This window comes from Zea mays, chromosome 2 (assembly GCF_902167145.1).
Source record: "Zea mays cultivar B73 chromosome 2, Zm-B73-REFERENCE-NAM-5.0, whole genome shotgun sequence".
In the NCBI taxonomy this organism is placed as follows: Eukaryota; Viridiplantae; Streptophyta; class Magnoliopsida; order Poales; family Poaceae; genus Zea; species Zea mays.
This window is the reverse complement of record NC_050097.1, coordinates 175,248,982-175,317,740: the sequence shown is the minus strand read 5'-3', so window position 1 is coordinate 175,317,740 and position 68,759 is coordinate 175,248,982. Positions and strand designations below refer to the sequence as shown.

The window sequence follows — 68,759 nt, the reverse complement described above, 5'->3', positions numbered from 1 at the left end:
AACACCTACATCAGTGAAAAGACAGTTGTAACCCATTTTGCATAATTGAGATACAGAAAGCAAATTGTAATCTAATGAATCTACAAGAAAAACATTGGAAATAGAATGGTCAGGAGATATAGCAATTTTACCCAAACCCTTGACCAAACCTTGATTTCCATCCCCGAATGTAATAGCTCGTTGGGGATCTTGATTTTTCTCATAGGAGGAGAACATCTTCTTCTCCCCGGTCATATGGTTTGTGCACCCGCTGTCGATGATCCAACTTGAGCCCCAGGATGCATAAACCTACAAAAAAAGTTTAGTTCTTGACTTTAGGTACCCAAATGGTTTTGGGTCCTTTGGCATTAGACACAAGAACTTTGGGTACCCAAACACAAGTTTTTGACCCCTTGTGCTTGCCCCCAACATATTTGGCAACTACCTTGCCGGATTTGTTAGTCAAAACATAAGATGCATCAAAAGTTTTAAATGAAAGACTATGTTCATTTGATGCACTAGGAGTTTTCTTCTTAGGCAACTTGGCACGGGTTGGTTGCCTAGAACTAGATGTCTCACCCTTATACATAAAAGCATGATTAGGGCCAGAGTGAGACTTCCTAGAGTGAATTCTCCTAATTTTGTCCTCGGGATAACCGGCAGGGTATAAAATGTAACCCTCGTTATCCTGAGGCATGGGAGCCTTGCCCTTTACAAAAATAGACAATCTTTTAGGAGGGGCATTAAGTTTGACATTGTCTCCCCTTTGGAACCAAATGCCATCCTTGATGCCAGGGCGTCTCCCACTATAGAGCATACTTCTAGCAAATTTAAATTTTTGTTTTCTAAGTTATGCTCGACAATTTTAGCATCTAATTTTGCTATATGATCATTTTGTTGTTTAATTAAAGCCATGTGATCATGTATAGCATCAATGTTAACATCTCTACATCTAGTACAAATAGTAGTGTGCTCAACGGTAGATGTAGAGGGTTTGCAAGATTTTAATTCTACAACCTTAGCATGCAAAATATCATTTTTAGTTCTAAGGTCGGAAATAGTAGTATTGCAAACATCGAAATCCTTAGCCTTAGCAAGCAATTTTTCATTCTCAATCCTAAGGCTAGTAAGAGACATGTTTAATTCTTCAATCTTAGCAAGTAAATCATCATTATTATTTCGAAGATTGGGAATTGAAACATTACAAACATTTGAATCAACCTTAGCTAACAAATTAGCATTTTCATTTCTAAGGTTGTCTATTGTCTCATGGCAAGTGCTTAGCTCACTAGATAAATTTTCACATTTCTCAACTTCTAGAGCATAAGCATTTTTAATTTTAACATGCTTTTTGTTTTCCTTGATTAGGAAGTCCTCTTGGGTGTCCAAGAGATCATCCTTTTCATGAATGGCACTAATCAATTCATTAAGTATCTCTTTTTGTTGCATGTTGAGGTTGGCAAAAAGAGAGCGCAAGTTATCTTCCTCATCACTAACATTTTCATCACTAGAGGATTCATATCTAGTGGAGGATTTAGATTTAACCTTCTTCTTTTTGTCGTCCTTTGCCATGAGGCACTTGTGCCCGACGTTGGGGAAGAGAAGTCCTTTGGTGACGGCGATGTTGGCGGCTTCCTCGTCGTCGGAGGAGTCGCTAGAGCTTTCGTCGGAGTCCCACTCCCGACAAACATGGGCATCACCGCCCTTCTTCTTGTAGTATCTCTTCTTCTCCTTTCTTCTCCCCTTCTTGTCGTCGCCCCTGTCACTAGATATAGGACATTTTGCAATAAAGTGACCGGGCTTACCACATTTGTAACACACTTTCTTGGAGCGAGGTTTGTAGTCTTTCCCCCTCCTTTGTTTGAGGATTTGGCGGAAGCTCTTGATGACGAGCGCCATTTCCTCATTGTCGAGCTTGGAGGCGTCGATTGGTTGTCTACTTGGTGTAGACTCCTCCTTCTTCTCCTCTGTTGCCTTGAATGCAACCGGTTGAGCTTCGGACGTGGAGGGATCATCAAGCTCGTTGATCTTCCTCGAGCCTTCGATCATGCACTCAAAACTTACAAAATTCCCGATTACTTCCTCGGGAGTCATTAGTGTATATCTAGGGTTGCCACGAATTAATTGAACTTGAGTAGGGTTAAGAAAAATAAGTGATCTTAAAATAACCTTAACCATTTCATGGTCATCCCATTTCTTGCTCCCGAGGTTGCGCACTTGATTCACCAAGGTCTTGAGCCGGTTGTACATGTTTTGTGGCTCCTCTCCTTTGCGAAGCCGGAACCGACCGAGCTCCCCCTCGATCGTCTCCCGCTTGGTGATCTTTGTGAGCTCATCTCCTTCGTGTGCGGTTTTGAGCACATCCCAAACCTCCTTGGCGCTCTTCAACCCTTGCACTTTGTTATACTCCTCTCTACTTAGAGAAGCGAGGAGTATTGTTGTTGCTTGAGAGTTGAAGTGCTCGATTTGGGCAACCTCGTTCTCATCATAATCTTCATCCCCTACGGATGGTACCTGTGCACCAAACTCAACAACATCCCATATACTTTTGTGGAGTGAGGTTAGATGAAATCGCATTAAATCACTCCACCTAGCGTAATCTTCACCATCAAATGTTGGTGGTTTGCCTAATGGGACGGAAAGTAAAGGTGTATGTTTAGAAATGCGAGGGTAGCGTAGGGGGGATCTTACTATACTTCTTACGCTCTTGGCGCTTAGAAGTGACGGACGCCGCGTCGGAGCCGGAGGTGGATGTTGATGACGAATCGGTCTCGTAGTAGACCACTTTCCTCATCTTCTTTTTCTTGTCCCTACTCCGATGCGGCTTGTGAGAAGAGGATTTTTCCTTCTTCTCTTTGTGTGAGGAAGATTTCTTATCCTTCCCTTTGGAGGAGTCTTTCTTCTCCTTCCTCTTGTTGCAGGACTCTTCCGATGAAGTCTTCCCGTGGCTTGTAGTGGGCTTTTCGCCGGTCTCCATCTCCTTCTTGGCGTGATCTCCCGACATCACTTCGAGCGGTTAGGCTCTAATGAAGTACCGTGGCTTTGATACTAATTGATAGTCGCCTAGAGGGGGGTGAATAGGGCGAAACTGAAATTTACAAATATAAACACAACTACAAGTCGGGTTAGCGTTAGAAATAAAAATGAGTCCGCGAGAGAGGGTGCAAAACAAATCTCAAGCAAATAGGGAGTGTGACACAAGATTTGTTTTACCGAGGTTCGGTTCTTGCAAACCTACTCCCCGTTGAGGTGGTCACAAAGACCGGGTCTCTTTCAACCCTTTCCCTCTCTCAAACGGTCCTTCCGACCGAGTGAGCTTCTCTTCTCAAATCAAAACCGGGAACAAAACTTCCCCGCAAGGGCCACCACACAATTGGTGCCTCTTGCCTTGATTACAATGGAGTTTTGATCACAAGAACAAGTGAGAAAGAAAAGAAGCAATCCAAGCGCAAGAGCTCAAGAGAACACAACAAATCACTCTCGCTAGTCACTAAAGCTTTTGTGGAATTTGGGAGAGGATTTGATCACTTGGGTGTGTCTTGTATTGAATGCCTAGCTCTTGTAAGTGGTTGGAAGCTGGAAAACTTGGATGCAATGAATGGTGGGGTGGTTGGGGTATTTATAGCCCCAACCACCAAACTAGCCATTTGGTGGGGCTGTCTGTCGTATGGTGCACCGGACAGTCCGGTGTACACCGGACATGTCCGGTGCGCCAGCCACGTCACCAAACCCGTTGGGATTCGACCGTTGGAGTCCTGTCTTCTGGGCCCGCCTGGATGTCCGGTGGCGCACCGGACATGTACTGTAGAGTGTCTGGTGCGCCAGCATGGGCGTGCCTGACTTCTGCGCGCGCTGGCGCGCATTTAATGCGCTGCAGGTAGCCGTTGGCGTCGAAGTAGCCATTGCTCTGCTGGTAGGGGTGGTAATGGATCGCGATCCAAATGGTTCTTCACAAAATAGTAGGGCCCTAATTAAATTTTAGTTCAAAAATGAATAGAAATAGAATCCGATCCTAATCTGATCCGATCCTTAAATCTTATAGTATAAAGTTGAGAGCCCATTGTCACCCCTATCTGCTGGTTCACCGGGCAGTCCGGTGAATTATAGCGGAGCAATTTCCCGAGGCTGGCGAGTTCCTGAGGCCGCTCTTCCTTGGAGCACCGGACAGTCCGGTGAATTATAGTGAAGTGCCTCTGAAAATTCCCGAAGGCGACGAGTTTGAGTTGGAGTCCTCTGGTGCACCGGACACTGTCCGGTGTACACCGGACAGTCCGGTGCCCCAGACCAGAGGTGCCTTCAGTTGTCTCTTTGCTCCTTTGTTGATCCCAATACTTAAACTTTTTACTAGGTGTGTGCCCGTGCGTTGCAACGGGAGTATGTTGGGATGAGCATCGACACATCTGATCGGATATTATATTTCCTTGGGGTCTGGAGAAAGTTTGCTCGGAAGCCAAACATGTTAAGACCTGAGCATGTGTTTCCCTTATGCCCCATCAGCACACTGTTCCGTGCTTGTATGAGTCTTGTTAATTTGCATGCCTCGTGCATAGTCTCTCACCATCTATTCACTATAATATACAAAATCCGTGTCTATCTGTATTTATTTTAAGCTTCTAACGACCTTCCATGATTCCATCAGGTTCTTGCCACTTTTGTTACAACCATGTTCTTGGACAGAGCGAGGAAGGGGTGTTAATTGTTTGTTACAACCATCGGCTGAACGAAGTATTGGAGAAAAAACTATTAATATTTACAAACATGCTTAATAAAATCAACAAAAAATTTAATAGTTTAGGTATGTGCCCGTGCTTTGCAACGGCACACAAAATATTCAGCAAAATATTAGTGCACAACAATTATATAGAAACGAAGAACACTTATATTATCACCAACTTTAATATCTAAAAAATTGTTTGCTAACAAATACAATGTTACACTTATACGATTAGTGGCAGCGGCATGAACACGTCCGAGAGTAGCCATGAAGTGAAACTATTTTGGTACTTCTCTCACAAAGACAGAAATATCTGAAGTTGTGTAATATGACATAACAGTTAACATGACCTCATGAAAAAAGATGAACCGAAATATGGTCTCCCGCAAGCCAAGCACGATCTCTCTCTCTCCTTCAACACGAGCAGAGTTCATCCCATCCACACCCGGTCGAGTCTGATAACATCGTCCAACTCCATCAGCGCTATGGTGCCATCCTGTGCTTGAAGATGACTGTCAGAGGTTCTCCCTGCTAAGTCAACAAATAGTTCTGATCATAAAGATAGTACTGGGTTAAGCTCCCCTAAAGGTGCTCTTCTCGGCCTGGCTAGTTATGATTCAGATGATGACGACGATGCTGACACTGACAGCAAGGATAAGATGCCAATATCAAATTTATCTTCTAAAGATAATGTTGGTGCTATAAATACTGAAGGTAAGGTGTAACCAAATGCTCACATTGCATTGCTTTCCAGAATTATTAACTTAGATGGATGATACAATTTTAGGTGATAAAAGCACTCTTGGTAAAAGGAATGGGAATCACAATGAACAGAATTCTTCACTTGGAAGTGCTCCATCAGGGGAAGATCTTAAATCTAATAATCAAAACTTTCAAAGGAGTGCGAATGCAGAACCTGAACAAATGCATATTCGTGATACAGAGAATGGGGAGTTCCGTTTCAAGGCCAAAACTTGTACTGAGCCAAATGGTGCATTTGACAAAATGGATGAGAAGGCAAATACGTATGCAGAGGTATATATCCAGAACAGAAAAAACCTCTTTTGGCAATAATGCCGAAAAGCACAATGATTTGGAAAGCAGTCACAGACATTCAGAAAAGAGCAGCACAGAGGACTTTGTTAATGAGGTGAAGTATGATCATACAAAAGAACTCGAATATTCTAGAGCAGAAAAATATAATAACGATGACAAATATAGCATGTATGGAAATATTAACAAAAGGGGTAGCTGCAAGGAGGGAAAAGGTTCTGGTAGGGCTGCAAAGCATGAATCCGATACAAGGGAGCCACATTACAGAGGTAACTCTAAGCTTGATGGTGCAAAGTGAATTCGTAGCATGTAATATCATCTGGTGTATAGTAGCTAACCATTTCTTGCGCTGTCTGAAATGAATTTACATACGATCCATTTTTTAACTGGAGCACCCATGATTAGGAGTATTATTTATTGGCAATCTAATGATGGGCATAAATTTCTGATAAGAACCAGTGGAAGTCCTACAGTAACCAAGATGTACATGGTTCAAACAGAAGTCATATAAGCCAAAACACGTACATATTGCAATGTGGACAGCAATGCTCACAGATTTCCTTCTTTTCCATTTGACCATCTCTTGACTTCAGGATCAAGAAATTCAGCCAGTCTTTGTATCCAAAAGTAAAAAGTTCATGGATAACAAATGTTATTTAGAAACAGAGGAATATGTTTTTCTTTCCTGATGACCAACTATCTTACATGTTTCTCAGCATGCTCCCTCTGCACCAGCATATCCCGCATGTTCTTTTCAGCAAGGGCTTTCGCCTGAAAATTGGTAATGATGAGGACTGCCATAGGCTAGGCAAACAAACAAGTAGAAGGCAACATAGCAATAGCATTGGAGTATACCGCTCGCTCAGCTGTGCGTTGGTGCCTTTCCAATTTTGCTTTATGTCGTAGAGCTCACTCAGCCTCGACTACTATAAATAGGGAACATGACCAGAGCAAGTCAAGTCCCATGTTTCAAATAAGATAACACTATAGAAATATTACAGAAAATTGCACAGAGAAATACTTGAACTATTTTGCAGTAGGATATACTTCTAGCAATACCTTCAACATAAGAATCCATGCTTTTTCCATGCTTATTATAAGCTATCTTCTGAGATGATGCCTCATGTTGATTGTCATGTGTCAAGAATGTGGATTAGAACAGTATTTATTTTGTGTATGCAACAAAAAAATGCATGCATAATGACATCAGCTACCTGATTAGGTGCCTTAAAACTATCCTTGAAAGAGGACCTGAACTTCCCAATTCGTTCCTTTGCATCTGCAGCAGCTTTTGCCTTTTCAATTGCCTTCTCCCGAGCTTCAGCAGTTGCTCTCTCAACGGCTGCACGTTCTGCTTTCATTCTAGCTTCTTGAGCTTTCAATTGCCCTCTCCCGAGCTGCTTGAGCGGTTGCCTTTCTCTTCTTTCTCGTGGGCTTCTGCAGATGCTCTTTGACGTGTTGAGGTGATCCTTTCTAATGCTATTCTTTCAGCCTTAGCTCGAACCTCGGCGAATGCCCTCTCATGTGCTTCTCTTGTAGCTCTCTAAATAGCAAGCCTATCTTTTGCTCGCTCCATTTCTCGTTCCTTCTATTCTTCCAACTCTCTTCTTTGTCTCTCTTTATCTTGTTCCTTCTCTTTTCCCATTTTGTATTCTTTTTCTTTCTCTTCAACAATTTTTACCTCCTTCTCGAGTTCTCCTTCAGCCTCTTTTATGTCATTCCTCGCTTTAGTTCTCTGAACATTAAGATCCTCTTCTCTGGATTTTAGAATAGTTTCTGATGCAGTACCTTCTGCAGCCTTAAGTCTAATGTCACTGTCCAAGTAAAATGGTTGTTGATCCATGAACCTTATATTTGATATATTGTCTTCTCTTTTTCTTTCTTCCATTTCAATTCCAATATTTCCCCTTCTTCTGAGACTTCACAATTTTCACTTGGAATTTTTCTACCTGCTTCTCCGCAATCCACTTCAAGATTTCCAAGAACAGGAGTGTTTTCATCAGCCTTCTCAGCAAAAATAGATTGAGGTTTTTGAGAAAGATGTTGAATGCTACTGCATACTTCTGAAAACGAAGCTTGCATATTATTTGACATTGTGCTCATGTTCATGGCATAAGTTATTGTGCTCATGTTCATGGCATAATCAGAGCTCAAGCCAAATAACACCTTTAACAACTCAAATGTAGGATATAGACAGGGCAAGGGTACCTATACTTGAATGGCCTTGGTCCTCGAGAAGATAGATTTAGCGTACTTAATATAGACATGGTGTCACACCCGGTTTTTAGAAGGCAAACCGAATGCGAACCATGTACGTGCCAGGATCAGTTATTCACGTACACAGCAGTTACATAATATGGACATCATCACACAGTGCTCAAAATAGTATTAATAAGGGAAATAGTCGATTACATCATACGTCTGAGACGTCCATATAGTTCTTACAATAAATCAAAGTGCGGAAAAGAAACGTAGATAACACGGCCTTCACAGGCAGCCGACTGGGGGTTGCCGCTAACCCACACCTAGAACTCGTCGTAATCTTGGAACTCCTGGAAGTCTCCTTCCACAGCTTCATCTTCGCCTGAGCAGTGGTTGCAATGCTGACAACCTGGGGGGGTTTGGTGTGTAGAGCAAGGGTGAGTACACATCAACATACTCAGCAAGCATCCTGTTTGGCTGTAGTGGACTAGCTTTATGTGGGGATAAGTCAAGCAGTTGCTTTTAGTTGGTCAGGTTATTACTTACTAGTAGAAAGCCAAGTTTTAGCATTAACCCAAGTTATTAACCCGATGTACCCTTTCCAAACGGAAAGAATACCACTTACCAGCACCATAGTCATAACCAGAATCATCAATCTCATAACCACCTGTACCACAATGTCTCTGATCAAGTACCACTAATCACTGGAGCTCCCTTGGCCGCTCATAACCGCGAGCACGGCTGATATATCAGTTTCATAACACTCTGCAGAGGTTGTGCACTTTACCCACAAGCCGTGATTCCCTCTCTGGCCCGGGCTTGCAAGACCCTTATTCACTCCCGAGGTGAATGGCCAGGGATTCACTACGAAGCCTTTACAAAGATTCCCCGGGGCTGTAGCCACCCGTTAGGTTTCCTAAATGCACCGCACTCCTCCCCAAGGGGCGAACCCAAACTTGGCAGAGCGAGCCGCATACACCGAGCCCCATTGACGGCACGACGGCTAAGTGAACTACACCCCGGATCCTCTAATTATTCAGCTAAGGGCACCCCATTCCACCCTCATGGTTGCACTGTTTTCCCGGGCGGTCATCCATAGAACAGGTCCTTACGGAGAGGCACTCGAGAAACCGCTCGAGCCCCCTTGAAAACCACAAGTATAATCATAAAGGAGAACGGGAAAACAGCGTATCATAGATAATCACATCATGTTCATTGATTAGAGTTGAGCAATAGCATCAGACTAAGTAGTAATAATCCGACCCAAGTAGGTAAACAAGGACATGGATAACAAAAGCTAGTCAATCCTTAGGTATAAATGTGTAATGCGGGAGGTGAATTAAAGAATGAATAGGACATAGATAGGTCAAAGGACACTTGCCTCCACCAAACGACTGCTGCTCAGGGGCTTCTCCTGCGAATTCCTCGGGCTCTTCGACCGGATCGTTCTCTATGCGAGCGCAAACATACATACATACATCCACATATTTAATACAAAAGAACAGTACACCATACAAGATAACCAATAAAGCGAATATGCATCAAGTATGACATTCGATAACGCATTTGTTGGGGCTAGAAAGAAACGGGAAAGGTCTCGCAGGGGGTTAAATCTTATGCACTAATGACACAATTGGTTTTTAACAAAATAATTCTGTTATACATATTTATATATACTGATGGAAACCTAATCACTTTTAGTTGATCAACATTGCACAGGGTAAACAATTAACTACGTGAATCAATAGCATAACGGAATTTTAAATTAAACTTCCTATTTCCCATAGCATAAACAGTGATTAGACTACTTAAAATACAGTAATTATGATCACAGAAAGTAAATAAAATAAAATAAAATAAAAATAAAAAAAGAAGGGGGGGCGGTTGAACCGGCCCTAGGGCGGTTGAACCGGCCCTAGGCGGGGCGCGCAGGGGCGGCCGAGCTGGCGAGGGCGAGGCGGCCGAACCGGCGGGGCAGGGGGCGGCCGAACCGGCGGGGCAGGGGGCGGCGCAGGGGGCGGCCGAGCCGGCCGTGGGGCGGCCGAACCGGCGGGGCAGGGAGGCGGCGCGGGGGGCGGCCGAGCCGGCCGGGCAGGGGGCGGCGCAGGGGGCGGCCGAGCCGGCCGTGGGGCGGCCGAACCGGCGGGGCAGGGGGCGGCGCGGGGGGCGGCCGAGCCGGCCGTGGGGCGGCCAAACCGGCGGGGCAGGGGGCGGCGCGGCCGAGCCGGCCATGGGGCGGCCGAACCGGCGGGGCAGGGGGCGGCGCGGGGGGCGGCCGAGCCGGCCGGCAGGGAGGCGGCCGAACCGGCCATGGGGAAAGGGGAGAGGGGATGGGGGAGGGAGGAGAGGGGGAGGGGGGAGCTCACCGGGGAGGGGCGCGACGGCGAGGGGCGGCCGGCGGCAGGGGCGGCCGAGGGCGGCGGTTGGGCAGGGGGCGGCGGCGGCTTAGGGCAGGGGTAGGGGCGGCGGCTTAGGGAGAGGGAGAGAAAATGAGAGAGAGGGAGAGGGATTGAGGGGTTTTGGGGAAAATAAAGGGAGGGGGGGGCGGCATGGGCTTTTTGGGCCCAAAGGGGGCGCCAGGGGCGGCTGGGCCGGCCGGGGTCGGCCCACGGCGCGGGAGAGAGAGAAAAAGAAAGGAGAGAAAAAGAGAGGGAGAAAAAAGAAAGAAAAGATCTTCTCCACATTTTCGAAATCCGATCTTTCTACATGAATGCAATTGCGCTTTCAAAGCAATCAAAAGAAATGCAAGGGCGGCATGGTGCATCAAACAACATAAAGTATTTAGGGTTTTTATACGTACGGGAATTCCAAACCGAATCCCGCTAGAACTTTGGAAAAGGTCAAGGTTTAGCGAGGGGAAAAAGAAAAGGAAAAGGTAACGCCCGAATTTTGGCGAGTAAAGAAAAGAAAAAATTCAACTGCAAAATTCGGGGCGTTACAAACCTATCCCCCTTAAAAGAATCTCGCCCTCGAGATTCAGGGCTGGCTAGCAAAGAGCTCCGGGTACTTGGCCATCAGATCATCTTCACGCTCCCAGGTTGCTTCTTCCTCAGAGTGGTGATTCCATCTGACTTTGCACATTCTGATGGTCTTCCTTCGGGTGACTCTATCTGCAACCTCAAGGATCTGAGCTGGCTTCTCAACATAGGTCAAGTCCTCCTGGACTTCCAGACCTTCCACTGGCAACTGCTCTTCTGGCACACGCAAGCACTTCTTTAATTGAGACACATGAAAGACATTATGCACAGCAGACAAATTCTCTGGCAAACTGAGCTGATAAGCCACTTCTCCTCGCTTTGAGAGAATTTGATACGGACCAATGTAGCGGGGTGCTAGCTTGCCTTTGACTCCGAATCTTCTGACTCCTCTGATCGGTGACACTTTCAGATAAACAAAGTCTCCGACTTCGAAACTCAGCTCTCTTCTTCTTGTGTCTGCATAGCTTCGCTGCCTTGATTGCGCTATCTTCAGATTCTCTCGAACCATCTTGATGTTCTCTTCGGCTTCAAGCAAAATGTCTGGCCCAAACACTTGCTTCTCTCCAGGCTGATCCCATTGCAACGGAGTTCTGCAACTCCTTCCATACAGCGCTTGAAACGGTGACATCTTCAAACTGGCCTGATAACTGTTGTTATAGGAAAACTCTGCATAAGGCAATCGCTTGTCCCATCCGGACTGATCTTGCAACGCACAGGCTCTCAACATATCTTCAAGAATTTGATTGGTTCTTTCGGTCTGGCCATCTGTCTGCGGGTGATAAGCTGAACTGAAATTCAGATGCGTGCCCAAGGCTTCATGCAACTGCTGCCAGAAATGAGAGGTGAACTGCGTTCCTCTGTCTGACACTATCTTCTTTGGCACACCATGAAGACAAACGATCCGAGACATATACAATTCTGCCAATACTGCACTGTTGTAGTTGGTCTTGACAGGTATGAAGTGGGCTGACTTGGTCAAGCGGTCCACTACTACCCAAATGGAATCGTAGCCGGCTCGAGTGCGAGGCAATCCGACTATGAAATCCATACCAATTTCATCCCATTTCCACTGAGGGATCCGCAACGGTTGCAACAATCCAGCTGGTCTCTGGTGCTCTGCCTTAATTCTTCGACAACTATCGCACATAGCCACATGCTCTGCGATTTCCCTTTTCATTCCGTACCACCAGAATTTCTTCTTCAGATCCTGATACATCTTCTCACTGCCAGGGTGAATCGAATAAGCTGTCTCATGAGCTTCCTTAAGAATCAACTCCCGAATAGACTGGACATTGGGAACACACAAGCGGTCTTTGAACCATACCACACCTTCTGCATCTTCTCGAAAGTCTTTGCCTCTGCCATCTAGAATCAATCGCCGAATCTCACTGATCTTCTCATCATTTTTCTGCGCTTCTTTGATTTCGCGCTCCAAGGTAGGTTCCAATTCAACTGTAATTCCTCGCGAATTGTTCAGAAATCCGAGACTCAACCTGTCAAACTCCTTGGCCAACTCATAAGGCATCGGACGAGCGACCATCAGATTAACTTGACTCTTTCTGCTCAAAGCATCTGCCACTACGTTTGCTTTGCCTGGATGGTAATGAATCTCCAACTCATAGTCTTTGATCAACTCTAACCATCTTCGTTGCCTCATGTTCAACTCTGACTGAGTGAATATGTACTTCAGACTCTTATGGTCTGTGTAAACATCGCATTTCTGTCCATACAGATAGTGCCTCCATGTCTTCAGTGCGTGAACCACTGCTGCCAACTCTAGATCATGGATTGGGTAGTTCTTCTCATGAACCTTCAGCTGTCGGGACGAGTAAGCCACAACTCTTCCCTCTTGCATCAACACACATCCCAAACCTGTGTAACAAGCATCACAATACACCGAGAAGGGCTTGTGCACATCAGGCAAGACTAGGACAGGCGCTGTAGTCAACTTCTCTTTCAGCGCTTCAAAGGCCTCTTGGCATTTCTGGGTCCACTTGAACTCAACCTTGTTGCCTAGCAACGCTGTCATTGGTTTCGCAATCTTCGAAAACCCTTCAATGAATCGCCGATAATATCCGGCCATTCCAATGAAGCTCTTGATTCCTCGAGCATCTGTTGGCGCTTTCCAGTTTAGAATGTCTGCCACTTTCTTCGGATCCACAGCCAATCCTTCTTTGTTGATTATGTGACCCAAGAACAGGACTTCACTGATCCAGAACTCACACTTGCTCAACTTTGCATACAACTGGTGCTCTCGCAATCTCTGCAATACCATCCTCAAATGATCTGCATGCTCTTCTTCACTTTGAGAATAAACCAGAATATCATCAATGAATACCACCACAAACTTATCAAGATAATCCATGAATACACTGTTCATCAAGTTCATAAAGAATGCTGGCGCATTGGTCAAACCAAAAGACATCACGGTGAACTCATATAAACCATACTTGGTAATGAATGTCGTCTTCGGAATGTCCGAAGGTCGGATCCTGAGCTGATGATAACCTGACCTCAAATCAATCTTGGAGAACACACTGGCTCCTCTCAACTGGTCGAACAGATCTTCTATTCTGGGCAAAGGATACTTGTTCTTGATCGTGACTTCATTCAAAGCTCGATAATCGATACACATCCTCTTGGTACCATCTTTCTTTTCTACGAACAAGACAGGGGCGGCCCAAGGCGAGGTGCTTGGCCGGATGTAACCTTTCTCTGACAGCTCATCAATCTGCTTCTTAAGCTCATCCAACTCTGGTCCAGATATTCTGTAAGCTCTCTTAAAGATAGGGGCGGTTCCAGGAAGAAGCTCTATAGCAAATTCAACTTTCCGCTCTGGTGGCATACCCGGTAAATCCTTTGGAAACACATCTGGGAATTCAGACACAACCTTGATACTCTCAATTGGGTCTGCTTCACTGCTATCGACAGCCATCTGATAACAACTTCCTTTCTTTGGCTCAGGCGGGACTAACTCGGTCACCACTTCCTCTCCTAGTGGGGACACCAACTTGATTGTCCTTTTATCACAACTGATAACTGCCTGATACTTATCTAGCCAATTCATCCCTAGGATGACATCTATTCCCTGAGTACCCATTACTATAAGGTTGGCGGGAAATGCTATCCCCCTTATTTCCACACTTACATTTAAACAAATGCTATCAGCTCGAATTCTACCACCGGCTGAGTCGATTTGAATGGGGGTTGACATGGTAGTAGTTGGAAGATTATGTGCTTCTACCCATGATGCAGTAATGAAAGAATGTGTTGCTCCAGTATCAAATAACACTTCTGCAATATGGGAGTCGACTGGGAACATACCTACTGTCATGTCGGGGGTCTCCTGAACTGCTTCAGCCTCCAAGTGATTCAATCTTCCATGATTATAGCGCGGCTGAGAGCGATTGCCTGCTCCAGGCTGAGGCACATTCTGCTTTGCTGGGGCATTGGGGCCTGACTGCTGCTGGGCTGCCTTCTTCGGACATTGCATCACCCAGTGGCCTTGCTCTCCACAGTGGAAACATGCCCTGTTTCCAACCTGAGCTGGTGCTGCCTGACTGTTCTGCTGATTTGCTGGGGCAGGAAGACGAGGTGCTTGCTGATTCTGCTTCTGAAACTGACCTCCTGACTGATTGCTCTGACGGTTCTGGTACTGATGCTGAGGATACTGCCTTTGGAACTGCTGATACTGCTGACGCTGCTGATGCTGCTGAGGTGGACGCTGGTTCTGCCTGAACTGCTGAGGTTGATTGCCTGAGAAACGGGGACGGCTGCTGCTTCCAGGCTGGGGTCCACTGATCTTGCGCTTACGATCTTCCATCTCCTTGCGCTTCCTTTCTGTCATGATTGCTCTGTCAATCAGGTGCTGGAATGTCGGGAAGGTGTGATTCATCAGCTGATACTGCAGAGGGTCAACCAAGCCTCTCAGGAAACGGTACTGTCGCTTGGCGTCAGTGTTGACATCCTCAGGAGCATAGCGAGACAACTGCAGAAACCTGTCTCGATACTCACTGACAGACGATGACCCTTGCTTAAGGGCCAGGAACTCCTCCTTCTTCACTGTCATCAGACCTGCAGGCACATGGTACTGACGAAAGCTACCTCGGAATTCTTCCCAGGTGATGGTGTCGGGGTTGGCATGGGTGGCGAGGTAAGACTCCCACCATGACTGGGCTGCTCCTCTCAACAGACGGGGACCATACAGAACTTTCTCCCGGTCATCGCACTGAGCGGTATGCAACTCCCGCTCCACAGTGCGCAGCCAATCTTCAGCATCCATGGGGTCAGAAGAGTGAGCGAACGTTGGTGGATGACCTCTCATGAATTCAGCACGCTTGTCTCTAGGCATCTGAGGCATCTGAGGCTGGGGTGGTGCTTGCTGCTGTTGCTGCTGCTGCTGCTGCTGAATGGCGGCCAGAGTCTGACCGATGGCTTGAACTGCCTGAGTCTGCATCAGAAACATCTGCTCAATCGACATCGGGGGCGGGGGCGGCAGGTGCTGCTGCTGGGGCACCTCATCCTGCGGAGCGGCTCGCTCCTGCTGAGCACGCCTTCCTCCTCTACGCCTGTTCTCTGACATCTGCAGAACGCAACCACACATCAGAACTGATCTGGCAAAGCTTGCAGCATAAGAAAAGAGTAGAGAATTCTCCAACAGCACTGAACAGATGAGCATCTTCACTGATCTCCAACACAGACCACACAGCTTCTCAGATAAAGAGGAAAGGAGAATAATGGGTTTCCCAACTATATAACTAACTTTATTGACATAGTATGCAAACCAAAATGCAGGGGATACCCACACTCTGGTGACAATCATTACAAAGATCCAAACCAAACATAGTTCATCATGACAAACATAAATGCACAGGATATAGCAAACTACCCTGTCTAACTAAAACTAACTAAGACCGAGACTAACGCTAAGACTGAAGCTTCTATGTATATATTTATTTCGTATTAATTACAAGATCCAACTCTAACGATCTATGGTTCTAGGTTTATCTTGGTCTTGCAGGCGGGATTGCCATAAGACTGGTGTCCACGCTGAGGTGAGCGGTACGGGTGCTGAGTCCCAACGGGAGCGGGGGAACCACCATCCAGAAAACGACGTTCCGCGCGCTCAGCCCGCAGCAGGGCGATCTCAGCACGAGCCCTACTCAGCTCGTCTAGTGCATGGTCCAGCTCCGTGTTTAGCACGGCGGCTAGGTTGACTGTGCTGCTCAACCTAGGATTGCCCTCACCGACAGGTGAGACAATCACGCCTCCTGTGCTGCCAGATGAACGGCGGGGGTAATACTTCAGGTCAAGACCGTCAGCTGCCCCACCGAAAACCGAGCAGTAGTGCGAAAGCGCACGCCGTGCAGCATCTTGCATGGCTGCCTCAGCTGAGTCCCGCTCAGAGATAGAATAGTGCTCTGAACAGGCCTCTGCACCCTGGAGACTGTCCTCCGGGCAGCGCACCAAGCAAGTCGCCTCCCAGCGGTCCGGGTAGACCCCGCGACTATGCTGGTAGACCACACAGCGATACTCGACGGACCAAGTATGCCGGTCAAATGCCCGACGTAGCAGGGTGTCGAGCGCATCGTGGAAGTGACACCCGCGAGCAGCGTCGCGAGTGATGGGTCGAGCAACCCATCCTTCCGGCTCAGGGTTAGCAGAGAAGTCGGTGTCGTGGCTCGAGCTGTCGTCGCCATCTCCGTCGTCTGGGTCTCCTCCAGCAGCTACTCCAGGAGCTGGGGCGCCCAGGGGTGGTGCAGGGGGCGGCTCCAGAGGAAGCACAGGGGAGCAGCCCCTCACAGACTCTATCTCCTGGTGGAGCGAGAAGGAAGAGCTCTGCTGCTCCTGTCGTCGACGCTCCTGCTCCTCACGCAGGCGGTGGTGTAGTCTCTCCAAGTGGCTGGACTGTCCGGCTACGGGACGGCGAAGCGGACGCTCAGCAAGGCGGGAGGGTAAGAAGGGGATGACTGACTTTCGTGCAGTGTGTCTAAGTCGAGCCATCTACAAAAGACATCGCAAGCAAAAGGGTGAGAACAGAATTAATATGACCAGCAAGTAATAAGTAAATGAAGGATCAGAATAAAACATGATTTTCAGCAAGGTATAATATATAGTAGAACATAGGTTTGGTCAGTAGGACCAACTTTTGAAGGGATATCAAAGTCAAGGAAGAGACAGAGGTCTATAATCCTTAGAACGACCATTCTACTCTAGGTTAGCGGTCCTACAGTCAGCACGGCTTTGATACCACTTATGTCACACCCGGTTTTTAGAAGGCAAACCGAATGCGAACCATGTACGTGCCAGGATCAGTTATTCACGTACACAGCAGTTACATAATATGGACATCATCACACAGTGCTCAAAATAGTATTAATAAGGGAAATAGTCGATTACATCATACGTCTGAGACGTCCATATAGTTCTTACAATAAATCAAAGTGCGGAAAAGAAACGTAGATAACACGGCCTTCACAGGCAGCCGACTGGGGGTTGCCGCTAACCCACACCTAGAACTCGTCGTAATCTTGGAACTCCTGGAAGTCTCCTTCCACAGCTTCATCTTCGCCTGAGCAGTGGTTGCAATGCTGACAACCTGGGGGGGGTTTGGTGTGTAGAGCAAGGGTGAGTACACATCAACATACTCAGCAAGCATCCTGTTTGGCTGTAGTGGACTAGCTTTATGTGGGGATAAGTCAAGCAGTTGCTTTTAGTTGGTCAGGTTATTACTTACTAGTAGAAAGCCAAGTTTTAGCATTAACCCAAGTTATTAACCCGATGTACCCTTTCCAAACGGAAAGAATACCACTTACCAGCACCATAGTCATAACCAGAATCATCAATCTCATAACCACCTGTACCACAATGTCTCTGATCAAGTACCACTAATCACTGGAGCTCCCTTGGCCGCTCATAACCGCGAGCACGGCTGATATATCAGTTTCATAACACTCTGCAGAGGTTGTGCACTTTACCCACAAGCCGTGATTCCCTCTCTGGCCCGGGCTTGCAAGACCCTTATTCACTCCCGAGGTGAATGGCCAGGGATTCACTACGAAGCCTTTACAAAGATTCCCCGGGGCTGTAGCCACCCGTTAGGTTTCCTAAATGCACCGCACTCCTCCCCAAGGGGCGAACCCAAACTTGGCAGAGCGAGCCGCATACACCGAGCCCCATTGACGGCACGACGGCTAAGTGAACTACACCCCGGATCCTCTAATTATTCAGCTAAGGGCACCCCATTCCACCCTCATGGTTGCACTGTTTTCCCGGGCGGTCATCCATAGAACAGGTCCTTACGGAGAGGCACTCGAGAAACCGCTCGAGCCCCCTTGAAAACCACAAGTATAATCATAAAGGAGAACGGGAAAACAGCGTATCATAGATAATCACATCATGTTCATTGATTAGAGTTGAGCAATAGCATCAGACTAAGTAGTAATAATCCGACCCAAGTAGGTAAACAAGGACATGGATAACAAAAGCTAGTCAATCCTTAGGTATAAATGTGTAATGCGGGAGGTGAATTAAAGAATGAATAGGACATAGATAGGTCAAAGGACACTTGCCTCCACCAAACGACTGCTGCTCAGGGGCTTCTCCTGCGAATTCCTCGGGCTCTTCGACCGGATCGTTCTCTATGCGAGCGCAAACATACATACATACATCCACATATTTAATACAAAAGAACAGTACACCATACAAGATAACCAATAAAGCGAATATGCATCAAGTATGACATTCGATAACGCATTTGTTGGGGCTAGAAAGAAACGGGAAAGGTCTCGCAGGGGGTTAAATCTTATGCACTAATGACACAATTGGTTTTTAACAAAATAATTCTGTTATACATATTTATATATACTGATGGAAACCTAATCACTTTTAGTTGATCAACATTGCACAGGGTAAACAATTAACTACGTGAATCAATAGCATAACGGAATTTTAAATTAAACTTCCTATTTCCCATAGCATAAACAGTGATTAGACTACTTAAAATACAGTAATTATGATCACAGAAAGTAAATAAAATAAAATAAAAAAAAAATAAAAAAAAGAAGGGGGGGGGGGCGGTTGAACCGGCCCTAGGGCGGTTGAACCGGCCCTAGGCGGGGCGCGCAGGGGCGGCCGAGCTGGCGAGGGCGAGGCGGCCGAACCGGCGGGGCAGGGGGCGGCCGAACCGGCGGGGCAGGGGGCGGCGCAGGGGGCGGCCGAGCCGGCCGTGGGGCGGCCGAACCGGCGGGGCAGGGAGGCGGCGCGGGGGGCGGCCGAGCCGGCCGGGCAGGGGGCGGCGCAGGGGGCGGCCGAGCCGGCCGTGGGGCGGCCGAACCGGCGGGGCAGGGGGCGGCGCGGGGGGCGGCCGAGCCGGCCGTGGGGCGGCCAAACCGGCGGGGCAGGGGGCGGCGCGGCCGAGCCGGCCATGGGGCGGCCGAACCGGCGGGGCAGGGGGCGGCGCGGGGGGCGGCCGAGCCGGCCGGCAGGGAGGCGGCCGAACCGGCCATGGGGAAAGGGGAGAGGGGATGGGGGAGGGAGGAGAGGGGGAGGGGGGAGCTCACCGGGGAGGGGCGCGACGGCGAGGGGCGGCCGGCGGCAGGGGCGGCCGAGGGCGGCGGTTGGGCAGGGGGCGGCGGCGGCTTAGGGCAGGGGTAGGGGCGGCGGCTTAGGGAGAGGGAGAGAAAATGAGAGAGAGGGAGAGGGATTGAGGGGTTTTGGGGAAAATAAAGGGAGGGGGGGGCGGCATGGGCTTTTTGGGCCCAAAGGGGGCGCCAGGGGCGGCTGGGCCGGCCGGGGTCGGCCCACGGCGCGGGAGAGAGAGAAAAAGAAAGGAGAGAAAAAGAGAGGGAGAAAAAAGAAAGAAAAGATCTTCTCCACATTTTCGAAATCCGATCTTTCTACATGAATGCAATTGCGCTTTCAAAGCAATCAAAAGAAATGCAAGGGCGGCATGGTGCATCAAACAACATAAAGTATTTAGGGTTTTTATACGTACGGGAATTCCAAACCGAATCCCGCTAGAACTTTGGAAAAGGTCAAGGTTTAGCGAGGGGAAAAAGAAAAGGAAAAGGTAACGCCCGAATTTTGGCGAGTAAAGAAAAGAAAAAATTCAACTGCAAAATTCGGGGCGTTACACATGGCAAGGGTACCTATACTTGAATGGCCTTGGTCCTTGATGAACACACATAAATAATGTTTTCTTGGTATGATAACATGCCGCCAACTATAACATTTTTTAAAATAAACACAATTTTCTGGACTGGATTACCTGTACACCCAGCATGGTCTTGAAAAGATAGCCAGAGCTCTGATCTTGACAATAGAGATGGTAAACGAAACATGATACACTACATGCACCAAAAATGGGATGGAATCAAATGGCCTATTGTCAGCTAACTCAGTCCCTGTCAGTTAGAACAAATCATTAGATGCGGTGCAGACTGGCGATGTAGATACAACTAAAACATATATTATTCTCCTTTTTTTCAAAAAAAAAACAAAAAAGGAACAAGAATACATTATTTAGTTGCTGCCAATGTAAAATCACAATTATGGAACAAGAATACATCATTCAGCACCAACAAATAGATCCAGCATACACCACCCAACAGTCATCCATCACAGTACAAAGGATGCGATGTGGCGGTGATGGTGGTATACCTGTTGGCGTGGAGCAGAGCGGCCGGGCTGAGGTACTCCTTCGGGTTCCACCAGTAGGACGGGCAGGAGGTGGAGCAGCAGGCGCAGAGGATGCACTCGTACATGCCGTCGAGCTTGGCCCGGTCGGCCTTGGTCTGCGGGATCTCCTTGCCCTACTGCGGGGGATGGTCCTTGCACTTGAGCCATGGCTCGACGCTCTTGTACTGGCTATAGAAGTTGTTCATGTCCACCACCAGGTCCTTGACGACGAGCATGTGGGGCAGCGGCGAGACCGTGGACGCGGAGGAGGCGCCGGAGATCTTGGTGAGGCAGGCGAGGCCGTTGTCGTCGTAGATGTTCATTCCTTAGATTCCTCGTCCATGACAGCAACGAATGCAAAATCCAACGAAATGTTTCAAAAAACGAAGGGATCAGGTGAGGGAATCATATTGCGGCGACACGACTGCTCACAGAGGGAGTCGAAGGCGAAGCGGTGGTTAGGGCGTCTGTCTGAACGCGTCCATGCGCTTGACCACAGTCTGGATCCCCACCGCCGGGGAACCATCAGCTCCTAAGGACTGCGTGACGCGGTGGACGTGGATCCGAGGACGCTACGACAGCGGACTTCATCTTGGCATGGACCTCGCCAGGGAGGTGGGTCGACGGCAGCGAGTATGCCGAGTAGCGCGGTGTCGACGGTGGTGTGGGGTCCGACACCATCGGCGGAGATCTTGAGCGGGAGGGGGATGGAGACGGCGGCAATCTTGGGGGGCAGGGGCCGCAGAACTCTAGCCACGGCGTGTGGCAATGTTGGGGCAAGCGCGCAACGAGGGGTTGTGGGGATGGGTCGCGTTGCCGGATCCCGGGGTGTGGACTGCGGGCGCGATTAGCGTCGCACTGCCGGATCCGGTGGGGAAGTGCGTGGACGGCGCTGGTGACGCTGCGGCCTGCGGGGATGGGGCGGGCGCGGCTCGCCCGCGAGATTGGCGGGGGTGGTGGAGGGCGGAGCCGCGTGGTGAAGCAAGGTGGACGCCCTCCTTACGGTCTTAAGGAGTAGTAAAGATAGGATAGTACCTGGATTATGGCAGGATCATTGTGCAGGGAAGCTGCTTGTGGTGGTGACGGCTGTGGTGGTGATGACTTAACTTGCAAATCCTGCAGAATTATGGGAACCACAAGTAAATTATAATGTTAAATAAAAATAGAGGCTGACAGTTTAAAAGAGGAAAATGTAAAAGTATACATATATACATATTCAAATATATGCACTAAAACATGACATAGATGTTATTCATGCATCAAAACATATAATGCAAAATAATCAATGAAGTTTCCAGAAGAAAAGTACAAAATAGAAACTTTAAAAAAGTGCATGACAACATGGTACATAATACATATGCATTTATGAATTGCTCGCATATTGAACTAAAATATTTAGAACTAACTACCGTATAGCTAATATTACTTGTCTGCTTATTATACTGAATTGGATACATATGAAATATAAACATACACAGAGTCATCAAAAACAAGTTGATGTAGGTAAGAGATGAAACATAATAACAGACACAACAAAGAGTGCATGATACATTAAATAGAATTAGCAAATATAACTGTAGGCAAGCAAACAATTCAAGCAACACATGTGCTTAGTGACTTTACAACAAATCAATAATATTATATTCTAAAAATCTGAATGATACAGATACTTGAAAAGAACACGAATACAATAATTTGTGAAATAGAAACATGGACACCACATGTGAGTTTGGCTTAGTTTGGTGAGAAGATAACCCCACTGTTGCTTTTGCATCCATCGGACCCTCAAACCAATGAGCCAAAATGCATAATTGAAAGTTGAAACACAAAATAAATTGGTGATTAAGCAGAGACCAAGCACCAACATAAAGCGGTGAGCCGTTGAACAACACTCAATTGTCGACAATGGAAGTAGCACTGCATCATGAGCCCCGTAGATGGTTCCACGTACCTTGATATCAGTTCCCCAGAAGAGGATATACTCATAAACTTTGTCGCTAGCAGGAATTTTGTGGACAGAGATGGTTCCACGTACCTTATTTTTAAAGTCTCTGCTTAACCAACCGAGCAGTCGATTTTTGTGGACAGAGATTTGTGCATGGTTGAAGCTGAAGCCAGGAGCTGGTAGCTTACAAATGCTTGTTTGATCGAAAAAATAAGTGTAGTTTCTGCATTTAACTGAAAACCTTGGATAAAACAGCAGAAGCTGCTAACCACTGAGTCATTACAGGTAGCCAACAAGCAAAACCCAGGTGATGGAAGCTGGTATATCAGATAACATTTGGCTCCATGTATCTAGCAATTAACCATAGGTAGGCAGCAAGCAAACTCAATCAATATAAGATGGTATATTAAGCAACGTCTAACATTTAACTATCAACTAAAGGATACACAATAGAGGTAGTGACCATTTGCAGTTTCAGTAGCAATATGCCTAGAGCAAGTCAACAAGCACAGAAAGATCCCTAGGCCAAGAAATGTGTGGACACACCTCCATGATCGGTATTTTTTTTCCTCAGCAAAACAACCAGCCCCATGGAGATGCCTATCTTGAGGGCGAGATCCTCGGTGAGCTGTCCTCCGCGAATAGCTTGGTCGTGGCCATCTGGCGCTCGATTTCCCTCTTCTTCAAACACTGCATCAACACAAAACCAGCGAGAGTCTCAGAAAATCAGAAGGGCAAGGGAACCCCTTATCCTGATCCAGATCTAAGACGACACAACACCAAACCCAGCAGGAGATGGAGTGGCGGGCAAGGCAGGCACCAGCGGGGAGCATATGACGGGGGTGGCGCTGAGGACGGGGAGAATGCGAGGAGGATACACGTACCTAGTAAATGCCTGCTCAAGATCCTGTTGCTACGGCCGTCGTGGGGGCAGGGTCACGGGGAGAGGGAATGGCGGGCGGGGCAGGCGACGGCGGGGAGCACGAGGGAGAGGAGTGGCGGCGCGCCTTCCACCGGAGCTAGCACCTCAATAGGGCTGCGACAGCTAGGTTTCCAGTGGGAGGGAGAGGGGGCGATATTTTTGGGCGGCGGGTGCATCACGGGGGCATGGACGGGGGTGGGGGAAGCGGCGGCATTATCGGGAAGGAGGCGGCGTGCACGCTGGAGACGGGCGGGGCGGGAATGACGGAGGCGGGGGCACGGTGTAGACGTGTGGACGAGCGGGCATCACGGACGTTGTCGCGCGGGGTAGGCGGCGGCTGGTGTCGCGCGGGGTAGGCGACGGGCATCACGGGAGGGGTCGCGCGGGGGAGGAGGCGGCGGGCATCACGGGCGGGGGCACGAGGGGCTGTGGACGCCCTCCTTACGTTCTTAATAGGAGTAGAGATTGGCTAAGAGTGAACCTTTTACACCTGTATAATTTATACACTAGGGCAAACTAGTTAGTCCAATTGTTTGTGTTGGGCAATTCAACCACCAAAATTATTTAGGAACTAGGTGTAATCCTAATTCCCTTTCAATACCCGCGGCCGAGGCGCAGACGACGCGGAGATCCAATCCGCCGGACCGTCGAGCCGGAGACGAGGATGACGACGGTGGAGGTGTACTTTGGGCGACCGCTGTCTTCGGACAGGGGCCAACATTCAGCAGAATCGCGGGAACATAAACGACCGTCGTTTTTATGGAGCTTTCCTGGAAACTACCCTTTATCCGCACCTCCGTATCCACGCCTCGCACTTCATAAGATTCGGAGCCAACAGTGCTGGAGTTGGTCTGAGCATCCCTATTTGTAGGACGCTCCCCCTCTAGTCATCTCCTCAAACAAAAACCCTAGCCGCCGCGCCGCCCCGCTCCCTAGTGGTCCTCCCTCCCCCACCACTGCAGCTCCGTCCCGGCGGCCCCAAGAGTTGCGGCGAGGATGAACGTGAAGGGCGGCAGCCGGATTCCGGTACCCCCTCCGGGGGCCAGCGCGCTGGTCAAGGTGGCCGTGTTCGGCGGCGCCGCCGTGTACGCTGCCGTGAACAGCCTCTACAACGTCGAGGGTGGGCACCGCGCCATCGTCTTCAACCGCATCCAGGGGATCAAGGACAAGGTCTGGTCCCCGCGGGCGCGCCTCCCGTTCTCCCTGCCCACATTTTCTATCCACTTCGTTGCGCGGTAGTTGTTCGTTTCCGGGCGTAAGCGTTTTGGTTGGGTAGTTTTTGCGGGTGGGATGGGTGAGAAATGCTGCTATGCACGCTGTGATGTGGTGAACTTAATCCTAGCTTTGTGTCCCTTATAAGATTCCTTTATATTTCTAGTTATATCCCAGTAAATCTGAGATAACCATTCGTGTTACTTTGGTAAAAAAATCTGGGACACAACATACGTGGCTGTAGCAACTTGCAAATTGTCTGCAGGACTAACATCTTTTTGTTGTAGATGAAATGTGGCTGGATATGACGTGTTTCGTGAATTGTAGTTCAGGATGCTATTGAGATTTTTGGGTGCATGCCCCTTTCGATCAGTGATAATGTGTATTACAATTGGCAAAACATGAGATGTGCTTGCCAAATCGTCAACGGTGCTTGCGATAGCATGCCAAATTGTCCTGGGGTAGTGATTTCACCATTCTTGTTCCTGTTTTGACATTTGTTCTCTCTGAAGTGATTGCTAGCTTTATTGTTGAATGACTATTATTTAATATATCTGTGTGTATGCTATCCCACTTTGACAGTTATGGTAGGTGGGCAGCTCTAAAATTTTCTGTGACGAATTACCTAAAAATTGTTTAAAAACTAGAACTAGCTGCTGGCCTGTGTTATGAGCTTAGGTGTTGTGGATGTACTACAAGAGAAGTACATGGTTCATCCATGGTTCACTTCACCATTCTTACATTACATCTCTCAGATAGAGACTGTCATGGGCAAGTGCCTTCACTTATCGAAGGTGTCAATGTGGATCTGTGTCTAAGGCTATGCATTTGTGTGTTCTGTTCTAGTTGAACCCTAGGTTTTCATGTGATTTCCTTATTCATGATGAATGCAGAAACATTTCTATTTGAAATTTCTGTGATATGTCAGTACACTTGTGATGGGTCGATGTTGGTGAGAGCTGGACTTCATAGATTGTAGGAGGAGGTAGGAAGATGGGGGAATGGGGAGGCGATGCTGGACCATGGTTGCCCATAGGCCATGTGCAAGGGAGGCTGGCTGCAGCGCTGGAAGAGGGTCGGTGCAAGGCTGCTAGGGAGCAGGAGATTCTAAGGAACAGTTCTCTATTTCTTGCTTGATTGATATTAGTACATGTCCCTTCCCCCATATTTGTACTCTCTATGACTTGTTCCTAAGCAAACTTCACTCTAGCCTCCCTCATGCTGTCAACAAGGGATAGGCTGGGCCTGGCTTCTCTCTGGACCCACTCTTTCGGGCCTGTTCGGAACCATGACAGTGTTTTTTGTTGCCCTTTATCTTTCAAATAAAATATTCATTTGATAAGATGATAATATACTAGAATTGTAATATGTAATCTATATATGATTCAAGTGTCGAAGTTATTAACTTCATTCATTTTTAAATGCTTTATTCTTGATAAATGTCTAGATCATGGATTGCATATGACAGGTTGTTTTGTGGCCATGCTATTTATCTGCAACATTTCTGGAAGCATCCAATTAGGTTTTGTAATTTCAAAATTGAAGAGGTGTCATTGGTGCTCTGAGTGACTAAACATTATTTTTTTGGGAAAAAAAGACTGCAGTATCTTGGCCGTGAATATTCTTTGAGGGGGAAAAGTCATATGTACGATTATGATGATTCTTGGTTATCTATGCAGTTTTTTATGCCTGAACACCCCAATACTTCCTGTGAAATACTAGCAAGTATTTACAACATCATATTTGATGTGATGATACATGATAGTGTAAATTCAACCCATCACAATGCCATGAAACATGTTAGGTTTTGTTTTAGTGCTAGTTTTGTGTCAAGCGGAGAGATGAATGGAGGTTTATGTATTAATTACTTCCCACTGATGATTCTCCATACAGAGTCAACTTGCTCGTGAGTTTTATCTTTTGAGAACTGATGCAAACTTTATAAAGCCTACATGCTTATTGCCACAATTAAGCACAATAAAATATTAGCTATCTTTCTATCTCCTCTTATTGCAAAATATTTATCTGTGCATGCTTATTCATTGTTAGCTTGAATGAAGAGCTAAGCTAACAAAGCATGTTTTTTCCATTTGACTCGTGTAATCACAAATAACTTGATTTATTAACAGTTTGCTTTGGTGCCATGCACCTGCATGTGTATTTCAGGCCTAGGTAAACTGCAAAAAAAATTTTAACTTTGTTTGTATATTGTGATTGCTTGAATGGACATATAATTGTGTATAGTTATAATATGAAAGTTTGGATGCATAAACCGTGACATTCAGCTTGAAATATCTTGTTTTGATATAGAAGCATGTCTATCTGAGACGTCTTCAGCTACTCTAATTGATTAGTCAGTTTAAATCTCAAAAATGATTTGAGATTTGCTCGTTTATCTTGAGCGTGCTTCAAACTGTACCAAAACATCTACCTGTTCAAGTAGGTTGTGAGTGTTGATTTTTTTGTGCACCTTTATTTGTTGTCCTTTGTCAGTTGTGGTATTTTTTGGTGCATTAAAACTTGCTGATATACTTACACAATTGTTTGAATTAGTGAAAAGCTCATATTATACAATTTGATTTTTAGGTCATTTGTTAGTTGGAGTTACTATTTAATATTTATCCTTCAGTTTGCATTCCCCCTTAGATAATGGCAGAGTTCAATTTACACCAATCAATTTCTATATGCAGGTATACCCCGAAGGGACTCACTTTATGATTCCATGGTTTGAACGACCAATCATTTATGATGTCCGTGCTCGACCGAATCTTGTTGAGAGTACTTCTGGGAGTCGGGATCTTCAGATGGTAAGTATATGCATCACTTCTGTTCGATTCAGCCAGCCCACCATTCTTCACGATTTGGAGCCTGTGTTTAGTTGTTAAACGTGCACATCACTTCTTGTTCAATTCTTCCAGCCTGCCACCATTCATGATTTGGAGCCTGTCTTTAGTTCCAGTGTAATGTTGCTGTCTGCTGCTTGACATGCATGCTTCTGTGTCATGGACTTGTGACACCACATTGTTCAGCTGAAATTTGGGCCGACAAATCTGTTTATTCCTCGATTTATTGTTCATTTGATTCCCTAATAGCTGCCACTGGCTATTATGATTATTTCAGCACCAGTCGTTTGTCTGCAATTTTCATTGAAATATTTGTTCACTCAAAGTTGTAACCAATGAACCTGATAAATTCAGAACATATTGGTTTTTACAAATATCGATTATTGCCATTTATGGCTGTTTAGGATAGATATGTACACATTTTTACCTTGTATGCTCATTTACCTGCATTTAGTTTAGTTACTTTATCACCTGGAGTATTATTATTGGTATATTCCAATTCTCCTTTTTATATGATGAATTGTTCTACAATATGTTTATTGTACTCTGTAGAATGCTAGAATTTGGGACTTCTAATGTAATCTAAGAGTTGACACTCTGGAGTTTACTAGTTTCTATCACTGTAATTAATGATACAGTACACATTTATTCAGTAATAGAAGCTATCATTAATCTGGCAACTCATTTCGTTCCATGTGGTGGTATGTCAAGTTTTTTGTGATGATTTGGATCAGATGAATTCATTTAATATTTTGAGATACTTATCTTTTCTTTCTCTTGGCAGGTGAAAATTGGTCTCCGTGTCCTTACAAGGCCTATGCCAGAGAGGCTACCACATATCTACAGAACTCTGGGAGAGAACTTCAATGAGAGAGTTTTGCCTTCAATCATCCATGAAACACTGAAAGCTGTTGTTGCTCAATATAATGCTAGTCAGCTGATCACACAGAGAGAGGTACGATTGAACATATCTTCCGTATATTACCTATATTTTATTTCGAAGATTGAAAGGAGTTACAAGTAAATACTAAGAGTGCTTCTGTTTACTCTTTTCTGCCACCAATTTCAGACTGTGAGTAGGGAGATTAGGAAGATACTGACTGAGAGGGCTAGATTCTTCAACATTGCTCTTGATGACGTCTCCATCACAAGCCTGAGCTTTGGGAAGGAGTTTACTCATGCCATTGAAGCGAAGCAGGTTGCTGCACAGGAAGCTGAGCGTGCTAAGTTCATTGTCGAGAAAGCTGAACAAGATAAGAGAAGTGCAATTATCAGGGCTCAGGTAAGGAACCAGTTCATGATTTTGGTTGCATCATCATAAGATGTATTGCTGAGTTAGCTCTAGTGCCCTTGTGATTTATTTTTTTTTCAATTCGTCTTGTCAAGCTGATGAGCCGCAGTGCAAGCAGAAAATCAATTTTATTCCTATGCTATGTTGATGCCCTTGTGTTGAGCTAAACCTTTCCCTGAAACATTATCTGCTTCTTTCCCTGAAACACTATCTGCTTCTGGTCTGTGCTGTGAACAGGGAGAGGCTAAGAGTGCGGAGCTGATTGGTCAAGCCATAGCGAACAACCCTGCCTTCCTTGCCCTGAGGCAGATTGAAGCTGCAAGGGAGATCTCCCACACCATTTCGGCCTCAGCCAACAAGGTGTTCCTGGACTCCAACGACCTGCTGCTCAACCTCCAGCAGCTGAATGTATCGAGCAAGCAGAAGAAATGATGTCACAACGTTATCCCCTTTCTTCTGAGTTTGCAGTCAGTAGTGGATGCCTTTGTACCAGACATTGTGAGGAACGCTCGGTTTTGGATGTAGTTTCGCCAATCTTCCTGTTATGTGGAACTTGCGAGTATTTGCTCAAAGGCAAGCAAGCTGACAGGTTTTGTTTAAACGTAACTACAGGATGAGAAAGTTTTCAATAAGGAACAAATTCTGTTATGCCACCAGGAATTACCCCTATTGAGAGAAAATTCTCAACATGCCACTATAATTTTACCATTTGTCATCTATCATCATAAATGTCCTAATGTTTTTCTACACTACTTAGACGTATTTTTTTACTCCCTCTGTTCTTTTATATGTGTCACGTTTTAGTACAAAAATAAACCAGCGGGACAAATATTCAAGATACTTTTTATGCTATCTTCAGTGGCGTAGAAGGGTAGGACCTAGTCCCCTTTTTATGTCACGGATAATGACATAGAAGGGTAAGAAGTTATAATTCCTTTTATGCCGCTGGTGATAATGACATAGAAGGATAATGACATAGAAGGATAGAAGTGTAAATTGTATCTGAGTAATATAGGAAGATTAGGACATTTGTGATGGCAAATAATGTACTAAATAAAATTTTATTGACGTACAAAGAATTGCCCTGTGGTTTTAATACCTTCTATATTTACCTAAGTTAGGCTATTCTTAGCGTACAGTACTCTATAGTCATTGAATTAAAAGAGATGAGAGAATAAAGTAAGAGATGAGAGAATAAAGTAGTATCATTCTGGATATCATTTCGGTTTCATATCCAACGTCTTGGTTTTCCGATGATATTGCATTGTGGGTGCTACGATATTTTTAGCACATGAATCAATTATTATACACATGATGTTTGAATACTGAAGTATGATACTATCTTGAAACTGGAGCATGATACTATCCAGAGGTTTATGGTAATCTTGGATTTTGGAATATAAGACCAACTCCAGCATACCCTCTGAAGGACACTGTACACAAAATACATGCTTGGATGCACTATTCAAGTGTCCGTATTTCGCCGTGCAAAATGGGTGGCGGTGGCGCCTACTTTCACTCCTTTCCAATCCGACTCAACCGATTATATGTTTATGTTAATTTTGGATGATTTTTATCAGATTATTTTTATAGAAGTGTAAACCCTAAAATATGTATTTAAGTTGTTTGGAAGTTCCTTTGTTATTCGAGAAATAAAATTTAGCATTTATTCTACTATGAGAATCTTTATCACAACATATCTTTTAAAAAATATACAAATAAAAATAATATTGGATTTTGATGCCTTAAATCTAAATTTGAGATTTTAAAATTTTAGAATATAATTTTGAACTTAGAAAAATAAGCAACAGAAGGATTTCCTATTTAATGCTGCGATGACTTTTAGGACGAGGGATTCCTATATTGCTCTTCTCAGAAACCGTAGCAGGTTTTATGAAGCTAGTGAAACTATGTAAATGCCTCGTAGTGCTACCTTGCCTCGTCTCCTCGGTAGAGGTGTATGAGATTCATGACCCCGTGGTAAAATGGGTAACACGACTTGTGGGTAAAGATGCTCAACCTCTGCAGAGGATAAAACTGGTATATCAGCCATGCTCATGGTCATGAGCGGCTCCGACCCTCACATGAGTAATTTATGGAACTAAACGTAATTTGTCATTTGCGTTGCATTGTGAGTTTTATATTAATTGTGATCTCTTATTGATTTGGGTTGATATTTATTTATATTTAGTAAATGTTAATAAAATTTTGACCAACTTTAAAAGCAATACTGAGTTTTAACCTTTTTCTTTGGTAAGCCTTACACTTTAAATGAGCTCACCTGCACATTATTCCTTACAAATTATTGAGCGATGAACGTATGTGAGTTCACCTTTGCTGTACCCACATCACCTAGGTCAATGACAGGTACCACAAGATAAGGAGCATGATGTATGTCGCAATGAGATTCGTGAGAGGTTTAGTCCGTCGTCTCCCAATCAACTAAGGTTGCTGGATCATTGTCTTCGTATGATGTAATTATTTAACTATTTTGTACAAAACTGCATTATATATTAAAGATGTGACATTCGTTTCTGTAGCATGAGTTATCATATATGTGAGACTTGATTCTATCACATATTTGCGTTTGGTTGCGGGACAACCAGGACAGGGACATCCCCGGCGTCCTCTCTTGTCCCTCCAATTCTGAGGGATAACTGGGACAACATTGGATAGTCCTGTCCCAACCCTTGACTTTGAACCAAACAACTTTATTTGAGGGATCGTCACATCCTATCCCGTCCCGTCATTGCAACCAAACGCACGAGTTTGACCCTTAAATCCGAGTGTGACAAGAAGTTAACTGAAGAGTGTTTAGGGTTTAAGCCTTTAAAACCAGTTCAGATGGTTTTAAAATAATCCATAACTAATGATGCAATATATAATTAGCCAATATAGAGGTGAAACAATATGAGAGAACAAAAAGAAAGAACATAATTCCCGTGCAAATGTAAAAGAGAAAAAAATATGTTTCGAACGATTTGGAAATAGTGCGAACTTTCTGATGGATTTTTTAAAAGCTAAATACTGAAAATAATAGGAGAAATTCAACAAATATATTTCTTATTTTACGACTTGAAAAAACTTATTTATCAATTTTTTTATTCGAGGCGACGCCCGCAGCCGCCGCCGCTGACGACGGAGGAGCAGCACCTCTCGTATGTCCACCGCTGACCGCTCGTTTGTCAGCCTAGCACCGGGGTGCATGAGCGCCCAGTATATGCTACAGCACCGGCGCCCCTGGCCCTGCCGCCTGCGCCGCTCGTTGCCCTGTGCACTCCGCGGGCCTCGGGAATGGCCAACCAGGACATTTATCGGTTTGCCCACCCTCTCCTCTCTTCTCTTCTCTCTCGCCCGCTCTCCCTCTCTCCCTTCTCTCCGGCTTCCGATTGGGTATTGTTTATTGGCTTCTGGCTTTAATTAATTACTGTATTTGCATGTTCAGGTATGTTGTTCAACTAGTACTGCTAGATGCATTAGCAGTTAAGTGATAAACAGATAATTCTGCATTGTATCGTCGAAATATCACAGCGTACATATGCTTTTAAATAGTAGACTCGATACCTTACAATGTGTGTTACCTATGTATTAGTATAGCAGTGGAATTCTAGCACAAATTGTCCAACAATCATAAGGATCTTTTTGGCCTTTGCTCGCATAATCAGACGACCTCCACTTAAGTTTAAGAGATGCTAGACATGTTAATTTGTTCTCTTTGCTTCTTATGCACACGGAATCAGATTCTTGCTACAGCTGGTTGGTGATGCAATCATACAATAGATGGATCTTGTGAAAACTTGATTTCATAGGAGTGATTCTAGGGTGAGTCTATTGAATGGGAGTAGGGAGTTATTAGACAGACATATGTAATTATGAATTTGAGAGGTTAACAGAAACCAAATACAAGTGGAGGAGGGAGCACCAATACAATCTGCTGAAATTTGTGGATCGTCTTTTTTCTACTTTGAACCAATGCACACGTCCCCAACCATTTCATAGGAATTAGGATCTTATGTTATTTAGAGAATCCAAAAACTCCTGGGACTTGTCAAAAACAAATTACCGAAACTGAATACCACTGCATAACCAAGGGATTCAGGCTTTCAGGTCCATGTGGTAAACATTGCAAAATATGTGCTATCTTCACTTTTCTGATGTTTATTATGAATGCATCTTTTTTTTGAAAGTCATTATGAATGCATCTTCTGAAAATTGAGTTCACTCTGCAGGTTTCTTTTGTATTTGGATAACCTATAAAGGTCTCAGCACCCAGTATGATTTGGTTGGCAAAGGATGTTTTCTCCAGAATAATGAAAGTTTAGCTTCTGGTTCATTTTATTGTCTGGTCGATCTTTTTTATACTGTGATAAAATGGGGAAGCACTCAGCTGAATCTGGGGTTAGTATGTTGTTGCATGGAGACTTGGACATACAAATAATTGAAGCAAAATGTCTCCCCAATATGGATCTCATGACAGAAAGGATGCGAAAATGCTTTACTGGGTATGGAGCTTGCAGCAATGATTGTGGGAAGTCGGAACCACCACACCCGGACATGAGAAAGATCATCACTAGTGATCCATACGTTTCAGTTTGTCTGTCAGGAGCAACGGTGGCACAAACTCGAGTCATTGCCAACTCGGAGAACCCTAAATGGGATGAACACTTCTATGTTCAAGTTGCTCATTCAGTTAGCAGAGTCGAGTTTCATGTAAAGGACAACGATGTTTTTGGGGCAGAGCTTATCGGCGTGGCTTCAATACCAGTTGAGCACATCATGCCAGGTGATTTGGTCGGTGGCTGGTTTCCCATTTCTGGTCAGTACAGTAATCCTATGAAGCCATCTCCTGAGCTGCATTTGTCTATCCAGTATAAGCCAATCGACACAAACCCACTATACAAGGATGGAGTTGGTGCTGATGGCCATCAGAGTGTTGGTGTCCCAAATGCATATTTCCCTCTTAGGAAGGGTGGTAAGGTCACACTATATCAAGATGCTCATGTTCCTGACAATTTTCAACCTCATATTGAGATGGATGATGGGAGGACATATGAACAAAACAAATGCTGGGAAGATATTTGTCATGCAATCATTGAGGCTCATCACCTTATCTACATAGTCGGCTGGTCCTTGTATCACCCTGTGAAGCTTGTAAGGGAATCAACAAAACCTGTTCCCAATGGAAACCCAGTCACTATTGGGGAAATTTTGAAACGCAAAGTTCAAGAAGGAGTCCGTGTTATAGTGTTGCTTTGGGATGATAAAACATCACATGACAAATTTCTCTTAAAAACAGTAGGATTCTTTCCTCCCGTAGAACCTCTTCATTTCCTACTTTGCTGAAATTGATATATATCGAAACTATTTTACTATTTTGCTTAAATGGTCGTCAAGGGGTAGACAGATAGCAAACATGCACTAGATAGTACTCTTGTCTATTTACCAGATGATAATGATGAAAGGAAGAATCAAGAATGTAATAACTGAAAAGGTAGATGTATTTTGATGATGTGTAATTCCTTACTTTCAATGTCCCTAGTGTCTCTTCTAAGATTGTTGTCAAGATGAATACACAAAGAACTAAGCTAATAAGTTGAATAAACTATTTGAACCTGCATATGTTGTGTGTCTGTTTTTTCTTCTTTGTCATTCTTGTTGTATTTTGGATTTATTCTGTAATTATTATTATTTATATAAAATATAATGATAATCAGTCTTCGTGTGTTTTTCTAGAAAAAAATATGAACAAGATAAGCCTAACGAAGTATAGAATGCAGACTGCAAGTTTCAGCTCCTCCTCCTATTGTTTTGACTATTACTCCATGTTTGCTGCTTCTTTTTAAGAAGAATAGTCTGATAGAAATGGTGTAGGTGGAATGCAGGATGGTCTCATGCATACACATGATGAGGAAGCTCGAAAATATTTCAGACATTCAGGTGTCCATTGTGTGTTGTCTCCTCGCTATGCCAGCAACAAACTTAGCATTTTCAAGCAGCAGGTTTGGATATTGTTTCTCCCTTGTTACATACATGTACGCTGAATTGCTAGTTTCCTCATATCATGTACTCTTTCTTATTTTCTCTGTTGGTTCTTTGTCCTTTCATATACATTGTGACTCACTCAACATCCTGTGCATTGTCTTCCAAAACGTGAACCTACATTTTGAGCTAATGGAATTTTGAACTTGTACAGAAACAGAAGATGTCCGCTTGCATTTTATTCAGGCCGAGGCTGTATATATCTTTTTGTTCGGATAAAAAGTTGCGAGTTAGAGATAAAGTTGGTAGTTTGATATATATGCTGCTGAAAAATGAAGATTCAAATTTGCATTGTGTATGTATAACATTCTTGTGAACCTTGGGTAGAAAAAAGTGATGAACTGTTGGCTAGGTATATGAGCATTCTGCTTGCTGTTGGTGAGTCTTCTTAATTGAATTTGATGACAGAAGTATTTGTAATGAAGTTGTGGGCTTGGAGTTAGAATCCGCAGTTCATAGGTCCTATTATTTTATAGCACTTACTCTTACCTCTGAGTTCTGTAACACTTCTAGTATATCTTGAAAAAAGTTATCTTCTCCAGGTTGTAGGAACTTTGTTTACACACCATCAGAAATGTGTCATTGTAGACACCCAAGCCACAGGAAACAATCGAAAAATAACTGCTTTTATTGGTGGTCTAGACTTGTGTGATGGCAGATATGATACACCTGAACACAGGCTTTTCAAGGATTTAGATACTATTTTCAAGGACGATTTCCACAACCCGACATTCCCTGTAAGTTCTGTACCATCTATTTTTTTCCTGTCCATCTATTTTGCTGACTCTCTTACAGAATTTTCTATGCTAGTATTAATAAAGTTAGCATCATGACAGGTTAATAAGAATGGACCCAGACAGCCATGGCATGATTTACATTGTAAAATTGAGGGTCCTGCTGCATATGATATACTTACAAACTTTGAACAGAGATGGAGAAAATCTGCAAAGTGGAAAGTTAGCGTCAGAAGAGCTGTGAGTTGGCATCATGATACATTGGTAAAAATTGATCGGATGTCATGGATTGTTTCCCCCTCTTCAGATGAATTAAATGCACATGTTTGTGAAGAAAAGGACCCTGAAAACTGGCATGTACAGGTACAATGAGTTATTCATATTGAGATCAATGTAACAAATCTATTCTATTATTACTCATTCTACTAGGTTGTAGATGGTTTCTTTACCTTCTGCTATTTCGTTAGGTTTTCCGATCGATTGATTCAGGATCTGTAAAAGGATTCCCAAAACTTGTTCAAGAGGCTGAATCCCAGGTAATTCCATTTCAGCGAGTAGCCATGGAATATTGGAATGTGATTTTTTTAATGAAGATCTGTCGTAATTAACTTAATAAACATTAAAATTGAAGCTTTCTATCAGTAATATGCTATTGTGTCCTTTTGTTGTGCAGAATCTTGTCTGTGCAAAGAATCTGCAGATAGACAAAAGCATACACAATGCATATGTTAAAGCGATCAGATCTGCACAGCACTTCGTCTATATTGAAAATCAGTACTTTATTGGGTCTTCATACTACTGGTCTGCACACCGAAGTGCAGGTAACAAGTTGACTGTTAGCTACATGAATTACTTTGTTTTGTCTCGTTTGTTCTTTATCCTCCCATTTGTGCCATCATTAATCAGGACTTGCTTATGGATCTTGTAATATTTCTCGTTTCACTTTTTGTTACTAGAAACATGACCTAGTTTAGTTCTAGATCTGTTGTTACAAGCGATTAACAACCTTATTTTAGCACTCCTGGGTATTGACTGAGGAATAATCGAACCTTTTACCACTTGTCCAAGGTAAAAAAGAGAGCATAAATATGACTGGTTTGATTGTAAATGGTGATTGAAGAAACTAGTGATATGTAATGCATATACCATTTGATGCATTTTTCTATGTCAAGATGAATAAGGTGAATTCAACTTATGATTTGGATACTTTTTTGGCAACAGGTGCTGAGAACTTAATACCAATTGAATTGGCCATAAAGATTGCAAGAAAGATTAAGGCAAAGGAAAGGTTTGCAGCATACATTGTTATACCGATGTGGCCTGAAGGGAATCCGACAACTGCCGCTATGCAGGAAATCCTCTATTGGCAGGTTCGCTCGTCATCATGGTCGCATTTTCATTGAAAATATTCTATGCTTGTTTTTCCTCCCTTACGTTTTTTCCATTGTTTCCATTTTCTCTTCAAGGGGCATACCATGTCCATGATGTACAAGATTGTCGCAGATGCTCTACGAAAGGAGGGTTTACATGAAAGGCATCCACAGGAGTACCTGAACTTCTATTGCCTTGGCAAACGTGAAGTCTCGAATGAAGTTCCGACGACAGGCAATTCTAATGAGAACTCTGCAGTGGTAAGTACACATACCGTGTTCTTGAATGAGTTGCTCAAATGCGCTATTTAGATCTGTTTCGTGAGGATAGGCTTGTCCTTCTCTCTTTTCTTCCAGCGTTTGTCCCAGAAATTCAAGAGGTTCATGATCTATGTGCACTCAAAAGGGATGATTGTGGACGACGAGTATGTTCTCATCGGATCGGCCAACATAAACCAGAGATCCATGGACGGCTCACGGGACACGGAGATCGCCATGGGTGCATACCAGCCTCACTACAGCTGGGCTGGAAGCGGCAGGCCTCCCAGAGGACAGGCACGTCTCTCGTCTGTATGGGGTTCTTCGCACCACATCTAGAGCTGAAGAAGGCTCATGAGCCATAACACATGCGCTGGCTGCTTTGCTGCTCACCTGCAGGTGTATGGGTACAGGATGTCTCTTTGGGCGGAGCACCTGGGCACAGTGCAGGAGTGTTTCCGCCGGCCAGAGTCCGAGGAGTGCGTGCAGCAGGTGAACCAGATGGCAGATGACAACTGGGCGAGCTATGTCTCGCCGCAGATGGCGGATATGAAGGGCCACCTCATGAAGTACCCCGTGAGGGTCGAGCAGGATGGGAGGGTGGGGCCGCTGCATGGGCAGGAGAGCTTCCCAGACGTCGGTGGCAAGGTGCTGGGGACGCACTCGTCGCTCCCCAATGCGTTGACGACGTGAGTACTGAGTTGGATGTAGCTCGAAGAAGCTCGAAGGTGGCAGGCTGGTAAATGGTGAGCTGAAGCTCTGCTCGTCAGAATCACTGGACGTGGTGCAACAAGGGGTTGATACATTGGAAAGTTGCTGATCCGATTTCTAGCTTTAAGGCTGTTTGTATGTATATTTATATTGAAAAAGCGAAAGATGTGATATCCAAGATGAATGGAGACTAATGAGAAAATGTTTGCTTCAATTAGCTTGTGGTTACAACTGATTATATATTGAGGACAAAAACCTTCAAAAAACGATCCTCTTCACGGTTAATAAGTGCTTGTTCGGTTACAAGGGATAAAATCTCACCATGGATTTAATCCGGATCTAGATTAGGTAAATCCATATCTCACACTCAATCTCATGGTGGTATTAAATCCATTATTTAATTCATATATCTCTTAAAGCTAGTTATTATTTTGATACATGAATTCTAATATAAACTTATGCAATATCTTCATTGATGTGTTCTATACCTAATGAGCTGTGGATAGAATCCATGTCTTCTATAGTTTAAAAAATTTCTAAACCCTTAGGTTATAATCTATGATGGGTTTAACTGAATAAAAAATTTGAGTAGATTTGGAATATTTTGGGACATGAATTGTAATATGGATTTAATTTGGATCTATGCTAATCGAGAGTTGAATTGGGATAAATGAAAGGACTAAATAGGGATTTGGATCGCTGGATCGGCTATAGTAATGATGGCTAAGATGTTGCCATGTTGGAATACAAGATATCCATTTGGCACTTAAATTCCCCAAGATTTAACCTACATATATTTGCAGTTTATTCTTCTTTCAAGCGAGGTTTCGTGGTGTAGTTGGTTATCACGTCAGTCTAACACACTGAAGGTCTCCGGTTCGAGTCCGGGCGAAGCCACTTTTTGACCTTATTTTTTTTTAAAAAAAATTCATCCTGAAAATGAATATCCATCCCGGCAGAAATTACTTCCAGCAGGAAACAATACCAACGCCTTTTGCGATGACCATGTCCTACAGAAGGTAGAAGTGAAGCTCTTCTGTTTCGTGAACAATTCTTTACATGAGCCTTTTGCTGGTTGCTGCGCTAGCGCTACACTATTTCGCCGTCACACAAGAGAAGTTCCCATGTTTCTGTTTCTCCCCCACAGATCTGTCTCATCTTCAGCCCCTGTGAGCCTGGGCCGAATCAAATGCCGAACAAGGTGGGCACCTCATGGGTGCCATTTGATGCTGCAGCCGACACTACAGGGAGCCAAGCCAAACAACAAACAAACGTTAGAAAGCAGAAATGAAACGTAAGGCGCGGCACCAGCGAATCAGATTCTAAGGTAGCCAAAACTGACCTTGGCTTTTGCACAAAGGGCAGTTCTTGGCCACTGAGCGCACAGTCAATCGCGCGGCTTAGGTCCCTGCAAAACTGGGGGAAGAGCTTGAGCACAGGGGAGGGGGCACTGCAGAGTTCAAGCAAGCAAGCGCTAACACAGACGTCACAAAAGTTTACCTTCCGGTTACAGGCACGTTGTTACTGGGTCTTGAGTCATCGAACTGTCCATGGTAGAAAAGTTCAAAAGGCCTCCGGCCATCCTGCTCTCCGGCGAAAGGGAGTCAGTTGCTATTTGGATTATTGCAGTTTGCACAACTGGTGAACGCTGGAATTTCTCAGTGGCCCTTACCTTTTTGAACAAGTAGAACTCTGGCGTGCAGACCGCTCCAAAAGCCTTGGCTACCTCTTGAGACTGTAGGTTGCGGTGGTAACAAAAAAATAAACAAAATTAGTCACGAGGAAGAACTTCAATGCTGAAAAAGGATAGGATATCACTCGGCCTAAAAAAGCATCTTCATGGTCGCTGAAAAATCTCTGAATCCAAGGCACGGTGCGGCCAGACCTCATCGTAAAGATATGGGAAAGGATATTTGAACAGCTCTGCTTCTTCAGCCATGCGATCTGGGCCATCCTGCAGTGATAAAAAAAAATAAAAGTCAAGATTTTGTGCGACCAGAAAACCAGAGCAGCCGCGTGAACCGTAGTAGAAAACATATGTCCTGACACACAGGAGCATGAGAACTGAGGAGCACAAAATGGGCCACCTCCAAAACTGAATGGATAACTTCTTTTTTTTGTGTGTGTGGTGTCATTGAAAATGGATTTTGAAAAGAAGAACAATCGGAATGAGGACTCAACCAGTAACATATTTGTAAAGTAACCCCCCCACCCCACTGTCACTAGCAAAAGTCATCGTGCAATATAAGCTGATTAAATCTCGGAACCTTGAGTGCTGATAAATGCAAGAGCACATAGAAGGAGCGCCATCAGATATTACTTGAAGTATAAATACTTTACAGCCAGTGGTTTTGATCTACCAGAGTAGTCATAGCCAAAGTGTTCCCAAAGCATTAAAAAGATACTCCTTGCTCAAGTAAGGTAATCATGGGTTGCAAACTCCTAACCTGGGGATGCGTCCTAACTGAGTTGGACGATATGGCAACAGCACCAAGTCCTTTCTGCAATGCATCTAGAAGTCAAGTCATCACAGATGTAAACAGAAGAGGGAGCTCTGCCAGCTCTCCCAAGTTGTTTGTTACCTCCACATAGAAAGAGGCGAGCTTGCTGATGTCCTTTTTCAGATGTTTTACAAATGGACAGTGGTTGCATATGAACATAACCTGAAGAGAAAACAAATCAGACGGGGTTCAGAATGTAACGTGCAAGGGCTAACAACAATCAAACAATGGAACTGAGCATGTTTCTTCAGTCAAGTTACAGGCAAAAAAAAAAAAAATCAGACACAGTTAGTTGCACAGGAAATGGGTCCTACATCGAATGCCGAATGCGTGAGTGTGGAATACGTGTTGAATTGGAGCACATATATAATACCGAAGGAAATACTGAAAGAAAAATTCACTGACAAGCAGTGCAGAGTTGCCCTCGAAGTCATCCAACGTCCAGAGCTTTCCAGTCAGTGGCTCAGGGAGCTGAACGCCCACCGCAAAGACAAGAACACCAACATCAGGCTCAAACAACCACGCCTAAATCAGGACTTTATAGCAAGCAGTCTGTGCCAAAATGACACACAGACCTCGAAATCCGGCGCGCGGAAGCCGATGGTGACGCCGGTGGACTCCGTCCGGGCCATGCGCACCCGGAGCCGCCGCCTGCACGCGGCCGGCAGCGAGGTGAGGGAGCCGTGCGAGCGGCGGTGGAGAGGGAGCGCGAGGAAGCGCGGGCGGGATGAAGAGGCGGTGAACGAAGAAGGGAGGAGAGAGGTCCGCGCGCCGCCGACGGACAGGGACATGGCGCGAGCTGCTCTGCTACACGGCAACACCCCTCTGTGCGTGTGGCTGTGCGCTCGCCGGTCGCTGGAAAGGAAATGTTAGCAAAATGGCTTTGGTTTTATTATTAATCACTCCATTCTAACGAGACATTTGAATACATCGAAGTTAATAGTTAGTTAACTAAAAATAGCTAATAAAATTAGCTAGCTAATATATAACTAATTTTAATCATTAACAATTAGTTCTAATGCATTAAATACCACCTATAATTAAATATATTTTTTAAATATATTTCTAAATTTATAAGTATTAAAAAAGGACGTACATAGACGACAAGAGCAACTCTAACCTACTCATACTTCTAAATTTAATTTAAGGACTTAAATTCATAGCTCTAGCATAATCTCTAGTCTCTAAAAGCATCTCCAACAAAGTAACTTAAAATAGTGTCCTAAAATTTAATATACTATATCATTTAAAGTGTTTAGAACACTAAAAAAATAAATTGTGTTCCAACAGTTAACTCCAAAATCATATATTTTACGAAGTAAATTACATTATCAAGAAAGAAAATTAATTACATTATAAGGAAAAAAATGTTGAGAATGATGTACAAAATAAGGATAGAGCATTAGTCTGAGATGTAATATATTTAGGTCACTTGATGGTGTGCCCTATATTTTTTAATAAAAAAATATAAAATAAGGTACTATTGGAGCTATTGTTAACGAGTTGAGCTCTATATTTTAAGATAGGACACTAATTTAGGTCAATACTGAAGATGCTCTAGAGAGACCCTAAAAAATCACCATAAACTTTTATTTTCATTAGTTTAGCAAATTTAACCTATTTACTATTCTAAGTTTAAATTTAAAGACTTAAACTTGCCGTTGCATAATCTCTACTCAACTCCCTAATGTAAATTGACCCTAAAAATCACCCTGAGCCTTTGTTTTCCACGAGTTTGTTACAACACCCTCTATTTTGATCATGAAACCAGTGGCTAGATCTGCTAGGTCGATGCCTTGCCTCCTCTACTCTTCTCATCCTTTGCCACCACGCGTTCAGTGATCCATTACTTTTGTTGAGTTTGTAATCTAAATTTTAGATAAGGGGCTGAGTTGGCGAGCGAAGCGGAGGCTCGTCGCCAGAGTCTTGGGACAGAGTGTAGCAAAGCGGAGCCCCCCGCAGTGCATATATTGTTGACCTTAATTAAGGTTTTGACCAGGTCATCATCATAATCCTCTTGTAAGTCATCGTCTAAGGACGATGTTCTGTAAACACTCCATATTATAGTGAAAGTTTCGTCTAGCTAAAGCTCGTAGTTTTTTTGTTTCGTATTGAAAGGTGTCGGTGTTTCGAGACCGGGGGGTCCCTGGGACGACGAGTGAGTGTCGCCGCGTGCCCCAGCCCAGATGGGTCGAGCGCGAGGGCGAGCGCGAAGGGGGGAGAGCGAGGCGGCCGGAGACCGGCGTGAGAGAGGTGGGAATCCCGCGGCCTTCGTGTTCGTCCCGCGCCCAGGTCGGGTGCGCTTGCAGTAGGGGGTTACAAGCGTCCACGCGGGAGAGGGAAGCGAGTGGCTCCAAGCGAGCGCCTGTCTCGTCCTCGTCCCCGCGCGGTCAACCTTCTCTAAGAGGGCCCTGGTCCTTCCTTTTATAGGCGTAAGGAGAGGATCCAGGTGTACAATGGGGTGTGTAGCAGAGTGCTACGTGTCTAGCGGAGGAGAGCTAGCGCCCTAAGTACATGCCGTTGTGGCAGCCGGAGAGATTTTGGCACCCAGCTGGTGTGATGTCGTGGCCGTCGGAGGAGCGATGGAGCCTGGCGGAGGGACAGCTGTCGGAGCGGTTGGGTCCTTGCTGACGTCCTCTTGCTTCCGTAAGGGGGCTGAGAGCCGCCGTCGTCACAGAGTATGCGGGGCGCCATCATTGCCTATCTGGCGGAGCTAGCCAGATGGGACGCCGGTCTTGTTCCCTGCGGCCCGAGTCAGCTCGGGGTAGGGTGATGATGGCGCCTCCTGTTGACGTGGCCGGCCTGCGCCCTAGGTTGGGCGATGTGGAGGCTCCTCCGAAGCCGAGGTCGAGTCTGTCTTCCGTGGCCGAGGCCGAGGCCGAGCCCCTGGGTCGGGCGAGGCGGAGATCGTCGGCTAAGGCCAGGGCGGAGTCCGAGCCCTGGGGCCGGGCGAAGCGGAGTTCGTCGTCTTCTGGGACTTAGCCCGAGTCCGAGCCCTGGGTCGGGCGGAGCGGAGTTCACCGTCTTCCGGGACTTAGCCCGAGTCCTAGCCCTGGGTCGGGCGGAGCGGAGTTCGCCGTCTTCCGGGACTTAGCCCGAGTCCGAGCCCTGGGTCGGGCGGAGCGGAGTTCGCCGTCTTCCGGGACTTAGCCCGAGTCCGAGCCCTGGGTCGGGCGGAGCGGAGTTTTCTGTGGTGCCTTCGGCAGGGCCTGACTGCCTGTCAGCCTCACTCTGTCAAGTGGCACCGCAGTCGGTGTGGCGCAGGCGGCGCTGTCCTTCTGTCAGGCCGGTCAGTGGAGCGGCGAAGTGACGGCGGTCGCTTCGGCTCTGCCGGGGGCGCGCGTCAGGATAAAGGTGTCAGGCCACCTTTGCATTAAATGCTCCTGCGATTTGGTCGGTCGGTGCGGCGATTTAGTCAGGGTTGCTTCTTAGCGAAGGCAGGGCCTCGGGCGAGCCGGAAATATGTTCGCCGTCGGAGGGGGGCCTCGGGCGAGACGGAAATCCTCCGGGGTTGGCTGCCCTTGTCCGAGGCTAGGCTCGGGCGAGGCGTGATCGAGTCGCTCGAATGGACTGATCCCTGACTTAATCGCACCCATCAGGCCTTAGCAGCTTTATACTGATGGGGGTTACCAGCTGAGAATTAGGAGTCTTGAGGGTACCCCTAATTATGGTCCCCGACAAAGGGTTTTCCACGTAAATCTGTGACGTGATCTGTGATTGTTGGTTGACTACTTCGTTATTTTGCAAATTGATTCTGCAAACAACTTTGATTTGGCTCATAGATATGGTGGTACTGTTATTAGTGACATGCAACAACATGTCGAATCAAACTATGTGCTCCTCTTCACTCTGCCAATAGGTGTGGGGGCTTGGGGTACAGGAACTATGACCTTATGATTTTCCATGAGATGGTATAGCTTAATGATAAACATGTGACAACTATCATGAGTCCCTACCAAAAATTATCATAACCCACTCCAATGGCATATTTCTGTTAAATTTATGACAATCTTTGTCCATCATATTGATTAATTATTTTTTCTAAACAACATATTTTTGTATCATGCATTCTAGCATGAAGAGAACCTCACCCATAACCTATAAGAGTGTGCCCCATTGACCCTTTGTCATACAATGGCCCTGCATTAGGTATTCTAGCTAGCTATTGTATCCCTTGTAGGGATGGCAATTTAACTTGCAAACCTGAAACCCAGACGGTATCTGACCCGATGGGTGTGAGTAAGCAGTGGCGGACGTAGGACATAAATTCATGCGGGGCCAAATAAAATCACAAAACAATTAGACAAGACCGTAAATTAGATGTAATATTGTATATAGAAACTAGTGAACGTATGATAAAAGCTAGAATTTGAATGTACACCTTGCTTCATCTTGAACATTTTTATCATACTCATCAATTTGTCTTTTTAATGTTGGATTTAAAACTATTTCATCTAGATTAGATATTCTGTCAATATTTAATTGTTAAAACTCTTGTTTGCGCAATGGTCGGTCGAGGGTGACACACTAAGAGTATGTTGTTTTAGACTCTCTCCAACAAATGTGCTATAATGTTTTATATCATAAATTTTATGGAGATTCCCGTCCTCTACACGTCCAACAGTATCCTCTAAATAGTCATCTAAATTTAGGAGACACTGTTGGATCCTTCGTGTATATAGTTTATCTCTCCTCTATTCATTTTAATACTTTAAACAACAAATTTAGCAAAACTAAAATATGTACAATATGTTTGAGATGCATTTGAGAGTATGACAAATATGTATGTACAAAAATAAAAGTAAAATGTGTCTAATATAGGTATTTACTCATAGAGAACAAAATTTAGAGGACACTGCAGAAGAGATATTAGATATATAAGAGGAAATATTTTATAAAAGATCGTAAATGATGAATATAGAGAACGAACGATGAACGATCGAATGATCGAACGAACGAAAGATCGGAATTTCGGCAGCATAACGGCAGGAAAAAGATTATTTTGGATGGACGAACGATCGGACGAACGAACCATGAACGATCGGACGAACGATCGAACGATCGGACGAACGAACGAACAAACTAAGAATAGGGGTACGAACGATCGAAGAACGACCGAACGATCCTTGTGCTAGTGTGTGCTTGTGTGGGAGGTGTAATGAGAGTGGGCGTGTGGGTGTGGGGGGGGGGTTGCCATGAAATGGCTTGGGGTGGGATGAGAGGAGGCCCTTGCCTCTCTATTTATAGCCATGGTGGGGGATTAGGGGGAGAGATGAGAGGATTAGTGGGAGGATGAGAGGATTAGTGGGAGATTAACATGTATTTGTCTTGTATAAGTGAGATTAGCTCGTAGAGCTCACCGTATGACACCGGAGGCATACGTATATGTGTGAGCATGACGAAAGTTATGAAGAAAATATTTGTAGGGACTTCAAAAATGAATCTGAAGGTATTTCTCAGGAAGAAAATACTTGGAGATATATCAGTGGAATATTTGGGCAGTATTTCTGAAAGAGTTTGAGGGTGATCACTGGGGAAATATTTGTAGGATATTTTGAGGAGGATTTTAGAGAGAATATAGACCACTATATTTTATTTGCTGATATCAACTCGTAAACAAACACTTAAAATAAAATTTGAAATTCATTTTGAATTTAGAGCAAGTTTGAGAAAATTTCAGGATTTGAATTTTTGGGATGCTACAATATGAAGGATAAGTTGTCCTTGACCTTGTGAAGAGGTGTCGAGGCTAGCGTTGCTTGTCATGCTATTCTCTAGAGTTGTGAGTTCACCGAAGATGGACGATAATGTTAGTTATCTATCACGATTTCTGAGGAAAACCAAAACAGGGCAACACTATTAAAGTGACAGGATATTTCTTTCCTTTAATCCACTCATATAGAAGAGATAGATAAACGAGAAAAGGTTAAATCATATACATGTATGCTGAGCTCATAGGCAAAAATGTTAGAATAATGCATCATGAGCTTATTTTATTATTTCCCTATCTTTGGTTACAAATGATTACATGTATGCCTTCGGAATATTTTAAGTATGTTTGAAGATATTGACACCTCTGAGTTTTGGATGTGGAGTGATCCGAGGTCACACGAGATCACGAACAACAAAAAGGATGAAATATGGTACAGTATTTATAAAAACAGTGCAACATACAACTTTATATAAAATTATAATTATGACTTTAAACCCTATACATATGCTACAAAGTCTGTTAAGGTATAGGGTTTTAGGGTTTAGAGTAGACCGTATCACCATCTTTTCCTCCTGGAAACGTGGCACACATATCGTTTGATCCCCTTTGTTTTTTGTTACTTGCTTTTGCTTGAGATGTCATAACGTGCTTCGATTACACATTAATACTGAAGCCTTTTCTTTCCTTCTTTAACCTGCAGAGATTACTGCGACGAAGGTCTCTAGAGGTTTTTGTGACGAATGTCAACTTGTTATTTCTGAACAAAATACGAAACAATCAATATTTGTAGTTTGAGGACTCCCATACGAGAATCGCCTTTCAAAAAACGGCGCGAATCAGAAAGCCCTCGCCCGCGCCAGCCCGCCGATGGAGCAGGAGCTGCTGCAGATCCTGCGGGGCCTGAAATCGCCACGCCACCTGCTGCAGACCCACGCCCAGCTCCTCGCCCGCGGCCTCTCCGCGAGCCCGCGCCTACTCCCGGTCCTCGTCTCCGCCGCGTTCTCCGTCTCCCCCTCGTCCCCGCGCCAGGCCGCCGCCGCGGCGATCCTTGGCGCTGCCGGCTCCGGCGCCTCCACCGTAGCGCACAACACCCTCATCGAGCGCCTCGCAGGGATCGGCGGCGGCGGCGGCGGCGGCGGTCGTGGTTGCTCCGCGGCGGACGCGTTGGCGGCCTACGCTGCGATGCGTGCCGCAGGGGTGTACCCCAACGGGTTCACCTTCACCTTCCTGCTTCGCGCGTGCGAATCCTTGAGGCGGCTGTTCCTGTGCCGGTGCGTCCATGGACAGATCGTGAGGTGTGGGTTCGGGTCCGATGTGGTCGTGCAGAACGCTCTCCTGAACGTGTACTACAAGTGCAGCGACCCGGGTGATGTTGGAATCGCTCGCCAGGTGTTCGATGAAATGGCTAATAGAGACGTGGTTTCGTGGAACTCCATAGTTGGTGTGTACATGTCGAATGGAGACGCAGCAGGGGCCATGGAGTTGTTCGAGGCGATGCCAGAGAGGAATGTTGTCTCCTGGAACACTATTGTCGCTGCATTCACGAGGGCGGGGGACATGGTGTCAGCACGTGCTGTGTTTGATAGGATGCCGATCAGAGATGCCATCTCTTGGAATCTCATGATCTCAGGGTATGCAACAAGTGGCAATGTTGAATCTGCATGGTCACTTTTTGATATTATGGATCGGAAGGATGTAGTTTCCTGGACTGCTATGGTCTCTGCTTATGCAAAGATTGGGGAACTAGATTCAGCTAGAGTGCTATTTGATCAGATGCCTGATAAGAATTTGGTTTCGTGGAATGCAATGATTACAGGGTACAACCACAACTTGAGGTATGATGATGCACTGTGCACATTTCAGCAGATGATGCTTGAGGGAAGATTCATGCCTGATGAAGCAACATTAGTAAGTGTTGTCTCAGCCTGCGCTCAGCTAGGCAGTGTTGAATACTGCAACTGGATCAGTTCTTACATTAGTAAAAGCAACACTCATATAACCGTTGCATTAGGAAATGCACTCGTAGATATGTTTGCAAAATGTGGAGATGTAGGAAGAGCACATTTAGTTTTTAATAAAATGAAAACAAGATGTACCATTACATGGACAACAATGATATCTGGTTTTGCTTATAATGGACAGTTTAGAGAAGCCCTATTGGTCTACAATGATATGTGCAGAGAAGGAGTCACACTGGATGATACAGTCTTTGTTGCTGCACTTGGTGCTTGTGCTCATGGAGGTTTGTTGCAAGAAGGTTGGAGCATCTTTAATCAAATGGTTGAGTACTGTCGCATTGTTCCAAGAATGGAGCACTATGGATGCATAGTGGACCTACTTGGTCGAGCTGGTAAGTTACAAGAGGCAGTTCGATTTATTGAAAGCATGCCTCTTAAGCCTGGGGTTGTCATTTGGGTAACTTTGCTTAGTTCTTGCATTACGCATGGTGATGCAGAGTTGTCAGAGTATGTCAGCACAAAGATAGTTGAAATGGAACCTTTTAATTCTAGTTATCAAGTGTTGGTTTCAAATTGTAGTGCCCTAGAGGGAAGGTGGGACAGTGTGATGGATGCTCGCAGAACAATGCGTGATTGCGGAGTTGAGAAAACACCTGGTAGTAGCTTGATTCAGGTAGGAAATGAGGTACATGAGTTTTTGGCTAAAGACACAAGGCACAAGAAAAGGAAAGAGGTATATAAAACTTTGGATGGTTTAATAGCCCTCATCAGACATACAGATCACACCCCCTTGGATAAGTTATTGCAGCCACTTGAATAACGAAGAATTCTTTGAGTAGCTGCAACCTTACTATGTGAACAATAAGTTCCGGACTAATTCCTGTGGGAGGCCTTTTGTCTAATAGGCAGTCAAGGGCAGATGGGCTTTGTAGCCAAGATTGTGATTAGATCAACAATTATGATTTAATGGCATCCATGGCCAGTAGAGGATACTCTAGGATAGGTTGAGTTATTCACTATCTTGCCAGGTTGGTTGTGTGCAGTGCACTTGACATGTGAATGAAAGCTGATTCAGTTGTCAATTATGATCTAGAATGTGAAATGGGGGGCCATCAAATGAATTGCAGTTGCAGTATGTTGGCCAGTCATTTTTATTTTGAATAGAAAATGAACTGTATTTTATTTAAGATTGATGGGGCCACCATTGACACCAGCTGAGCATGTGCCAATCTTAAAGAGGAACAACCTACTTTGCATCTCAGATGTTTCATTCAGATAACTGATATAAAGTTTTCCTTATTATAAATTCATGTATGTAGAAACCCAGTCTCAAGCTTTTCTAATTACCAACAGAAAAAATGTTGATGATTATTTTTCACTGATAGATATCTGGCTCATTGCATCTTGTTAAATATCGTATTCTGGTTCCATCAAATTGATGAGATGTCTTGCTTTCAACATCTTCATACATTTTAAAACAGAAATGCTAAAACATAATAACATTCAAAGAGTTCACTGATGATGGAATTATTGTAATTTAGTGCTAACACAAATTACCATCTTCACATTCAAATGGAGTTCTATCCTGTTGCTTCTACACCTGCGTTACTATGTACAGTAAAACTTTATCATGTTAGGTATATTCACATGGTTTTGATCTCAAGGTTTACAAGGAATTTGCATTTTGTTGTCAGTATTGTTCCAGTTTATATTGGTTTCACATGGTATGTGCTGTTTCTAGTTCTGCGCCTTAAGGGCAGCTGTCGGTTGTTGGGCCTTGATAATTTGCTCTTTTTTACTCCCAGTTTCTTATTTGATGTCCTAGACTTGGTGTCAAACTTTATAAAATTTGACCATTGATAGGTGATAGGTCTGAAAATATTAATATGCATAATATGAGAATGATATGGCTTATGGTTAGGTTTGTCTTCAATAATACTTTCAAAAGTTTAGATTTATTTGCGTATATAATAATATAGTGATCAAAAGTAAGTAGTCAAAGTGATGTCTCAAAAAACAATAAAAACAACAAGATGGTGATAAAGGTCAAATAAGAAACCAGAAAGTATTTTGTGAACTTGAATTCTCCCTCTAGTGAAAATGCATTTTATGAGTAAAAGGTTGGTCTAGTGTTGAAATCTTCATTTTGGCCTAGGCTCCCCTGTCTTTCCTATTTTTTGCTACCAAACTTTGATACATCAACCTCAACTCATCGTTTGTATGCTGCTGTGGTTCCAGAAGGTTCAGACTGCTTTGGTGTCACATTTTTTTTAATCTTTAGAGGAACGGAAACCATCCATACTGGGTCATCCTGTTTTGTCACTTTCTGACTCTCCAGCCTTTTTCATTTTGCTCCTCTGTTGCCTCAATTTTTTTTATATTTTATACTCCAGTCATTGCAACTGGTTATACTTGAATTTGTTTCACAATAATACCATATTACATTTACATGTACTTGATTACTTTTGAGCAAAGCATTCATTGGATCCTCCTTTTTGTGCAGGCTGGGGAATTGCATTCGTCTCTCAGGACTCGTGTTTGCAGTTTTGATATATTTAACATGCTTCCCTCAAAAAATTGTAGCAACTTCGATAGAATTGAGTCCCTTATGCTGCAGCTATTGAGCATATCTTATTTTGGTAAAGTTAAACGAGTTTGTTTGCAACGTGCTTTGATCTTTAAAGTCTAGAATTTTTCCGGAACAAACTTATAAATCCTCCATGTGCCCAGTTCTTCAGTTGACATGCTAGATTTCTGAATGCAGTTGCTATCTTCTGGTCCCATAAATAATAGTACTCACATCACATATGCTGGAACCCAGAAGCATCACATATGCCCCAACCACCCAAGAGTACTACAGTGCTGGGTGCTCCTCAACTAAGTGCGGTGGTACTTCTTCTGTTTCTCATGTGCGCCTAGGACCATGCATGGACAGCCTTCAGAGCAACTGGCGGTGACCACAAGAGGTAATCTTGTATAGTCCATCTCTGCAGAAATGGTTAATTCATAACTGTTTCATTTACTCTGAGTGATCTGCAGGCAGTTTCACAAGAGAGAACTGCCTCCGTGCATAGTTGATGGCTCGACGTCCTAAAGGGGAGGAAAGCGTGGTTGATGTCTCTAAATTTTGGTAAGACAAGCTTGGCCTCTTGTTGCCATGGTTGAGTTGCCTACCTGCCTGGACAAGAGGCGTCAACGAGTGTGTCAACTGTCAACTCTTCCATGTGAATCCCTCTGTTTCCTGGCCAGTCCTTGGATCCAGAAGGACACTGGCTCTTCAATTATCTTAATGGATTATGATTGCATTTCCGTTCGTTGCAATTATCCCTTTGTTTCACAAAGCTGAAGCAGCGCACTGAAGCCGTGAATGTGGGTTGTTGTCTAGCGAAGTCAATGGTTGGCTGAATTTCTGTAGTGTTGGGCCGTTCAATAATCATGATGCCAGTGAGGCATTGCTGCATTGTTGATGCCTGAAAAAAATCACTGGATTCAACAACAAAATAGATGGATGTGCATGCGCATGGTTAAAGTCTATAAAATACAAAATTCTTGGATTTTACTCATATTCCATGTCAGAAGGTCAGATGAGAGCAAATAGGCAGCTACGACACTGTCAACCAAATACTGCAATCCAGTGTTGACAAGATGACTAATGTGTAAGGGATATTCATACGATTAATTCGTTCATGGTACTTGAATTAATATTGAATGTGTTTTAGTGTGTGACCATATCTGGGTCAGATTAGTGTTAATCATAGTAGGCTTATGTATAGATGGTAGGATCTTGTCTGAAGCAACGTCTCTTCAATTTCAACGCAGTAGCTGCGTCTCCGATCGGTTAAATATAATATGCCTTATGCATAGTTGACAGGAGATTATTATTTTCTAGAGCAACATATTTTTTATTTCAGATCCGTGTACCTATGGATAAAATATACCTGCAACGTACCACTATTACCATATAATAAATCTCATCTTAGCTAAAAAAATTATTCTTTTAGCTATCCTTTGTCGAACTATCAAGTTATGTAATCATATAGTTTGTTATATTTGATGTTTAAATTATTTTTATGTGTTTCTTTGATATTTTAAGTGATTGATATATTAGAATTTAAGACTTTCATAGTAGCTACGGGTTACCAAATGAGTAAAAATTAATTGCACATGTATGAGTATAGGTAAAATTCTATATCCGTGAGCGGATATGGGTAACTTGACCATTAGAATTTTGTTTAATGGATACGAGTATGAAATAATACTATCCAATGGATATATATCAATTGCCATCTCTAGTCACGCTAACGCTCTGGACAGTAGGCTCCGCATGTAAGACAGCTCCACGGAAGACACCAATCTTCTATGGTGTCTCTTCGTCCAACGGTGGATGTTGTACTGAGACATGATTGACATCATATAATAAAATGAGGTAGGCGAGCTATGAGAGATAGCTCGACATATTTATGATGACATGGAAGAAAGAAGTGGAGACAGAAAGAAAGCATGATACTCACTAATAGCCGGTTGAGAGTGTGCTGCTCACAAATTTCAAGACGGTTTGTGAGAGATTTATGAGAGAAACATGTGTATACAACATTAAATGTATATCTTGTATCATAAGAGTCATTATAAAACTAGCTTTTAATTATCTATATGTAACATGGTAACATCATAAAGCCCACTATATGCTATATTATTAACCTTGCTCTTATTTGATTAGTCCATTAGTCTAAGGGATCGGTCGGTTCAATTGATATCGATCATGTTAGAATCATTGTCAGGTACAGACTAATCAATATCAACCGACACATTGGATAAGTACGGGTATGTCATATGTGAAACAGTCTCATCAACTGCCACGCTCGTTGTGCATGGACCGTGTCCACGAAGTAACAACATAGACTAGAAGTGTCGGTTCTACAGTTCCACAAACATAACTAAAAGAAGGGTTGTTTTGATCTTTGGACTAAATTTTAGTTCATATCATATGGTATTTAAAAGTATTAAAAATATAGTCTAAATACAAAACTAATTACATAGATGATGACTAAACAATAATATAAACCTATTAAGCCTAATTAATCCATGATTTGACATGCTGCAATAAATATTCATCTATGTAATTATTGTGGTATCGTTTTACGTAAATTTGTGGATTGATTAGGCTTAATAAATTCGTAGATGATAAGTATTTGCTAATTATGATTAATTAGACTTAATAAATCTGTGGTATCGTTTAACATTCATCTATGTAATTAGTTTTTAAATTGCCCAAACACCGCTGAAGAGAGACTGTGGACTGTGGAGAGAGCTTCCACTGGACTGCAAGCTGCTGCTGCCCCTCTCGTTGAAGAGATCTCGTCGAAAGCCCTCTCGGTCTCTCCCGCGGTCCCGCCCCGTGCCGTGCCCGTGCCCTTTCTCCCAATGGCCGCCTCCTCCGACGAACCGTAGCGCCGCGGACAACCAGCAGGTCGCTTGGTTCCAGATCCCCACTCAGACACGTCACATCGCATGGCGGCGAACGCGGCGCAGCAGGACCCGCGCGGCCAACGGCGGCTCTGCGGCGGGGGCGGGGGCGGGGCCACGGCGTGCGTGCGCCCACGCGCCTGGTGCTGCTCCTTCTCCTTCTCCGGCGTGCCCGACAGCCCCGACCTCCGCCCGCTCCCCTCCTCGGCCGCGTCCCCGCCGGCGGGGAGGAAGTTGCCGCCCAAGTCCCCCTCGGCGGCGTCATTCTATGGCTCGCCGACTTCATACAGGCTAGCGGGCCTCATCGACCCGCGCCGCATCCTCTCACCCGGCCGCGTCTCCCCTATCGATCACGACGGCGCGGTCCCGCCGCCCCTCCCGCTCCCTCCGCCGCCGCCGCCGGCTGCGGCCGCCGCTGACGATTCGGCAGTTGTGATCCCCGCAGAGCGGCTGGCGTCGGCATTGCCATCTGCCACGGTGGCGCCGTCGCTGGTCGCCGTGCGGGAGGAGGCAGACGCGGCTGGGATGCTCGATCTGAGGTTGTTGCTGCGGGGGGCACACGGGAGGTGCGTCCTCATGGAGCTCGACTCCAGCGTGCTGTGCGGCTGTAGCGACTTCTTCGCCGCCATGGCCCCGCGCGAGGATGCTGCTGGCGCTGGTGGGAAGAGGCTCGAGGTGGACGGGGTGGAGAATTTGGATGCTTTCTGCGCCGCTGTGGAGCTCATGTACAATCCTGATCCAATAGGGTGTCTTGCAGCTGCTGGTGTGTCAAGGGCCATAGATGTGCTTGAGGTGAGGCAGACGAATTGCTGGCCTCTCTTATTTGTTTGTTACGTTCTCGATGCTTCTTGTTCATAATTTCATATGACACTAGTGAGACAGCGTGTGATGTTTTGATTCAGTTACTGACCAGTCAGATTTCACTGTGTAGTGTGTACCAGACTGGCAATTAAGCGGTGTTGCCAGTAAAATGTTTGTCCCTTCATGGTATTTGTGGTTTTCTTAATGCCACATTGCCTGGTATTAAGGATGGTGTGCAGTAGCCTTGCTATATGTTCCCAGTCTTAATAGTCCTTCTGTGAACAACTGCAAGTGGTGTTACTTTGTTGGTATAAATGAAGTAATTAGATTAGATGCGTTAAATATTTTAGGACAATATATGTAATACATGCTATTGGCATCCTATTGGTGTTTATCTAGTACACTTTCGTCAAAATCAATTGACTCCAAATTTATGCTAGTTGCCACATTAAATGCTTTTAACTCTCAAATATTTTGACATGTAAATCATGCAGCGTGAATTGCTCCATCCATAAAAGAACTGATTATTTTTAGTTTAAGTGTGTGCAGTCAAAGTTTTAAAACTCTGACCACTAATTTCCATTAAAGTATCAAGATTATCTCATGAAAATGTTACAAATAGATCTGTGATGAAAAACACTGTTAAATTACTATTTCCAATGGCTTTCCGGAATACAAACACTTAGAAAAATAATGGATCAAGCCATGTATTTGATAGCATGTCCTTTTGCAAAGAACAGAGCCAGAAGTTATTTACTACAGATATAATTTCTTTTCCAACATTTCTACTATGGAATATGGATAATGTAGTACTAGTATCTCAAGCACTTTAGAATCTAGGCACAAGTGTCATGCTCTAGAACAACAACATATATGTTAGCGTTTTCAGATATCCATTATTGTTCTATGGTCCATGAGTCTCTCCAAGTAGCCGTTATTATTTCCAATATCCGTATAACACCTTTGTAAGGCTAATAGCTTCTAAGTAGCCGTTGTTGTTGCATTGCCATTTCTCTATGTAGAACCACCATAATTTCACTCCCGAATCAGTGTTTTCTGCTCTGTCAATGTTATCTGGTCGTCTGATCAATCATGATTACTCAGGCTAAACGGTCCTAAAACTTTGAATCGACACTGCAACTCGATTAGAGCAATAAGACATCTAGTGCTATGATTTTGTTGATGGTCGACTAGTTGGACAATGTAAGCTGGGCTGCAGGCTAGTCACTGGGCCATTTGGATTTCTTTATTTTGGCCCAATAGGGTTTCCTTCACATGCACAACTTCACATCTGAGTGGACGCTGATCCCTTCCCATATCCATCGCACAGCTGCCAGCCGTTAGGAAGCTCGTGTATCTGGGAAAAGCAGAACTGCAGCACTTTCAGTTGCTACCGCACTGTTCTCTGCCTGCTGTGGTCTTTTTGCAAATACAGATCTAAGTTATATATTTGAATTAGATTTGTGTCGAACCATGGAACTATAATTGTAAGGGCACTAACATCTCTCCTTTTCTATTAACTTTTTTAATCAGGCTACATCAATGTCGATTACGCTCAACTTTACTAAACGATGCTCTGTTTTGAAATGTAGGTATGCTCCTCTATCATGTTCAGCAAGGGAATCAAATCATGTTTGACATACATAGAAGCTGTTCCCTGGAATGAAAACGAAGAGGAGAAGCTGAAGAACCTCTTTGCAAGATTCACTTTTGACGAAGCAATGTCCCAGGATATACTGGCAAGATTGCGTCCGCACAACTGGAAAAGCTCAGATGACCTCACTATACAGCTTATTCAATCTGTCACTGGAAGCACCAGCACTGTGGCAAGAAAAGACATGCAATCTTTGGTAAATGGTCTTCTAAGCAAAAGTTCAGTCTATCAAAAGGACTCTTCAGGGCTAAACAAGGAGAGTCTGTACCAGATATGTTATTCATGTCTTGAGTCACTGGTTGATCTCTTTGAAGAGGCCAGAGAACCAACAGATTATACAGGTCAGATTCTTGTAGTTAGAGGGAGTAAACCACTGATTGAGCGAGTCTCTAGGCAAACAGAGAACCTCAGTTGGCTCTTGGATATTCTAGTAAACAATGACATTGCAGAAGAATTTGTAGAACTGTGGGCGAAGCAAGACAGGCTCATTAGGATGCACGAACAAGCGTCAGCGATGGTCAGGTATGAGCTAAGCCGAATATCAGCCGCTGTGTTCATTGCACTTGGTAAAGGAAAAGTTCAGTGTCGTGGCAATGTACGAAGCCTCGTCTTTCGTGGATGGTTCAGCACGATGTTGTTGGATTTTGGCTGGCTTCAGCGCTGCCCCAAAGGTCTAGACCTAAGATCACTGGAGGAGAATCTAGGGCGAGGCATTTTAACCCTCCCTCTGAGGCAGCAGCAATGTTTGTTTGAAGAATGGTTCCAGTTCTATTCGACCAAAGGTGCTGAGTGTCCGAACCTTATTAGGGCTTTCCAGGTATGGTGGAGAAGGTCTTTCGTTAGATCGTCGGTAGAACCTCAAAGGTAAGCTTTTTTCTTGATGTACTAGTATGTGTTGTGTGTATGATTTGTAAGATTGGAGCTAAATGTTTTGTTTACTTTAGCTCTTCCCATTGTATGTGTATAGTTGGGTGAATTTGTTTGAGGATAGCAGCTGTGATGTACAGTTTATCGCAGATGGTATGGTTCTTAAATCAATAAAACTCTATCCGGTCTTATGTCGAACTTTTGTAGTAAAATATATGCTAATCTATCTAACCAAATAGAAAAAATGTTTATTTCATCTATCGAACCAAACAGCCTGCATAGATATCTATATCCTAAGATCTACTTATGATCATCCACCCTTGCCATCAAACCAACTACACCCTAAGCATTCTTGAAAGCATGTCATGTGACTAAACAAGCTGATCCTTCTTTTCCTCCATGTTGCTGCCATTGGCAAGCTTTGATTTGTCGGTCTCAATGGTCTGCAGCTCACCGCAAGCCACGAACTTGATGGTCTCCTTCCTTAACGTGAGGTAGATCACAGCACAAACGTAGATCAGCATAAGAGGGAACACGACAATGCCAATGAGAATGTTAGCATAGATTTGCAGTGAATTGTGGAGGATCCAGCCAACAAATTTTGAGCTGAGGAAGTAGATGTTTATCCCAATAATAACAAAACCGAGAATCCATGAGAACCCAATAATCTGCATGTGATCAATGTATATGCACAATTAGTTAAGGAACTAATTTGTGCTTTTAAAACAAAAAAGAACTGTTAGTTGCAACCGACTTTTGCACTTACAAATATAGAGTTTTTATGTTGGCCCATCGTGCTGCTACTACTGCTAAACTTGAGGAGAGGGATGAGAGCAAATGGCAGCTCAAAAGACAGTATCATCTGCACAAAATTTACAGCAAGTCAGCCAGACCAATCGCCAGAAGGATTTTCTATATACAATCACGAGTTTAAGCCAATGAATTTGCTATTAGTTCATACAATTAAACTACCGATAAGTTGTATTTACAGATCCTGTAAATGATGCTTATGTAATTGAACAGACAATAATCGATGCACCAGAAGGTGGAACAACTGTACCGATGCAATGATGACGAGGCGGCCCGCACCGCTGGATCCGCCGATGATGGCGACGATTAAGCTTGGTATAATGGCAATGCTGCGAGTCATCAGGTTCCTCAGCCACTGTCTCATCTTGATGTCCAAGAAACCCTGAGCAAGGAGCCAAACACATGCAAACCGTGCTTCAAGTATAACAATCTGTGTACAAGTATGTAAATGTTGGAAAGAATATGATATTATAATCTGTTAGTTTAACGATGATTGCTGGCTAGGACAAATACAGATCCTCTATGCATCTTCAACAGGCCAAGAAGCGCTACCTGCATGATGTATTGCCCAGCGTAAGTACCAGTGATGGAAGAGCTTATTCCACAAGCCAAGAGAGCCACACCATACACAACCGCACTGCTGTTGCCTAGCACATTCTGAAATGAAAAATAAGCTGGCAATTAATTAAAACTCTCTGGTAGTAAACAGAGCCCCAGAGCTAGTGAGTAGTGACCAGGCAGTAAAATCAGTAATACCCTCAGGAGGAAGGACGAGGAGTCCAAGGTGATGTCACTGCATTTTGCAGAGTCATCTGGTGAGACGTTGCTGGAGTTACAGACAGTTCCAGAGACAGAGATGATGCATATGTTGATGATTAGTGCCACGAACATCGCTACACCACTTTCAAGAAGGAAGAACCTGCAAGCATCCTGAAATGCAAACGAGCGAACAGATGTGCCCTGATTGATTTGTAGCCATTTTTTCTCAGCTGTGGAATGCGAGAATGTAAGCTGAATTGTTTCTGAATTCTGAATCCGTTTGATTATATATACTCACATTGATTCCTCTTACTGATGACGGAGTGTTCCTTGACAGTACCAGGGCAGAGTGCAAGAATAGATTGTGCCTGTAATTAAATTAGGGAAAAGATTATTCATACTGAGAAGGAGATACAGTATCTGACAAAATACCTAGACTAAAAAATAGCGACATGATAAGAACTACAATCATAAAGTAATGGAGTTTTAGAACATAAACTTATGACCGCATGTAGCTGTAAAAAGATTTCAAGCTGCTTCTACCCAAAACAAAATCTCATAGAAAGTAAAAAACATACACGCAAATATTTTGAATGCTCGATTTCTTACGGCATCACAAGAGCCCCAAGAAGGGCTATAGTGTCTCCAGTGGCGCCCGGCCCACTCAGACTGGGGATGAATAGCCCGTGGATGACCTCTTCTGCAGGAGGCTTCACTATGCTCATCTCTATGAAGAAGCATGCTGCCATAACGAACACCAATAGGCCGACCAAAAGTTCCAGCTTCCTAACCTAGGTAAATGTACAAAACAAAGACGAAACGTCAGCTTATATGCATTGATCCATCACTACTTCATTCCTCATAAGCATTTCTATATAAACATCAAGGACAGAGTCATCCCACATAAATTCTCATGATGGATCATTTCATCTAGGCCAACTCCTCAAACCAAACACGACTAAAGAATAGGACAAGTGTTTGTGAGAACATTCGTAAAAACACTTTTATATGAATAGTATGGCTATAAAATGATTACCCCATATTTTTGCAGTCCAAGGAGAAGAAGTGTGCTTGAGCCAGTGATAAGAACCCCCACCCACAAAGGCACGTGGAACAAGATGTTGAAAGCAAAAGCTGTCCCTATAACTGAAAAATGATAACATTAGTAAGAAGCAAACGCTCAAAGAATATGAATGGAAACTGATTGAGTTCTCTATACCAGAAAAAAAAAGTTTGTCCATTAATTTGTATTATTTTGTTTTACAGGAATAAACATTGGACCAACTGAATTGAAAAATAAGCAAGAAGGATAAATCTGTTATTTTAGCTTTGGCATTAAGAAATGATCTCAACCTTCTGGGATATCTGCAGCAATCACAGCTAACTCTGCTAGCAGCCATAGGCAGATTCTCACCCATGCTGGATATTCCGTCTTGCATAGCTCGGCAAGATGCCGCCCTGAGACAGTGAACAGCCATCAATTCCAATCGACGTAAGAGAGTGGGCTCTTACGCATCATATGTACTAGTTGCCTATAAAGTACCTGTCACTACTCCAAGATTAGCAGATAGTGACTGAATAATTAGCGCGAAGATGAGGCCAATCAAGGTCACCCAGAGGAGCTACAGATGAGGGAATTAAAAACAAATGATGAAAATGAGCAAAGTAGTTAGTTTTGGCTTGTATTATGCAAGGAATGTTACTTGCTAGGGTGAATGGCGTGATTTAACAAATATCTGAATGTGTACCTCATATCTATGATCTGCGCCAGCTTGCAAATCTGTCCCCACTGTTCAAACTTGACAAGCATCAATAGTGTGCGATACATAGAGCAAAAAGAGAGAGAATGGTACGGAGCGTACAGTTTCCGGGATCAAGGTAGGCCAAACACACCATAAACCCTGGTCCAACGTGGTACAAGAACCTTTTCCATGCTGGGCCCTGTGTTTCACAGCACCATGGAATTAGCAAGCATACAATTGAAAGAAGCATGACACCTGAATATTAAATTGTTTGTTTTAACCTCTAGAGTCGATGGGACAGGTAGAAGTCGCCTAATACAAGAGAAATGCTACTCGGTTACAACATTCCAATTGACTCTAACTCTAAATGATCTGAACAAATGCAGCTATATTTTGTTTTATCTTTAACCCCTAAGCACAGTTGTTTTCTAATCTACCCCAAAGGAATCTTGGACAAGTAAGACCATAGCCTATGTACAACATATTCTAACATCCATCCAACCATAACTTGCACAAGTCAAAATTGTGCCTGAATGAAGCCAACTTCTGCATAGGCAGTGCCTTAATAAAGCCATCTGCAACTTGATCCTTGCAAATACTACCTCCGTGCTCAAATATTTGTCGTTCGCTAATTCATTTTTGAACAAAAAAGCGACAAATAATTCAGCTGTCATCTTAGTCATTTGGTGGTTGTGGAAACATCAGAACGCTTGTGTCTTCGAGGGGCAGTCTTCGTGTGCCCAGCAGCTGTTGCAGTTCATCCAGGATGACGCCGTTAATGGAGTCGTTGGGTTGGCAGCCATTTGGCCTGAGTAGTAGTTGTAGGATAGTTCTTTCTTATGGCAGTTTTTATGTTTCTTTGTTTTCGTCCTTCGTAAGGAGGCTTGTTTTGTATTGATGACTGTTGGTCTATTTTGGACCTCTCTTCTTCTTAATATAACTCTCCTCTCCTGCGCGTTCTAGAAAAAAAGAACGGATAAAGTATAATTTTGACCTCAAAAGTCCTTGAGCTACTCCTCTCACAAAATAAAAATCAAATTCAATATGTTTCATATGGTCGTGAAACCTTGAATATATTGCAAGATAGGTAGCTCTAATGTTATCGCACTAGATCCTTGCAGCAGGAGGACAAGGAACCATTTGTTCCTCTAAAAATGGTTAGATCTACAACAACTCTACCATGGCATTAGCTATGGCTTCATATTTAGCTTTACCGCTTGATCTAGAGACTACGGGTTGCTTGCAAGCTATTCAAGATACTAGATTTGTGCCAAGATATATTGCAACGTCTCTTGTTCAGTGTCGCGAAAGGGCCTCTAGCGTAATAGTTAAGGCTTGCGAGTAGCACCTCCAGATCCTGGGTTCGATCCCCCTCAGGGGTGAATTTTGGGCTTGGTTAAAAAATCTTCTCGCTATGTTATGCCCGCTCCCTGGTTACATCCTGCGCGCTACCCTCCGGTTGGGCAGTTGTAGAGTGGACGATGACGGCCCGCTAGTGATGGGGTCAGGTTCAGGATTTTCTCGGCCGGGACCATGTTTCAGTCTCTTCTCAATATAATACCAGGAGGAGGACGGTTTTTCCCTCCCCGGCCGAGTTTTTTTGTTGAGTGTCTATCATGGACAAATTTAGGGGTGTTTATCGGGGTCGGCAAATCTTTTAGTAAAACAATGTTAAAGTTCATGAAAATCTATACCATAAAGCAAAGCTGCACTTGATGACCCCGACAATATTTTCGGCTAGATTCGCAACTGGTGTCTATCATTTAGTCACATACACAATCTACATCAGAGAAGGCAACCACAAGCGTGGAGAGAAACTTCACACTTTTAAGACTATATCCAACAGTGAACCTGATATATCTGAGAATCCTCTTCACTGTAGTCCAATGATCAGTAGTGGGTGCATGCAAGAATTGACACGCCGTATTGGCTGAAAAACACAAATGGGTTGTGTCGAAGTCAAACACCATAAAGCACCAATAATGCTTTTGTATCATGGTGCATCCTCTGACTCTAGTATTTCACCTTACCAATTCTTAACTTTTTAGAAGTACTAAGCATAGTTGTAACAGGCTTGCAATTCATCATTCCAACTCTACCAGGCAAATATTAAGCACACTTAATCTGAGAAAAGTAAATACCATCACAAGGGCACGATGAGCACTAGTAGGCCATTGAAGTTATTGCACATGGATTTGTTTGAACCTACCTCTTACACAAGCATAGGAGGATACACATATGGTTTTATAATTATGGATGACTCCTCAACATTCACATGGGTATTCTATCCCAATGATAAAAGTGAAGTCTTAAACATCTTCAAATAATTTATCAAGAGAAGTGAAAGTGAGTTTGAGTTGAAAATTAAGAAAATGGGAAGTGACAATGGAAATGAGTTTACAGACTCACAAAGGTTTCTAGTACGCTTAGTTATTCTAGATGCTAAGGATGAAAGTTATCCAAGTAACACTTCAAGTGGTATACATGTTGGTGTTGCAAAGGTACATCCTTTAAACCTTAGCATCATACATGTTCATGTACCCTGCAATCGGAATTCTGCTACTATGTGCAATGGCCGTAGGCATTTCCACAAACATGCGGAGCGCACGTCCCAGTTTTGCTGAATGCTGGCCACGGAACTACGCAATGTGCGGATTGAAAAACAACCAGTGTTGCCGATACGAACGTATCGATGCACTGAAGCTGACGGACGCGTCGTTTACCTTCGGCGCAGCGGGGGCCTCGCTCCCTATCGGTCCGGTGAGCGCCCCGACGTCGACCACCACTGCCGCGGGCACCTGCGCGGCGTCCATGGATTGATCCACTCACGGCAGGGGCAGGGTCCCAGAAGAGGGCGATGATGGAGCAGCTAGCCTCGTACGATCGGAGCGTGGCCGGGGATCGGGGGGTGTGCAGCTAACTCTCCGACGCTGAGAGCAAGATCGATCTCAGGGACTCCGTGCTCCATCTCCCCTGGAGAATTCTCGAACTAAATAGCCAAGTTGCCGCGGCCGCGCCTGGCGGTGGCGGAACGTGTATAGAGCAGCGCGCCCCCCCGCCGTCGCGTGACGCCGAGGCGGGAGCGCGAGCCGCACGCGCTGTCGGGGCTGACGGGGACATGCGCGGTTGTCGCGGGAGTTCGCGCAGTTGGGGACGAGGGCTAACGTCACTCGGCATAGCGTGCCCTTCGTGCGTGCTCGGCTCGTAAAGGCGCATGTACCGATGTACGCACGCGGATCGTCGGCGTTTGCGCTCCGCCGATGGATGCTGCAGGGACTGCATGCGCCGCGAGGTGCGAGCAGCTGTCATGCTTGCATGTTTAACCGGCTCCACGGTGATGAATGTTCAAGTCAAGACCCTTTTTTTCGAATGTAGGGCATTTTTCCTATGAAATGAAAGTGCTTTTTATATATATTGTGCATGTTTTCTTAGTGTGTTTGGGTTATTTGGACTAAATTTTAGTCTCTATATTTTATTCTATTTTAATCCCTAAATTACTAAATATAGAAACGAAAATAAAGTTTTAGTTTCAGTATTTAGGGTCTGTTTGGTTGGGCTGTGGCTGTGAAAAAAGCTGCTGTGGGCTGTGAGCTATGAATAAAGCTACTGTGGCTGTGAACTGCTAAAACCTAAAAACCGTTTGGTGGAAACCATTAAAAGTCGCCAAAAATTCTTCCATATATATTTTCACAGTTCCACCTGAAAGCTGCTAAAAGCAGGTCCAGAGTTGCTTTCAATTTTGCACTACAAGAAAGTCGGCTTTTAGAAAAAGCTGCTTTTCAGATTCAGCCCTTTGGTTTGACTTTTGGCTTTTAGGAGGCAAAAGCCAAAGCCAAAAGTCAAACCAAACACACCCTTAATAATTTAGAGAGACTAAAAATTAGTCACTAGAAACCAAACACCACTTACAGTTCACCTGAAATTCCTATGTTTAGAGTAACCTTAAGGGCTAGTTTGGGAACTCCATTTTCTGAAGGAATCCTTATTTTTCCAAAGGAAAATGAACTAATTTCCCTAGAAAAATGGAAATCCTTTAGCAAAATGGGGTTCCCAAACTAAGAGCATCTCCAAGAGCTCTCTAGAAAATGACTTCTGAAAATCAGTTTAAGGGGCATCTAAAAAATTAGTGGGGTAGATTTTAATCATTTCTCCAACAGATCTCTTAAAACGACAGATTGTTTCTGAGAGCCTAAAACCCCCTCATTTGTAGCAAATGAGAGAGTTTTAAGGGTTATGAAAAAGTTAGGAGCGTTTTAGGAGAACTGTTGGAGACACGTTTTGTGTTTTTTCCAAAAAACTTAATTTAGGAGAGACTTCTAAAAAACTCTTGGAGATGCTCTAACACTAAGACTATATGCATTGTTTCCCTTCCTTCTCCCCTCCCCTTCGATAGTGGCTATAGGGCTGTAAAAAAATGTCGTGCGTCCGGCCTGCAAGTTGGTTGAAGCCCCTCACAAAACTGTAGAGTGGGGCCTATTATGACCGAAAAGGTGTAGGCCCAGGCCCAATCAACCGATCCCAATAAGAAATTAATTAAGTATTAGATAAGGCATATTGGAGTAAAAATAAGAGATCCGGTTATAAAACAGTCTTAGTAGAAGGAAGCCATCTCAATATAAATGACCTAGTTTGTACTAAAAAACTAAGGAAGAAGCAACTTATTTGTTGTTGACTTCCCTCGGGGAGCTGGGAGCCCTAGTCGCCACCCCTTCTTCATCCCCTCACTTGCAGCTGAACCCCATGAACAGTACTTGCAACATTGTAGCGCGGGTACTATAGCCCCTCCTCCTTCTCTCTCCTTCGACTGAACTTAGCCACTGAAAGGGAATTAGGCTTACACCTAGTTCCTAAATAATTTTGGTGGTTAAATTGCCCAACACAAATAATTGGACTAACTAGTTTGCTCTAGTGTATAAGTTATACAGGTGCCAAAGGTTCACACTTAGCCAATAAAAAGACAAAGTATTGGGTTCAACAAAAGAGCAAAGGGACAACCGAAGGCACCTCTGGTCTGGCGCACCGGACTGTCCGGTGTGCCACCGGATAGTGTCCGGTGCACCAGAGGACTCCAACTCAAACTCGTCACCTTCGGGAAAATCCTAAGGCGCTCCGCTATAATTCACCGGACTGTCCAGTGTACACCGGACAGTGTCCGGTGCTCCAAGTAACGGTGCCTCAGGAACTCGCCAGCTTCGGGAATTCGCAACGGCTAGTCCGCTATAATTCACCGGACATGTCCGGTGTACACCGGACTGTCCGATGTGCCATCGAAGCAACGGATACTTCGGCGCCAACGGCTACCTGCAGCGCATTGAATGCGCGCCAGCGCGCGTAGAAGTCAGGCACGCCCATACTGGCGCACCAGACACTCTACAGTACATGTCCGGTGCGCCACCGGACATCTAGGCGGGCCCAGAAGACAGAGCTCCAACGGTCGGAACCCAACGGCTTTGGTGACGTGGCTGGCGCACCGGATATGTCCGGTGTGCACCGGACTGTCCGGTGCACCATACGACAGTCAGCCCCACCAAACGACTAGTTTGGTGGTTGGGGCTATAAATACCCCCAACCACCCACCATTCATTGCATCCAAGTTTTCACACTTCCAACCACTTACAAGAGCTAGGCATTCAATTCTAGACACACTCAAGAGACCAAATCCTCTCCCAAATTCCACACAAAGTTTTAGTGACTAGTGAGAGAGATTTGCTTATGTTTTTTCGAGCTCTTGCGCTTGGATTGCTTTCTTCTTTCTTGATTCTTTCTTGCAATCAAACCCACTTGTAATTAAGGCAAGAGACACCAATCTTGTGGTGGTCCTTGTGGGAACTTTGTGTTCCAAGTGATTGAGAAGAAAAGCTCACTCGGTCCGAGGGACCGTTTGAGAGAGGGAAAGGGTTGAAAGAGACCCGGCCTTTGTGGCCTCCTCAACGGGGAGTAGGTTTGCGAGAACCGAACCTCGGTAAAACAAATCCTTGTGTCTCACCGCTTTACTCGCTTGCGATTTGTTTTTACGCCCTCTCGCGGACTCGATTATATTTCTAACACTAACCCGGCTTGTAGTTGTGATTATTTTGAGAATTTCAGTTTCGCCCTATTCACCCCCCCTCTAGGCGACTATCAATTGGTGTATCAAAGCCCGGTGCTTCATTAGAGCCTAACCGCTCGAAGTGATGTCGGGAGATCACGCCAAGAAGGAGATGGAGACCGGTGAAAAGCCCACTACAAGCAACGAGAAAGCTCTATCGGGAGAGTCCCGCAACAAGGAGAAGAGGAAGGAGAAGAAAGAAAAGAAGACTTCTTCCCACAAGTCGCATCGGAGTGGCGACAAAATTAAGAAGATGAGGAAGGTGGTCTACTACGAGACCGACACTTCATCACCTTCTACCTCCGGCTCCGACGCGCCCTCCATAACTTCTAAGCGCCATGAGCGCAAGAAGTTTAGTAAGATTCCCTTACATTATCCTCGTACTTCTAGACATACTCCATTACTTTCCGTTCCATTAGGCAAACCGCCAACCTTTGACGGTGAAGATTATGCTAGGTGGAGTGATTTAATGAAATTTCATCTAACCTCACTCCACAAAAGTATACGGAATGTTGTTGAGTTTGGTGTACAGGTACCATCCGTAGGGGATGAAGACTACGACTCGGACGAGGTGGCCCAAATTCACCACTTTAACTCCCAAGCCACTACTATACTCCTCGCCTCTCTAAGTCGAGAGGAGTATAATAAGGTGCAAGGGTTAAAAAGTGCGAAGGAAATTTAGGACGTACTCAAGACCGCGCACGAGGGAGACGAGGTGACAAAGATCACCAAGCGGGAAACGATCGAGGGGGAGCTCGGTCGCTTCATGCTTCACCAAGGAGAGGATCCACAAGCTATGTACAACCGCTTGAAGACCTTGGTGAACCAAGTGCGCAACCTCGGGAGCGAAAAATGGGATGACCATGAGATGGTCAAGGTTATTCTTAGATCCCTCGTATTCCTTAACCCTACACAAGTTCAATTAATTCGAGGTGATCCTAGATATAAGCTAATGTCTCCCGAGGAAGTCATAGGAAAATTTGTGAGCTTTGAGCTAATGATTAAAGGCTCAAAGAAAATCATCGAGCAAGGCACCTCCTCCACACCCGAAGCACAACCGGTCGCATTCAAGGCGACGGAGGAGGAGAAGAAGGAGGAGTCTACATCAAGTAGACAACCAATCGATGCCTCCAAGCTCGACAATGAGGAAATGACGCTCGTCATCAAGAGCTTCCGCCAAATCCTCAAACAAAGGAGGGGGAAGGACTACAAACCTCGCTCCAAGAAAGTGTGTTACAAATGTGGTAAGCCCGGTCATTTTATTGCAAAATGTCCTATATCTAGTGATAGTGACAGGGGCGACGACAAGAAGGGGAGAAGAAAGGAGAAGAAGAAATACTACAAGAAGAGGGGCGGCGATGCCCATGTTTGTCGGGAGTGGGACTCCGACGAAAGCTCTAGCGACTCCTCCTCCGACGAGGACGCCGCCAACATCGCCGTCACCAAGGGACTTCTCTTCCCCAACGTCGGCCACAAGTGCCTCATGGCAAAGGACGGCAAAAGGAAGAAGGTTAAATCAAAATCCTCCACTAAATATGAATCTTCTAGTGATGATAATGTTAGTGATGAGGAAGATAATTTGCGTACCCTTTTTGCCAATCTTAACATGGAACAAAAAGAAAAACTAAATGAGCTAATTAGTGCCATCCATGAAAAGGATGATCTCTTGGATTCCCAAGAGGACTTCCTAATCAAGGAAAATAAAAAGCATGTTAAAGTTAAGAATGCTTATGCTCTAGAGGTAGAAAAATGTGAGAAATTATCTAGTGAGCTAAGCACATGCCATGACACTATTGCCAACCTTAGAAATGAAAATGCCAAATTAATTGCTAAGGTTGATTCTCATGTTTGTAATGTTTCAACTTCCAATCCTAGAGATGATAATGTTGATTTACTTGCTAGGATTGATGAATTGAACATTTCTCTTGCTAGCCTTAAAGTTGAAAATGAGAAATTGCTTGCTAAGGCTAAAGATTTTGATGCTTGCAATGTTACTATTTCTAACCTTAGAAGTGAAAATGACATATTACATGCTAAGGTTATAGAGTTAAAATCTTGCAAACCCTCTACATCTATTGTTGAGCATGTTTCTATTTGTGCTAGATGTAGAGATGTTGATATTAATGCTATGCATGATCACATGGCTTTAATTAAACAACAGAATGATCATATAGCAAAATTAGATGCTAAAATTGTCGAGCATAACTTAGAGAATGAAAAATTTAAATTTGCTCGTAGTATGCTTTATAATGGGAGACGCCCTGGCATCAAGGATGGCATTGGCTTCCAAAGGGGAGACAATGTCAAACTTAATGCCCCTCCTAAAAGATTGTCTAATTTTGTAAAGGGCAAGGCTCCCATGCCTCAGGATAACGAGGGTTACATTTTGTACCCTGCCGGTTATCCCGAGAGCAAAATTAGGAGGATTCACTCTAGGAAGTCTCACTCTGGCCCTAACCATGCTTTCATGTATA

The 68,759-nt window shown here is 44.4% G+C and overlaps 6 protein-coding genes, 1 long non-coding RNA gene, 1 other non-coding gene and 1 pseudogene across 18 annotated transcripts; 5 read left to right on the top strand and 4 right to left on the bottom strand.

The window, feature by feature from the left end:
• Positions 1-6,257: 6,257 nt before the first annotated feature.
• LOC103647323 (uncharacterized) lies at positions 6,258-6,674 on the bottom strand. The gene is made up of 3 exons (XR_562759.2): positions 6,602-6,674; positions 6,452-6,517; positions 6,258-6,359 (listed from the first exon to the last, which is right to left on the bottom strand). It is a non-coding gene; the product is annotated as an uncharacterized lncRNA (long non-coding RNA).
• Positions 6,675-20,537: 13,863 nt separating this feature from the next.
• On the bottom strand, positions 20,538-20,927 carry LOC103649098 (succinate dehydrogenase [ubiquinone] iron-sulfur subunit 1, mitochondrial-like; annotated as a pseudogene).
• A 3,326-nt stretch (positions 20,928-24,253) lies between these two features.
• Positions 24,254-29,473, top strand: LOC542542 (prohibitin 1). The gene is made up of 5 exons (NM_001112083.1): positions 24,254-24,641; positions 27,374-27,490; positions 28,311-28,481; positions 28,596-28,808; positions 29,055-29,473. Exons 1-5 carry the CDS (start codon positions 24,468-24,470, stop codon positions 29,247-29,249), a joined length of 870 nt encoding a protein of 289 aa, NP_001105553.1. The 5' UTR covers positions 24,254-24,467; the 3' UTR covers positions 29,250-29,473.
• Positions 29,474-31,904: 2,431 nt separating this feature from the next.
• Positions 31,905-38,143, top strand: LOC103647321 (phospholipase D delta). Of its 5 annotated transcripts, XM_008671869.4 has the most exons (12): positions 31,948-32,134; positions 32,263-32,299; positions 33,047-34,112; positions 34,700-34,816; positions 35,399-35,593; positions 35,693-35,953; positions 36,058-36,126; positions 36,264-36,411; positions 36,812-36,960; positions 37,057-37,221; positions 37,318-37,515; positions 37,618-38,143. In XM_008671869.4, the coding sequence occupies exons 3-12, from the start codon at positions 33,189-33,191 to the stop codon at positions 37,909-37,911; spliced, it is 2,520 nt and encodes an 839-aa protein (XP_008670091.1). In that variant the 5' UTR covers positions 31,948-32,134; positions 32,263-32,299; positions 33,047-33,188; the 3' UTR covers positions 37,912-38,143. The 5 variants fall into 5 exon arrangements, with proteins under 5 accessions (XP_008670089.1, XP_008670092.1, XP_008670093.1 ...); XM_008671867.4 differs by lacking the exon at positions 32,263-32,299 and having other exon boundaries at positions 31,905-32,134; XM_008671871.4 differs by lacking the exon at positions 32,263-32,299 and having other exon boundaries at positions 31,935-32,134; positions 34,689-34,816.
• A 609-nt stretch (positions 38,144-38,752) lies between these two features.
• TRNAV-AAC (transfer RNA valine (anticodon AAC)) lies at positions 38,753-38,826 on the top strand. Its single transcript has one exon. It is a non-coding gene; the product is annotated as a tRNA-Val (tRNA).
• A 22-nt stretch (positions 38,827-38,848) lies between these two features.
• On the bottom strand, positions 38,849-41,331 carry LOC100272300 (uncharacterized). Of its 2 annotated transcripts, none has more exons than NM_001366427.1 (9): positions 41,006-41,246; positions 40,836-40,901; positions 40,512-40,592; positions 40,377-40,430; positions 39,815-39,883; positions 39,602-39,664; positions 39,430-39,512; positions 39,272-39,337; positions 38,849-39,170 (listed from the first exon to the last, which is right to left on the bottom strand). In NM_001366427.1, exons 1-9 carry the CDS (start codon positions 41,219-41,221, stop codon positions 39,140-39,142), a joined length of 729 nt encoding a protein of 242 aa, NP_001353356.1. In that variant the 5' UTR covers positions 41,222-41,246; the 3' UTR covers positions 38,849-39,139. The 2 variants fall into 2 exon arrangements, 1 of the variants encoding a protein (NP_001353356.1); XR_561683.3 differs by having other exon boundaries at positions 38,864-39,170; positions 39,272-39,345; positions 41,006-41,331.
• A 5,522-nt stretch (positions 41,332-46,853) lies between these two features.
• Positions 46,854-52,064, top strand: LOC103647320 (pentatricopeptide repeat-containing protein At3g29230). Of its 4 annotated transcripts, none has more exons than XM_035965395.1 (4): positions 46,854-48,493; positions 50,605-50,740; positions 50,866-51,067; positions 51,141-52,063. In XM_035965395.1, exons 1-2 carry the CDS (start codon positions 47,011-47,013, stop codon positions 50,649-50,651), a joined length of 1,530 nt encoding a protein of 509 aa, XP_035821288.1. In that variant the 5' UTR covers positions 46,854-47,010; the 3' UTR covers positions 50,652-50,740; positions 50,866-51,067; positions 51,141-52,063. The 4 variants fall into 4 exon arrangements, with proteins under 4 accessions (XP_035821288.1, XP_023157433.1, XP_035821287.1 ...); XM_035965394.1 differs by having other exon boundaries at positions 46,856-49,412; positions 51,141-52,061; XM_023301665.2 differs by having other exon boundaries at positions 50,605-51,067; positions 51,141-52,064.
• A 1,328-nt stretch (positions 52,065-53,392) lies between these two features.
• Positions 53,393-58,767, top strand: LOC100192523 (uncharacterized). 2 transcript variants are annotated; one of them, XM_008668869.4, is made up of 3 exons: positions 53,394-54,356; positions 55,958-56,883; positions 57,910-58,767. In XM_008668869.4, the coding sequence occupies exons 1-3, from the start codon at positions 53,610-53,612 to the stop codon at positions 57,914-57,916; spliced, it is 1,680 nt and encodes a 559-aa protein (XP_008667091.1). In that variant the 5' UTR covers positions 53,394-53,609; the 3' UTR covers positions 57,917-58,767. The 2 variants fall into 2 exon arrangements, with proteins under 2 accessions (NP_001354406.1, XP_008667091.1); NM_001367477.1 differs by lacking the exon at positions 57,910-58,767 and having other exon boundaries at positions 53,393-54,356; positions 55,958-57,084.
• LOC103647319 (metal transporter Nramp1) lies at positions 57,033-63,486 on the bottom strand. 2 transcript variants are annotated; one of them, XM_008671862.4, is made up of 13 exons: positions 62,921-63,486; positions 60,318-60,396; positions 60,204-60,244; positions 59,999-60,077; positions 59,809-59,913; positions 59,492-59,601; positions 59,065-59,246; positions 58,754-58,823; positions 58,453-58,626; positions 58,249-58,353; positions 57,947-58,126; positions 57,653-57,748; positions 57,033-57,554 (listed from the first exon to the last, which is right to left on the bottom strand). In XM_008671862.4, the coding sequence occupies exons 1-13, from the start codon at positions 63,008-63,010 to the stop codon at positions 57,258-57,260; spliced, it is 1,608 nt and encodes a 535-aa protein (XP_008670084.1). In that variant the 5' UTR covers positions 63,011-63,486; the 3' UTR covers positions 57,033-57,257. The 2 variants fall into 2 exon arrangements, with proteins under 2 accessions (XP_008670084.1, XP_008670085.1); XM_008671863.2 differs by having other exon boundaries at positions 57,947-58,078; positions 62,921-63,485.
• Between the last annotated feature and the right edge of the window lie 5,273 nt (positions 63,487-68,759).

Bases quoted from the DNA above. Each gene is read 5' to 3' on its own strand.
- LOC542542 (NM_001112083.1), top strand. From the start codon at position 24,468: ATGAACGTGAAGGGCGGCAGCCGGATTCCGGTACCCCCTCCGGGGGCC. The intron at 24,642-27,373 runs GTCTGGTCCCCG...TTCTATATGCAG, and splicing joins TCCAGGGGATCAAGGACAAG to GTATACCCCGAAGGGACTCA. The intron at 28,482-28,595 runs GTACGATTGAAC...CACCAATTTCAG, and splicing joins AGCTGATCACACAGAGAGAG to ACTGTGAGTAGGGAGATTAG.
- LOC103647321 (XM_008671867.4), top strand. From the start codon at position 33,189: ATGGGGAAGCACTCAGCTGAATCTGGGGTTAGTATGTTGTTGCATGGA. The intron at 35,954-36,057 runs GTACAATGAGTT...CTATTTCGTTAG, and splicing joins CTGAAAACTGGCATGTACAG to GTTTTCCGATCGATTGATTC. The intron at 37,516-37,617 runs GCACGTCTCTCG...GCTCACCTGCAG, and splicing joins GCAGGCCTCCCAGAGGACAG to GTGTATGGGTACAGGATGTC.
- LOC100272300 (NM_001366427.1), bottom strand. From the start codon at position 41,221: ATGTCCCTGTCCGTCGGCGGCGCGCGGACCTCTCTCCTCCCTTCTTCG. The intron at 40,593-40,835 runs GTCAGTGAATTT...TTTTCTCTTCAG, and splicing joins AGGGCAACTCTGCACTGCTT to GTTATGTTCATATGCAACCA. The intron at 39,884-40,376 runs GTTAGGAGTTTG...TTATCACTGCAG, and splicing joins CAGTTAGGACGCATCCCCAG to GATGGCCCAGATCGCATGGC.
- LOC103647320 (XM_035965394.1), top strand. From the start codon at position 47,011: ATGGAGCAGGAGCTGCTGCAGATCCTGCGGGGCCTGAAATCGCCACGC.
- LOC100192523 (XM_008668869.4), top strand. From the start codon at position 53,610: ATGGCGGCGAACGCGGCGCAGCAGGACCCGCGCGGCCAACGGCGGCTC. The intron at 54,357-55,957 runs GTGAGGCAGACG...TTTGAAATGTAG, and splicing joins GGGCCATAGATGTGCTTGAG to GTATGCTCCTCTATCATGTT.
- LOC103647319 (XM_008671862.4), bottom strand. From the start codon at position 63,010: ATGGACGCCGCGCAGGTGCCCGCGGCAGTGGTGGTCGACGTCGGGGCG. The intron at 59,602-59,808 runs GTTGAGATCATT...ATCATTTTTCAG, and splicing joins TGCTGCAGATATCCCAGAAG to TTATAGGGACAGCTTTTGCT. The intron at 57,555-57,652 runs GTAAGTGCAAAA...GATCACATGCAG, and splicing joins AACATAAAAACTCTATATTT to ATTATTGGGTTCTCATGGAT.